At 38.3% G+C, this 72,089-nt stretch overlaps 3 protein-coding genes and 1 pseudogene across 3 annotated transcripts; 2 read left to right on the forward strand and 2 right to left on the reverse strand.

Moving 5' to 3' along the window:
* Window positions 1-3,222: 3,222 nt before the first annotated feature.
* On the reverse strand, window positions 3,223-17,911 carry LOC149283381 (dihydroxyacetone phosphate acyltransferase-like). Its single transcript, XM_089497614.1, has 16 exons — window positions 17,870-17,911; window positions 15,943-16,134; window positions 15,181-15,357; window positions 13,921-14,050; window positions 13,412-13,539; window positions 12,639-12,714; window positions 12,072-12,223; window positions 11,845-11,975; window positions 10,886-11,109; window positions 8,764-9,009; window positions 7,603-7,682; window positions 7,004-7,144; window positions 6,623-6,722; window positions 4,279-4,372; window positions 3,545-3,606; window positions 3,223-3,266 (listed from the first exon to the last, which is right to left on the reverse strand). The coding sequence occupies exons 1-16, from the start codon at window positions 17,909-17,911 to the stop codon at window positions 3,223-3,225; spliced, it is 2,019 nt and encodes a 672-aa protein (XP_089353740.1).
* Window positions 17,912-18,254: 343 nt separating this feature from the next.
* On the forward strand, window positions 18,255-26,589 carry LOC149283382 (40S small subunit processome assembly factor 1-like). Its single transcript, XM_089497615.1, has 7 exons — window positions 18,255-18,327; window positions 19,066-19,412; window positions 20,343-20,393; window positions 23,679-23,774; window positions 24,634-24,720; window positions 25,718-25,767; window positions 26,460-26,589. The coding sequence occupies exons 1-7, from the start codon at window positions 18,255-18,257 to the stop codon at window positions 26,587-26,589; spliced, it is 834 nt and encodes a 277-aa protein (XP_089353741.1).
* A 7,698-nt stretch (window positions 26,590-34,287) lies between these two features.
* LOC149283383 (centrosomal protein 43-like) lies at window positions 34,288-49,212 on the reverse strand. The gene is made up of 16 exons (XM_089497646.1): window positions 49,129-49,212; window positions 47,454-47,507; window positions 47,259-47,313; window positions 46,709-46,797; window positions 45,547-45,681; window positions 43,107-43,133; window positions 42,493-42,549; window positions 42,163-42,233; window positions 41,895-41,956; window positions 40,605-40,666; window positions 39,790-39,873; window positions 39,423-39,634; window positions 36,972-37,084; window positions 35,679-35,718; window positions 34,990-35,083; window positions 34,288-34,362 (listed from the first exon to the last, which is right to left on the reverse strand). The coding sequence occupies exons 1-16, from the start codon at window positions 49,210-49,212 to the stop codon at window positions 34,288-34,290; spliced, it is 1,314 nt and encodes a 437-aa protein (XP_089353772.1).
* Window positions 49,213-64,748: 15,536 nt separating this feature from the next.
* On the forward strand, window positions 64,749-65,834 carry LOC149283384 (C-C chemokine receptor type 6 pseudogene; annotated as a pseudogene).
* The last annotated feature ends 6,255 nt before the right edge of the window (window positions 65,835-72,089 follow it).

Genomic DNA, 72,089 nt, shown 5'->3' on the forward strand with positions numbered 1-72,089 from the left:
GGAAAAGTGACAGCGTCAGAGGAGAGGTAGGAAAATATTAGTAAGTGTGTGAGAGTGATGGGTGTTATGCTGTAGTTTATGATGAATGTTTGTGAATGTGGGTTTCAGATTGCATGGAAGTGTGGGGGGATAGCATGGCATAGGGAGGCTGTCTAGGCATGATAGGAATGTGATTGCTGTTATCAATTTTTTTTTGTGGTGTGTTAACAACACTTTTATTAAAAGTAAATTACATACCAAAATTGGACAGAAAAATTCAATAACAGTATTAATAGATATATATGATTGCAAAGAGCAATCACACGCCTATCATGCTAAGTCAGCCAGTACATGCTAGAACATGGGCATGATAGGATTGTGATTGCTGTTAATTATATATAATTTGTCTAATTTCGGTGTGTTACTTTTAATAAAGTATTTTAAAAGTATTTTTTTTTTTTGGTTTTGGCCAAATGACTTTCAGTTTTGGTCCAGAATTTTCGTTTTGGTGCATCCCTACTATGTACTAAGCCAGTCACTGACATCAATGTTTGGCTTAGTATATAGTGATAGGGGTTGTAGTGCAGTATTGTCAGTGTCTAGCTCAAAGTATAAGCACACATTGACGGTGGTACAGCGTAATCCCTAAGTATATAATGATAACAGTTATGCTGTACCCCTGTCAATGTTTGCCTAACCATAGAAACTATGCAGTTTTAAAGTGTGTGTGTGTGTGGGGGGGTGCCACATACAGGATCTGCCACAGGTACCAAATACTCTAGGTACGCCCCTTGCGTCGTGCGGCAGTCAGACCCAATGGCCATTCCTCAGCTCTTCGTCCCACGTCTTAAAAGGGGTGGGATAAAGAGCTGAGGCACGGCTATTGGGCGGTGCGGTGCGTACACGCGGGCCGCTTTAATTTCATTAGGCGCCGGTGGAGTGACTGCCGCACAACGGCCGCTTTCAATGTCGCTAGCAGCCGCTTTGGTGGCGCAATGGGCCACTTGACTAGACTTGCCCCCCAGGCCTTAGGCTGCCAGCCCTCCCCTGGCTGAGTAGGTTGGTGACTGACAAAAGAGAAGGCGCAGGAAGATACACACACACATATACACTGCCCTTACATACACACATGGACCCCACATATCTTATTCTGAGATATTAGGCCATTAATATTTGGGATTTCAAATATGGCCAGAGTAAATTTAGGCAGCATTTACCTACCATGCAACTTTGATAGGCATTAATTTTAGCTTGAACTGCTCCAGGACTGAAGGTTGCCAGAAGCAATTTATGAAATTCAGAATAAAATTGCTATGACTAACTAATGGGTTTAATTGCCACTTTTTGGTAGGTATAAGAATCTTGCAAAGGATGGGAAACAGGAACAGGATGGGAAAACATTGCTACTGCATCAGTGTTTAAACACTTTGAGGACTAAATTGTCCAGAATATGACAGTCACACGAAATCTCGCCTTTGAAATGAAGTATGGTTTAACACTGATTAAAAAAATTATCAATCAAAACTCAAATAAAGAAGGGGTGTGGAGTAGGGAGGGTAACTAGAATATCCTGAGAGAAAAAAGTCTAGATTCTTGTTTATTTAGATTCTTCATTAAATATAATTTTCCATAGTCAATCACACAGAACTCTGTGTTTTAACCCAACACCCAGTAGGCAGCAAAATGGGCAACAGTGATGACTTCCAGATGTGAATATGCACTAGGCGGTGCTCCACCATAGGACGGGTTTCCATTGAAAAAACGAAACGTTGTCCCAAAAACAATGGGATGATACTTATGATGACAGTCCTAAGACTGTGGTGATAGTCCCCTCATGTGAGGCATCCACATATAACATGCTATTAGACCTGTAGTGCCAGGCTAAAAGCTTACGGGTGAGAAAGCAACGGGCCAAATACATGACACTGACACATGTTGGGTCTTATAATAGTATTGAGTGTGGACGGTATGTCCTGTGACTACAAAAATAATGAAAGATAAAACCTCACTGTGGTAAAACACAATGCAAATACCCCCTAATACAGAATGGCATCTAATTATTGTGCAAAACAGAAAAAAATATATATTATGAAAACCATACAGCTTAGAGCACCATAGAGTGGCTACCATAAGAAATGATGTTGAATAAACAGAAACAGGTAAAAGTTATAAAGCACTTTGCCTTAGAGAGGCTTAAATATTGTGTATACTGTCCAAGGATACTTTACAGGATACGCACACCACATTCACCATGTTATTTGTTTAAAAGAAATACTACGTAGAAATGGCTATTATTTTTAAAAACTCTTTATTTACCGTCAACTGAAAAAAAACAGACAAAACTATTTTTATTTTTTTAAGCCACTTTTTCCTAATTACTTTGGTAATATTTCACAGTATTCACAATTTTTCAAAGGACTTTAAAAACAAAACAACTTGCTTGAACATTAAAAAATGATGTTATGGAACACATTGTGGTTTTTCTTTTTAGCTTATGTGTCCCTTGATCTACAGAACGCAGATACGAACAACTGAAAAAAAAAAAAGGTAAGAAAACAAACATTCAAAAGGTACGCAGACATGCATTTGTGCGGCATGTATGGGTAAGCTACGTTGAACAAACACATCGTAATGTTTGTAAAGAAGCGCGTTTACTGCAAAGGACAAGTAACCTATGATAAACCAGAGAAACCCTTTGAACTTTGCTATGCTGATCTGAACAACCTTGTTTAAAGATGGTTGCTCTGTGAAATGTACTTCCAACAAAACACACCAGCTTTTTTTCTAAGATTTGAGTTTATTATTTTAACAGATAGAGAGAGTGATTACAGCCACAGGTAGTAGTTTAATATCTAGTGCAACACTTGTTAAGTGCAAATTCCTCCTTGAGTTCATGTTATATGTGCTCCAAAAAGCTCTCTCTATATTCCTCTCCGGTATCAATGCCGGAGTTTGTTCTAGAGCTTTGTTTTGATTGGCTTAGGAAACGGTCACTAAAATTGACCAGTTTTAGAAATATCCTAAATCACGCCAAAGTGAATTAGCAATCAGCTGTTGTGCAGGAGGATTTGTACCATCTCTGTTGTAAAGTACACAACATCCATGTTAGTCCTAAATTAGATCCAAACGCAGGTATCTTCTTTTCAGACAACAGGTCGTTTGTTCTGAGCGGGGTTCTAGTAAAATAGCTGATCAAATTAATCAGCAAAAAGTTGGCATCGTGGATTTGGATACAGTGCTTTCTCAAAGTCGTGCAACTGGAAACTTTTTGGTGGACATTTGCAGTCCTAGAAAAATAAAAATATAGCTTAATAGGGTTATAGCTTACACTTAATTATGTCAGATTTATTCTCAGTAATTTCTTATGATAAAAGAGTTTGTACCGTGTTAGCCATTGAGAAAACAGGAGAAAAGTATAGTTAAAATGATACCATTTATTGGTTTAACTGCAAACTTTCGAGACCAAGTTGTTAGGTCCCTTCCTCAGGCATTAATGAAGCTAAAACAGAATGTTCTTCATACAAAAGCACAGATCACACGTTAACAAAAGCTTAAAACAACTTACCCAGTTTTTCTGCTGTGTCCATTATAGCTGCCGGGTCCACTTTGAAACCGTTTTCATTATCCCTAAGGGAGAAAAACAGATTTTTAAACTATGGTTGAAGTTATTTCTGTCATTTTTCATTATTGATTTCAATATGTATGCTCTGCTAAGCACCCAAATAATGCACAATCCAAGTGTCATGGTGAGCTACAGCATACTGGATTTTTCTTTGTACCTAGGTAATAGCAAAGGGGTAAAACAGAATATTTAGCCAGGGACATATAGTGTAGTACATGAATGACACAAACTAGTTTAGTAAAGAAAAAAAATACCTGTCATGTGGGGATCAAAAAGAGTATTAAAAATATGTTATACATCTGATATAGGAGAGAAATGCTCACTGTGGTGCTGATTGACAACAGGTGTATCTCCTAAAAATGTAATACATCATGCACAATAGGATCGGGTTAACTTTTACAACAAAATCCTATTGCTATTCTTTCTACTCCACTTAATTCAGCATGTTTCAAACAAAATGCAGCATTAGAAATATTCCTATTACTGTTTAATGGCCAACTTTTCCCTAGAAATTATTGTTTCTTATCATTATTGGCAATGCTTAATTGTCATGTGACACAAAACAGGCACTGATCGGTGCCTAGCTATAGGCAGAAAATAAAAAAAATAGTAATTACATATGATATTATATAAAGTTGACAAGCAAAATGCTGTGCTTTAATCATACTCATACTTACAATGTAATGACTTTCAGAAGTCCCAGTTGAACAAAGGAAGATAGTGTGTTCTTTTGCATATCAGAAGAAAGTGCTTCATAACATTTGGTGATATCTGTAAAGGTATTATAGAGGAACATATTAATTATTTGCTGTCCTACTTTATGCTACTAGATCAAAGTGTTTCACATGCGATAAGTTAGTGACAAAGGTCTTTTTTCAACCTTATGTACAAAGTCCATCAAGTTCAACCCTTCTACCTAACCTTCCTATTCTTGATCCAAAAGAAGGCAAAAAAACCCCTAATTAAGCTACTTCAAATTCTGCCATCAGGGGGAAAAAAATCTTTCTTGATGCCAAAAGAAATTCTATTTATATCCCCTTTTGAAGGGATCTAATGTATTAGATAACACCACCTCCCTTGGCAGTGAATTCCATACCTTTATTGTCCTCACTGTGAAGAATCCCTTCCTTTGTCGTCTATGAAACCTGCGCTCTTCCAGTCTCAGAGGGTCACCTCTTGTTCTTTGTACATTTCTGTTAATGAACAGGTCACTGAAGAGCTCTTTATATATTGGCCTTGCATATATTTATATAACTTAATACCAGCTGGAACCTGAAATCTGATCTATCAAACAAAACTGGCGTCCACTGAAGTGTTAAATAAAAAGGAATGAACCTGGAAGGTACTTGAATACAGAATAATTGTGTGCTTCTGTATAAAGAGAAACTCTGGCAAAAATAGTGCAAATATACACAGACTAATTTCTCTATTTAGAGACCCTAGTGTGTGCATGTATTTAGCGCCAGAGTCACTGTTTGTGTGTGTTAGTATATATCGTTGGATAGTGTGTGCATGTGTATAAGACTGTGGTGTTAATGTATGGCACTAGTTGAGTGTATGTCAGCATATAGTGTTAGTGTTTATATTAGTGTATGGTGTTAGCATACATGTGCAGGAGCGTATGGTGTTAGCATGTGTGACTGTATGTGAACATGATTTTAGCAGGTGTGTGTTAATGTATGATACTAGCATGTATAAGTGTATGTTAGTTACAATTTATTTAGCAATTTAATATTTATCAATCATTACATTTATTTGCTGATAATCTAATGTATTTGTTTATCAGCTTTATAAAATGGATTAATGTTTTTTACTAATGTGTCTATTCTTCATTTAAATGGATTATAATTAATATATGTTTGCCAAATATTTCATGTATTGATCAATACCTTTTCTATTATTTATCACACATATATTTTGTGAAATATCTTTTGAATGGGACATATTTCTTAATTATGATTTAATAATATTTAATATTAAGGGGACTTACAATGGTGAAGCATCACCTTAGAAGGAAGATATTACAGAAACTTTAAATAAATGCAAATAATCAGGGGAAAAAACCCCAATTTTTTGGCTTGCTTCTAGATCCAAGCCAAATTTGCCAACCCCTGTCCTATACCATGCAAGTTTACATTCCCTGACTGTATTAACCTCTTCCACTTCTGATGGGAGGCTGTTCCATTTATCTACCACCCATTTTATCTATTTAAACATTTCTATCTCACCCCCCCCCCCAAGCTATACATAATGAGTTCCCTTACTTATTCCTAATATGTTTAGTTAGGTCGAACCAGAGATCTATAACGTGGCCCAAACCACCAACCTCTTTTTACTACAAATGGATCCGCTATATTCTTTCATCACTGACAAAAATCACAGTTTACTATAAACAAATAATAATAATTATAAGGTTGAAAAAGGTTTTACCCAGAAGGTGGCAAAACCCCCACATTAAAAAAGGAACAAATCATGCTTAAGTTCTCTACTACTATTTCCATGATCCTCAATCAGCACCTAATCAGGATCATGTTTTGAAACAGCTGCTTGTTTTCTAATGATGAGTAGCAAGAACGAGCAGCATGTAGCCCTCCATGCCTAATGTCCGTTTCTTTTCATCTGCTGCCTGACAATCAAGGGGCTGTAGCACCGAAGAGTATTTTGTTATACCCTGGGTTCACAAGGCCCCATTCAAGAAGAGCTATCTAGTCACACTTCTCAATCGGAAACTTTTTTCATGTTAGTATACATTTAATACATTCACTTTAAAATCCCATTACTACGCGAATGGCACATGCATTTAAAAATAAGTGTGACTGGATACCATAAATGTATTGTATGTTGTGCTTTCCAACCTACTTTCCCAACGATACATTAGTAGCATGCTAACAAATGATCACGTCTACCTACATATGCTCACCTGTACGGTAAGCTACACTTCTGTGCCAGAACCAAAGAAAGGTAATTGGCCTTTCCAAACGTAAAGAACAAAACATATAGGTACGCTCTTAACATACTCACCAGCGGCAATACTTTTTGAAACATAGCTTTTCATTTCCGATAAATACTGCTTTTCTGTCAAAGTATCTGAAGCTTCCTTAGCAAGGTACATGCACGCTAACTGAAGAAAAAAAAAACCAAACAAGTATTATTAATGTGTCATTTATTACATCACCGGTATACTGTGTACTATATACTTCCCAAACTCACAGGAACATTTATACATCATTTATACATATAATATGCGTGCATTCTCAATAGGAAAAAAATAAAGTTTTATAAAATATCTTACAGTAATTATATTGTCGTTTTAAACATAACAATAATCTGCCCCATGTTATTATTACATGTTATTATTTTATGGGCAAACTATATCATTTTGTACACTAAAGCAGTAAACACCTGGTAGCCTTCAAGGAAGGGTTGGAACATCCTTGACAGAAACAAGGCCGCACCAGCACCTTTCTCAGTCATAATGATGTCATGAGGTGTCAGATGAATTATGTCACACTTGGTTAACAGAAAACAACCTTCTTCAAAATCCTACCGAGAAAAGAAAAATGACACAAGCAATTGGTAAAGGAATGAAGACAGAGGACACTATTTTCACTACTCCTTTCATCGGACGTGTTTTCTACATGCCACGCGTTCCAACAATTGAAATAAAGTCATTAAAAACCACTATGGACACCAAGAATGGTTCTTGAATTTCTGATGGGATCAGACGAAGGCCTCTTTTTCCCAGAAAACTAGACAGATGGCAGGAAGAAACCTGGACATTGCTGAAATGGATAAGTGCTTTTTCTGGGAAACAGCTGAATGGCAAAATGCAGTCTGCATATACAATTGAAAGGTCTTCTTGGTAAAGGGGGTAGGAAATTAGGCATCACAAAATATCTAATTATGGAGTTCGGATAGCAATCACTTCACTATCGATACACTTTAGTGCTGGTGAAAGCCTCAAAAATCCTTCTGTTTGTGTGTTTTGTTTTGTTTTTTACCTTTTCTTCAAAACCGGGAAAGAAGATGAACTCTTTTGTAAAAATACTTCTCAAAAACCTGAATAACTCGTAGACATCATCTGAAAAAGAAATAGGATTTATCAATAGATGACACAAAATAAACATATTAATGGTTAGTGCCTATTAATAATCTAGAATAGTGAAGTGAACTTAAATTTGAAGTCAAATGATCTATTGTGCATATTTGTCTATTACCAAAGGTTGCTCATTTTTAAAGCATATAAATAATTTTAAAAAGGTTGCTTATATGAAGGCATAAGATATGGATTTACATGACAGAAAGGGACATGTGTGTATCATTTGCATATGGATGGAAAAAGGCGTTCAAATTGCCAAAACAAAAATTAGACACACAACAGTGGCGCTACAACTGAACCTCGGTGTGCCACAATAAATATTATTTTTTTCTGCAATAAAAACATACAAATTATTTTTTAACTATAGAAGCGGGAAGAGAGAGAAATATAACTTGTAACTTCTAAACACTAGTCATCTCAGTTCTTAAGCAGATCCTTGGTTTACTTAATTTTAATTAATCATCGCTCGGCTACCGTCGGTCTGTTTGAGCCCCCCCCGAGCACTTTATTTAGGAAAACTCAAGGTCAATCCTAGACCAGATGGCAGCCTATACAAGAATACTTGGGCCACCCCCTATTTTTTTTAAAAATGTAGATAGTTATGTTGTAACGCAAAATATTCTGATGTCTTACAAAGAAAGGACACAGGGATTTCTGTCCCGATAGCATGATCTTTCGTCTCTGGTAGAGCATCACATGAGTTGCCACCTAAGAAGAATAAACCACTGGCCAGTGTCCCAGCCAGCTGCCTGGTGCTAAGATTTAAATGAAAGCAGAACTTTTTCTAATTATGTTTGGATCGTGTAAGCATAAGCTTTTACTGTGGCTTTTCAAAAGAAATGAAGAAGAAAAAAATATATCAGATTTGAAATTTGAGTATTTGGATAATCTAAGGGGTTGCTGGAAATATGAGAGGAGTAAATGATGCGTTTTAATTACACTGATGGAAGGACAGTGGATCACTTAAGAAAATATGTTATTGTTAAGCACTTTTAGAAACACTCTTTGCCCAAACACTTCCCTCTAAAAAAAATAAATAAAAAAAAAAAATAATAGATTGTACCTTTGATGAAACTCTGTGTGATTTTACAAGCCAACACCACCAGGGCTGGTCTGATGTAGAGATTAACCATCTGATTCCTATACGAGGCACACATGAGCCAAGAGACGGCCCTTTTGAACACCAGCTCTTCAGTCACTGTACCGTCTTGTTCATGATCAAGCAAAATCACCTGCCCATCAACAAACCTCATAAAGTTTGAATGGATGTCAAGACTGGATCGAACCACTCTGCTGGCAGATACGTTATCTGGAAGGCGATATGAACAATGTAGAGCTATGAATGCCGTGTATATTTTCATTGCACATACTTTTAAGCCAATTTTTGACAGGAACACTAAAATATTTCATGTGACATATGACATTACACCGGTGGAAACGAACAAAAACATTAAAATTGAGAATAGCATTGGCACACTTTAAGACGTACCGGTGCACAAGGAGAAGAGGACTTGCAATCTTCCAATATCTATAAAGTGTTAGGAGGATACATTGTGTACAATGGGTTTTTAGCCAGTGTTTTATGTTAGGATAACTGAATACTCCTCATAGTAGCTGGTCGTCTTTATAGATTAAATGGGCCGAATAGTTCCTTTTCTGCTGTGAAATTCTATGTTTCTATGTAGGGGACAGGGTGACAGAAAGACGTAGCGTATTCCAGAGAACAGCTGGAAACCTTAGTAGAGATTTTTTCCCCAAAATCAAACACTGAATGGTTGTTGGCATGTGATTAAACGGTCACAGGAAAGTATAACGTGGCATATCCACTAAAGATTATTGCTTAACGCACTAGAGACGGTAATTAATGTTTTGTCTAAGTGGGACAACACCTTTCATTAAGCGCTGGGACTTTAATTTCACATTAACTATGAGTAATAGATTCAACTCATTTAGAAATAAAATTTCACTAGCAAGCAGTTTGAAACACAGTAAGGAGTAGCTCTGCCTTTTGTAATTACTTTGCCCACTTCGCTAGCAAGAAGTTGGGACAGTTAGGACAGTACATCACCACGCGACTGAGATAAACCATTACCTTCTATCTACCTTCTAATATAACATACGACCACAACAGCAGGGCCCACTTCTCCTGCAGCATGTCATATTTATTCCAGAGAGTTTGCATTGCCCCTTAATAGTGGCGATATAGAAATTCATGGTACCTTATCAATAACATTTCATAATAATCATTATCACTTTTAAGGCCTTTGTGCTTTTTCCATTGTAACGGAAGTGTGAGTAATTTCCATAGTGGCCTCGGTACAAATCTTTTAGATAACTGAGAGAAAGATTTAACATTACATTAGTTATGGTGGGTGAAGGTGATGGAAAACCCTTCCACTTAAAATTTAGGGGGTAGTAGAAGTATTATTAAACACTCATCTACAGACACCAGACAAGCCAGACGGCCTGTTTTTTCCCTCAGAAATCTCATGGTGCTGCCACAACCCCAAGGGATTCTGGGTAGGCGCATGCAAATAAGGTCAACAATAATCACCTTTTGCCTCTATATCCACTTTATACATGGATCCCTTGAAAGTGCCCGCTGTACAAGAAAGAGTTAATGAACACATTCACCACCGAGTGATGTGAAAAACATAATGGTTAGACTCCCAGTGCATAAAGAGTTGATACTTTGAGGTAAACGGGATTGTTTTATATCATTTAGAACTATAAAAGAGACTTTAAAACAGTCATTCTTTATGGGGTTAAATACTGGTATTATTTAATCTCTGAGTTTGTTCTGTTTATTGTTCTTTTAACAATCCATGTATTTATTTATTTTGATGTATTTTATCTATTAATGATGGGGTTGATTCATTGTATTTAAGTGAGTGGGATGTTACATTATTACTTTTTAGGTTTGTAAGAGACTGTTTGAGGCATAAGCGAGATGGAATTCATCTGACAATTTCTAAAAGCCATATCAGGTATTTGCAAGTTCCAACCTGTTGGATGGGGGGGGGTCTCTTTTATAGAATCCAGTTTGAGCAACCACTTCATTTCAATTCACATCAGCAGCAGTTTCAAAAGTTCCTGTTAATATTGTTCATAAGAGGTTTGTGATAGTGAAAGAGAACTGAACCAGTGTACAAAATCATAATATTGGTAGTACAGAAGCCACCTACCAGGCCATTCCAGGCATCCTCCGAAAGACTCTGTTAAATCTCTCATCCAAAGGGTTTTCTCAACCAAAACGTTAAAGTTAATTGCTGGTAAATTCTGTAGTACAATAGCTGCAATTAAAACACCAGGGCTGAGAACCATATTGGCTATTTGGTGTAATTCCACTTGATGGGCCACATCACGAACAAATGCTTGCATGTCCTTGGAAGGCCGGTGGGAAAGATGTCTACAACAACAAAGCGATTGTAAAGTAATGTTTCAAAATAATACGGGGATTGATAAAGAAATCTTTCAGGAAGCATATGAACGAAGCATTTTGATTGTCCCCTTTTTAATGATTTCATGTATTATATTTGTCCTACATAACATAAAGTGAAGGATGACAATAACATCTATGCACTGGATCCTATAATCGAAAGTTTTCCCTTTAACGTCACAGCTAAACATGCATTTCAAAGCTGGATGATCTCTAGTTTCTGTCTACAAGCTGTAAGGATCCACGAAAGGGGCTGGGGGGGGGGTAAGAGTCCGATATGTAGAGGGGTCGCTGTATGCCAACATATATGCCATACCTGCAGGAACTGTGTTTAGGTGCCAAGCCGGATACAGATGGCAAGCAGGCATGGCAAACTGAAGTAAAGGACATGGATACAGACAAGCATAAAACAAAACAAAGATAGAAAAGAAACAAACAGCCTAGCTCCAGGGCCTGACTCGAATGCAAATCTTGTGAATATTTAGTTAATTATATAGTCACAAGATGCCATTCACAGTACTTTACTTTAGGCAAGTCCTAATCCTAGCCTTAAACAAAAGAAACCTGGATGCATACACACAAGCAAAACATTATTTTTACTTATTAATATTCAATAAAAAGCCACAATCCCATATACGAATAACATACACAAACATGTCCTCAATTTATTAAAATGATGAAGCACAATGTTACATTAATTCATACCTGGGTATAAGATTATATTGTGATCGGTTGATTCTTCCCGACGCCAATGAGCGCAGTGACATAGGCTGTCCAAAATAAACGTGGATACTTCCAAAGTTGTCACTCAGAATTCGTCTGGCCTTTAATAAACCCTGCAAGATGCGCGTGGGAAACAAAATATACACACTTACATTACAGAAAACTCCATTATGGCATTCAAAAGGAGCCATTTACGAAGCATGCCTTACTGATGTGGATTCTTTGGGTTTGGGCACTCCGAGGAGTTCATATGCATACAGTGATTCTTCCAGTATCCTCTCGTAGCTAATACTAATTGGAACAAGGTATGTGTCAAATACCTCGCCTTTAAAGAATGGCTCCATTACAATATTTAGTAGACCTGCGGAAATATTACAATCCAAGTAAGTTAACTTCACTTTAATGAGTTAAATATAATATTTCAATCGTCAATACGTTGTCACGTCAAAAAAAGTAGAATCTGAAAAGGACCGTTACAGAAAGAAAAAAAAAAAAAAAAAAGGTTTCTGTTGAAAGTACCCCATACAGAAACATGTGTTGGCCCTTCATGTGATATGAAGGGCCAACATGGTTCTTTTCAGAGAAGGAATTCCCCAACATCCTCCATCTCCTGATACTCTAGAGAGCGTCACAAGTTGCTCATCACAGAAACCTGAGGCACTGCAGTATACAAGTATGAAATCACAGTTATAGTGTTCCTTTTTAGTGTACATTATGTTTAGTCTATAATAATGGATTCATCAATTTGCCGTTTCACAAAGCCATATTATACATACCAAACTTTGGATTTAAAGTCTTGCACGTTCTGCTTCTTTGACCTTCGACAAAGAATTCCACTGGAGCATATCCATTCTGGAAAAAGAGAGCTTCTGTTACAGAGCAAAGTAAACACTGTCATGCCCAAATGTGTAAATGTTTCCCTATAATGTTCTCACAAAGTACTCTATAAATAAATTGAGAGCAGGAGAGGACACAAATGTAGAGATGGCTTGGACATCGGTGAGCTGTCTACAACATGGCAGCAAGAATCAAGAATTGCCGTGTAATTCTTATAAAAATGCCGTCTCACACAATCCTGCTTCAGACAGGTAAACCGAAGAAGAAGAAGAAAAAATACATGTTGTAAAAACACAAGGAGGCTTTTATCTATGTGTATATATAAATATAAAACGTGAACGGACACCTACTGATTACAGAAAGCCTTCCTATACAGCCTTTTAGTAGAACATCAGAAAATAAGATTACAACCCAAATATTACAATAAATGATATGTTTTAAGTGTTAATATGTTTAATGGTGTAGGGATTTGTACTGTGCTAACCATAGAAAGAAAATTGGCAAATTTGACAAAGACGACAGTTACCAGCTAAACTGATTTTCATTAGATTGCAAGTTTTGAAGACTATTTCGGTCTACACCATATAGGTATCATCTTTATCAAATAAGTGCATGGATGTTTCATAGCTAAGGCAGGTACATGTGTACTTGTTCAGAATATGCACCCATATAGCCTAATATCCTAGTATTGTGTGCCCGCTGGCATACTGACCCGCAGCATCGTTTTCACATACTCAGCAAACACTGCCCAGTAAAGTTTGTTCCCTCTGAATGTGCGCCGCATAAAGAAGGCACCAGACATCCGCAAGAGCTCTCCCACCATCTTCATGCCCATGAAGTCTGAAACAAATCAAATGATATCTTGTTACCTGTCTCAAAAAAACAAAAACTAAAGACTATTGTCCATATCTGTTTTAGCTACCTGGCCTGTTTTAGGATTGAAAATCATTTTTTTAATACACATTCTAATACATACATATTCCGGGAACCAATTTGTTTCCTTTTTTAAGGGCAATGATCATTTGACTTTAAACTTTAGGAGTCGGCATGATGGGTTTTAGGTAGTTCATTATAAATTGAACATGTTAGGTGACATCATGAAATATTTAAGATCCACAAATACTTGGAGCTGGGGAAAAAAAACCATGTATGGTATGTGAAACATGCCTTTCTGATGTACATCTGTATTACAAATTTAAGCTTAGGTAAGCGAACACTTGCCCATTCCTGCGGCGATTACAGGGAGCGCCAAGTCGTATGTGTACAAAATGTAGGACAACATCAGAAAGTCAATGTAACTCCGATGGCTGGGCAGAAGTACAACTGGATGCTCCTGGATAGCGTGAGTAAGCTACAAAAATAAGAAAACAAAAATGTATAATGCAAAAGTATGACAAAAACTTTAAGCCCAGGAGAAAATGGAGTCCTTCGCTCAGTTTCACCTTCATCACACTTCTATGCAGGGCTCACCCACTATACGATTCTCAGACAAGAAGAGATTGGTTGGCCCAGCTCAGCTCCTTTTGCAGAAAAAGCTCACTGGGGTCGGGCCTTTAAGAGAGCGCACCTAATTTCAGCTTGCTACCTGTATAAAACACACCTGGGAGCCAGACATCTTGCTGATTGATAGGGGATCCAATACTTTTTTTTACTGAGTGAAATGTAAATCAATTTATAACTTATTTGAAATGCCTTATTCTGGATTTTTGTTATTCTGTTCAAATAAACCTACCATTAAAATGATAGACTGCTCATGTCAGCAGGGGATCAAATCGTTTTCTCCTTCACTGTACATGCCACATTCATAACGGCACGCTGGGATCCCCACATATTATCGCAAATAAACGGTTTCTGTAGAGTAGGGGAGGCTGCCAATCGGCTCCTGAGCTGACCAGCAGCCATCTTCTCTAGTTGGAAGTCTGGCTTTTAACAGTACACACATGGCTTAATGTTAAAGACTCTGGCTTCCTCTGAAAAGAAGAGAAAGCTGCAGATCGATCTGCAGCTGTTCTAACTATTAAAAAAAATTATCCCATGGAGCAGGCAGCCTAATATGGCTGCTTGCTGTCATGGTAGCAGATGCTGGGTGGGGGGTACCGGAGAATTAAAAAAGAAAAAAAAATATGAAAATAAAAGACACAAACATACATTCATCTATTAAAATACATTTATTTTTCTTTTTATTTTAAAACAAATGTGCTGATAAGTGTTTTCAGCGACTTCAACGCCCTTCACTTCCTGAATACCGAAGCAAGAGATGCGTGCTGTAGTCCTTAAAAGCAGGTGCTCCAGATGTGAAAAAAGGTCGGCATACTTGCAGCCATATATATCTTCTATAAAGAGTTTGTGTCTTTTACACATATTTTTTTTTCTTTAACATATTGAATCCGTAATATAACAGTAACAGGTATTATATTTTGTACTACACAAATGCTGGTGTCCTCTTCAGGACACACAAGTATTCTGGCTGATGACACTTACCCTCTGTATACCATCCTCGTTCACACAAACCTTCTGGAAAAGCCTTTTGAAGATCTTACTCAAGCTCATGGCAAAAAGCCGGATGGCTCCCAGATGTAAATTGTGAGCCATTTCATCAAGGATTTCGACTGCTTGCTCCTGGATGACTTCCGGAGACTCACCAGATTCCAGGGACATCTGCAAATTGGGAATATTTAAAAAAAAAAACAAAAAAAACACATAACTATTTGTGCTAAAGTGGTAAGAATACCAACATCCCTACACAAAAAGAAACTACAAACTCGACTGATATGTGTATTTGTGGCATATTCACCAAACAAAACATGCATTTGTAACCGATACACTATTGAAAGCATTAAGAAAACAGTATGTAAAAATCATAGGCCCCTACCAAATATAGTAGTCCAAAAACCATTGTGACAACCTTAAGGAAGTTTAGGCTGCAGCTACCAAGACAGACAGACAGACAGACACTGCACTTTTTAACGGCATCCTTCTTAGACCGGGACCCCCAACGTAACTACTCGCTCCCTGGTCTTTTTAACACGTGCAGTCATTGCCCTTAAATCGATGCACATATACACGGATATTTGCAAACCCAATTCTTTTTCCCAAACAATCAAAGCGTACAAGAAGCACGAACTTTAAACACGCCATGGGTTCCGAGCATCTCCACCGGTCTAGAACGCTTCATCATTGTGGGGTAGAACTGACTTTCCAGCTACTGGATTCCTGAATGCAAACAAAGTCATAGATTTTTACCTGTTTGATGACATATTGTAGTTGATCAGATTGTAAAACCATAGACTTTAGGGCACTTGGTTTGCATGGCGTAAGGCTTTTGTAAATCACTGGTGAGTAGCACTTCATGGCATATCGAAGGTCACTGGATTGCCTGCGCTCCTCCAAGATGTCTTCAAACACCTCCCGTTTCTTGCTCCTTAATTCTTTTTGCTGTGAATTTCAGAGATTTTAACACTTTTGTTTTGTGAATTATCTATTAATTGTCATAGTACAGAATAATGTAGGTTACATTACAGGAATTACATCTTCTGGGTTTTTTTCCTATTTAATTAGCTCAGTCCAACCCAATGTAGCGTTTGCCTCGATCATATGGAAAATGCCATAAGGGCTTTATAAATCTGGACTGCTGAAAAAGCAGCAGGTGTACAACTGAATTGTATGAGACGTCTGATTCAGACATGTTATACGTTATATATATTATATCATGTAGATCTGGGAGGTGCAGTCCTCTTGAAAAAAACTAAGTTTTAGGAATAATAACTAAAATACACACAGATATATCTTTAATATTACTATTATTTTATTTTATTTATATAGTGCAGCGATTTACGCAGCGCTTAGTAGTTAATTAATTCAACACAGACATTATTATTATTATTTATTGTTTTATATAGCACCATCAAATTCCGTAGCACCGTACAATGGGTGAAATAGAAAACATATTTAAAGGTCACCTGTCACTATACCGAACACTTAAGGGCGTAATCACTGGAAGTTTACGGGCGAGTTCAACAGTTCTTCTCAATCATATCCCTATGCAATAAGGCACTCATTTTTTGCTATAAAAAGATAAAGATTGTGGTGCATAACGCATAGACATGATTAGATGTCTTGAAAACTTCCCCATGCTTCCTTACAAAATAAGAAAACAAGACAAGTTTTCATGTTGTGCAAAGTGGTCTGGCTAAAAACAATAACAGATTAGTACAGCACTACGGGTCTTGGGTCAGAAGGCTTACCAAGTATACCTGTAGCAACGTTAAAAAATAGTTGATTGGGAGGTTGAAATGACACTCCAGCCATCATAACGCATATGATGATATCCGTGTGGTTCCTTTAAACTTTCCTGGCGTCTCCCTTGCGTATGAATGGAGAGATACAGCCAGACACAGCTCCATATCCTCAGTCAGCTCCAGCACTAGCTCGGGAATATTGCAGGCAAGGATCTATTCCGACCCCCATGCACCCCCGTGGAAATCATTCCCATTGATTTTGTTGGGAGCGATTTCCCGACACTGATTGAACGCTTCAAACAACCAATCAGTAGCAAGAACGTACAGTTAAAAGGCGTCGGACCTCGTAAGGAAAGATAGAGGTTTTCCAATTGGTGTAACTCCTATTCTATCCCACCCACCCTGCTAAATGCAACACTTTTGTAGCGAAATGCGGAATGAAAAGGATCATTCCTGCAGAACGTCAAAACGACTCCAATAAATATTTCTTTCTATCTTTTTTACCCAGGCACATTTAAAGGTCACATGACACAAAAGCAGCCACTGATACACTGTTGCCATAGAAATTGAAACATCTTATATGTTTGGACTGTGATTGAACTGTCAGAGGAAAGATTTTTTTTTATGACAGCCCTGCTAAGATTTTTTTTTATTATTATTATGTGCTAGAGAGTGCAACTAATATTTTGTCCGTGTGGGACATCACATTTAAAGAGACAGCTTGCTTTTACACTTTTTGAGTAACTTTTTCTGTGTGATCGCACTTGAAGCTACAGCCTTTAGCAATTCATTTAGCCCGCGTGAAAGCGCTTCTTCGCTGCAGTTATAATGACATCAAGTTACATGAGATAGCACAATGTGACAACATATCTAGCAGATCAAAGGTTAGTTCGTTCTGTGGTGAGCTTGCTGTGAATACTTGGCTAACTTACCAAATACAGAGTATGCATCGGTCCAGACATCATTGCTGACATCGCTTCTTCAGTTAAGGCTCAATTCCACGGGCATAACCGGTTTGGTACCGTTTTTCGCAAGGTGCATGTGAAGTTTTCACAAAGAAGCGCAGGAAGAGGAGGAGATCAACCTTGCTGTCACTGGCGAGCCCATTTTGACAGCTACGGAAGCCTACTAACGCAAAAAAGGAGAAAACTCAATCCTACGCTTCCGGTTGGTTTCTACGGAAGCCGCAAGGGGTAGCAATAGGAATCGGCTGCTTGCTTCCGCCCAGCCTTAGGACGAACCGGCTTCTTTTACACGTGTGTCGTTGTGATGCCCCTGCGCTGGAAACTTGCTGTATTTGTAAAATAATTTTGCGCAATGGGTGACGTAGAAGAGTCCGCGGTGGCGCAGAATCAGCTTGAATCGGTGCTTAGTGACTTATATGACTTTGGTGAGTTTTGGAGTCCGTAAGTCACTTCAAATGGGAAATATTGCTATGTAATTGAATGATGACTTTCCAGAGGATGGAAAGATTCTTTAGTGTGTAGAACAAAGGCATCGGAGGCTGTTCCTAGCCTTGGGGACATTACGCCCAAATTATGAGACATCAGTGAGATAGAATGCAAGGGCCTGGGCAATTGCTTGGGTAACTGTGTTTTAGTGTTGTGTGTGATGCTTTACTTTACCTCCTGCCTGCACCCAGTGGCATGGTGGAAACACACTGTATATTATTATTATTTATTGTTTTATATAGCGCCATCAAATTCCGTAGCGCTGTACAATGGGTAGACAGGACATAACAAGTAGTATGTAACATAACAATTTGACTTACAGAGACAACAGGTGAGGAGGGCCCTGCTCAAACGAGCTTACAATCTAAATGGAGCGGGTGTCATTGAAAGGTGGCTTTACTTGCTTTACCCACAAGAACAATAAAACAAATGTTAAAGGTCATTCAATAAATTGCATGGGTTAACAGATTTATAAAAAAAAATAGGTAATTTGTAAGCGGTCTAAAGAGAAGAAAGGATCGATCTTCTCTGAGATCGACACAGTTGTATCCATGTTTGCCATGAGGTTTGTATGAATGTAAACTGCGGAGGATCCGTATCCTCTGCCGTAAGTATACGTTTTATGAATAAAATAAACTAAGACTAGTGTTTGTGTGTTTAATATACTTTTGTTATAGGAGATGATCTTGGATCCCGCGGGAAGAAGAAAAGAAAAACTGTGTCTGAAAGTCAAACACGACAAGCTTTGCCAAAGGCAGATGGTGTTGAAACTGTCAGTGGCTCTGTGGAAGATCGTTTACTCTCTACACCATCATCTAAAGGCAAAAAGAAGAGTGCGTCCCTGTTTTTTAAAGCCCTTAAGGATGAACTGAGCGGCCAGGCTAAAGTTGCGGATCAGTTACCTATGCAATCTCATAATGGACCTGTCAGTGAGCAAGAAGATGGTGTTGAAGTTGTGATCTTCAATAGCCAAAGAAATAAGAAGAAAACTAAAACAGAAGCAGAGCAGCAGAATGTTTCTGAGGTAATCAAAAGCCCCACGAGGAATTATATATATATATATATATATATATATATATATATATTTATATATATATATACCTTATTTGTTCGACTTTACCAAATGCAAATGCTCTGAAAAATACCCTTGTCTTATAATCCGCCCTCAAATAGGTCTGACTATAAGACTAAGATCCAGATTCCTGCAGCACTGCAAGGGACCCGGATCATCCTCTCTGGTAGCCCGTGAACGTTTACACGATGCATGCAGACAACCTCCGCTGCTGACATGAACTTCCGTTGCTCTGTCATAGAAGCCCCAGTGGAAGTGCTGGGCAGCAGCAGAACTTGTCTACGCGCATTGTACGGACGTCCACAGGCTGTCCCCACTAGACACCAGGGAGTCTGAAGCAAGGGGGGCAAGTATGGGGATGCATTAGTATGTCGGGGGGGGCAGAGTGACATATCTGGGGGTCAGATGTACATAACTGGGGGAGGGTTGGTAAGTAAAAGGAAATAAAAACAACAAATGCATTTTTCTCAATCATAATTTTTATTAAATATGAAAAAATAGTTTACATATGAATTAATATTTACTAGTAAAATGCCTGCAAGATGACATTTAACCAGATCACCAGCTGAAAAGACTAAGTAAGCGATTGGTACTATTATTACAAAAAAAATGGGGAGTGACATCCTTTCTATATGCAACATTGCCGAGTAACCTTGTCTCTTTGTAATGTTGCCAATTATGTATAAGTTGCATTGAAGTACATTATCAAGGGCCAATTAGGCTCTCCTCATAACACCAACCCCACAGTTAATGGTTACGATGGTTGCATGAGATGTTTTAAATCTCACCATAACTCTTCCTCTTCAAAGTTTCTCAATGTAGTCAAATTAGTGTCTTTTAACTTACTTTGTGTTTTGAATTATATTTTTTTTTTCTTTATAGGAGAACTTGGAGGATAGAGGAGAAAGCCAGCAAACGTTTAATTTTGAAAAGGTATGACATTTGAGTTGATATTTTTCTTGACTTTCCTATCCCTTTACTTGACATCTACTGCTTCTGAATTACCTTCCTAACTGATCCACTTGGAAAGGGAACTCACCCAGTAAGTAATCCCAATTGGGATTGTAAAGTTGCTTATCCAGTGAGCCCCAAAACATAATACCTGTCTCACGTTTGTCACGGAAGCCTCTGTGCCATGGGCTCCAGGAGAGGGGACTAAGTGCCAGCCTCCTTCCTACAGATTATGGGCCCTTGGTATAGAGTGCCACGTCCCCCAAAGTACCAGAGACTCTAAAGATTGTGGCGCTCGGAGCCAACTGGATTATTTGTTGAGGGGCAACGATCCTCCTGGAGGCACTGCGTATGTATGTGTTCAATATTGGTTATTAGAGTAACTCACGACTGCTGCAGTCAATGATGTCTCATTGAACAGCAACCTCATTACCAAATGTAAAGTTGAGTTTAATGCTGTTGCTACACATCCCTTTATGCATGCGTGTGTCTTATGGATTTGTTTCCCTATATGTTTAATGCTATTAAAGGGAAAGGGTTATATGTATCGTTTTTACATAGCTACATTTATTCAAACTGTCAGTGGTGTTTGTCTTTTTTTCAGTTAAATCAATTTTGTAAACGCTGGCAAAGCTAGCATAGCAATTTATTCTCCTGTTATGAATGTAGTTCCCTTGTCCATAACCCCCCCGACACACACCCTTTGGAAAAAGTTGGAATTTACCATTCACTTCTACCAGATTGGTAGCAATAATCATGCAGGTGCGTTTCTGATGTATTGGTTTTTTCTACAAACACATTTACACAGGTTTACTAAGTGCTAAGTGTATTTCATCGTAGAATGAAGGATTTGGGGAAATTATTGAGGAGATTTTTTGCCTTGGGCAAATCCAACAGGGAGAAACCATGTACTGGGTTTACATGTAGGACATTTCAGTGCAATGTCCTAAGATGACTGTAACAGCATTTGTATTGTAACTCAATGCTTTGTGGAATAAGTATTTTAGATTTAATGATTTAAAACATAATTACAAAAGTTATGGTGGGTAAAGGTGATGGAAAACCCTTCCACTTAAAATTAAGGGGGTAGTAGAAGCATTATTAAACACTCATTTACAGACACCAGACAAGCCAGAAGGCCTGTTTTTCCTTCAGAGATCTCATGGTGCTGCCACAACCCCAAGGGATTCTGGGTAGGCACATGCAAATAAGGTCAGCAATGATCACATTTTGCCTCTATATCCACTTTATACATGGATCCCTTGAGAGTAATTGCTCGCTGTACAAGACAGCCTTTAGACAAAACTCGGGAAGAGGTGCAATAGCCAGATCACCACTCATGGACAGCTGTTTCGTCCTTCATGGGACTCGTCAGCATGAGGTTGTGATACTGGCTTAATAGTTGAGGCTTGGGGTAGCCAAGAAATACCATTACATATGTTATGGTGGTTAAAGGTGATGGAAAACCCTTCCACTTAAAATGAATGATATAAAACATATACACATCACTGGAAGGACCTTGATCTCTGCCTTTTGTGGAGTCAAAGAGAAGGCTGTGCATTATTAGGGGGGGTTTGCACATATTGATGGGGCATCCATAGGCAGCCTAGGTGGGACCTGGTGGAGGAGCAGAGGAAACTAGATGTAATATGGGCCATGGATCCTGACCCAGAAGCAGGACTGGAGACTACGGTATAGTGATGTACAGCGCGGGTTATAAAATGTAGTGGCGTGCCTCTTTTGGGACCTATCCAGGGCAGTGACATTATATAGTTGATTCAAACAATTAAATGTGGGACGATTTTCAGCGGATGCACAGCTTCCCCACTCACATGTAATATCCTCCATCAGTCACAAGATGTCCCCATGAAATAATAACCTAGATTTGGTACGTGATGACATTTTTTTAATGTATTTTTTATTTTATTTATTTACAGAGCTTAAATTATTATAGTAATAAGACCCCACATATAAAATAGTTAAACGCGACCTTGACAGATGTTATTGGGTACCCACTTCATAAAATCTTAATGGCACTGAATTAAACAGTGATTAATAACATATATTTAAAGCCTAAAAATATTGGGTACAGTGTGCTGGAAGAATGGCAAGCTCGTCCTTTTAATAAACAGGAATAGGGTATTTTTTTTAATATTAGCTTAATTTCTGCTTGTGTACATCAACGCTTATTAATACTAATGCACGGCTTGGGCGATCCCAGTGGCCCCTGCTATGAAGATGAATAGGATACCTGCCGTCATGATGGGCACATCAGCTAGTTCAGAATTATTTACCATAAAATCTTGGGTATAATAAACCTGTGGTAAATAAATACACTTAGGTAACATTTGAGTATAATATGCACTCATGCCAGCTTCCCTGGTTATCTCTACAATCTCATACATACATACACGCGTTTCCATATACTCATGCTTATACACACACACATTTAAATTTAGGACCCCCTACCAGCTTACCTACCATTGTAGATTTAGCAGGAGACTCGTCCTTTGTGGTCCAGCGGCCCGCCAAGCATTTGTTCTGCTGGGACTGAGGGAACGCAGATGAAGATGGCTTTGCCAGCGGCCAAGCTAACCGCTAATGGAGACTGACCGGCGGGAGCACGGCTGCCGGTGGGAGCGCTGGGATATGATGTCATTTCCTGGCGCTAACGCGCAGGCAGTGTGTGAGGAGTGAGGCGTTACAACCATGGTTTACTTTTTTTTTTGTTCTCGTATAATAATAATCCACCTTTTCATGACCCCTGAAAAAGGGGTAAATTGTGTGTACGATTCCTGAGATTTCACGATGGGTACACAAGTTGTGGCCAGATGTGAAAGTGGTAAAAAGCTACTGCAATTACATGTCGTTACAGTCAGTCTCTTTTACATTGATAAAAATATGCAAATATGCTAAAAAATTGTTCCAATGGAGAATAATTAGATATCATTTGGCGATGCCGCTGAGGAACAAGCGCCATCACACATTTTTATGAGGAGATTTTTCAGCGTGTGGGGCACTGACTTTGTTCTGTGATATCCTTGAGAAGTAAACTACTGTAGGTATAGATATAAAAATACATAATACATAATAATATTGTCTTTAACACAATATGTTTTTATGTTAAATTGTACTTTTGTGCATGAGAAAGAGCACTTGTAATGCCTGACTACCAGAGAACTTCAAGCTTCTTCTTCTTCTTCCTCCGAGTTACACACACAGGGTTTTTTTTGTATAAATGTATGCTTTTGTACTTTGTCTCCACAGGCGCGTTTGGAAGTTCACAAGTTTGGGATCACTGGATACAAGAAGGAAAAGCAAAGAACGTTTGAAAAAGAAAGAGCAATTATGTTGGGAGCTAAGGTAAGGGTAAAAGGGTAAATATATGTGATTTACACTTTTACACATTAACAGTCCCTCGTTATTCAGGAGAGAAGAGGTATATTCATATAGAAATGTTCATACATGTATTTGCATATGTCATATGTATTTTTTCTTGTGTGTGTGTATATATATACACACATATATATATATATATATATATATATATATATGTATATATATGTATATATGTATGGATATGTACAGCTTGAAACCAGCAATTGAATATGATGAACAGAATAGATGCCAAAATTTTCGAGTTTAGATTATTTCACTTTGCGCTAAACAAAGACAAAAGCTTTAAAAGTGGAGCTCAGCCTTTACGAAGCTTCCCTTTTCCGACTTTTACTTGCAGTTCATTTAATGACTTAAAGTGATTAATTGTCTATACTTTTATTATATTCATAAATGAAATCCGCTACTTTTTAGTTTAATACAGAGTAGCCTACTCCACGTTAATTTATAGAAAAAAATATTTTATATATATATATATATGTTTTTAATTATTTGAAGATGCTTAAGAATTACTTATAATTTGTTAACTGGGTTTCCTTTTCTCCTTTTTTGAGGGGGGAGCACATACGAATACTAAAAATAATGTTGATTTTTGATGGGAACTTCTGTTCTACACAAAATCAAACTGAACAAGAATTCACAAGCAGTCACTAAGCCTTTATTTATACACGATATCGCCTTATACAGAGGTGTAAGGTTGGGGTGCAGGGGCATCGGGAGCAGGGCGTTATGTTCTAATAATTAAGGTTTAATTTAGGGATTTTTATGTAACGGAGGCACTATTAGTGTATTAACAAGTGTTGTATTTATGTGTTCTTATCTCCAGCCACCAAAAAGGGAATATTTAAATTACAAAGTGTACCAAGAGAAGATCAAAGAGAAAAAAGCAGCAAAGCAAGAAGAGAGCATGAAGGTTTGTATAATACATCTTGTCAAGTGTTGCTATATAGACTCATTCAATTTAACAATTTTACACTTAAATGCAGCATTAGAAACATCATTCCCAGTATTGCTGAATGCCAAATCCCTTCACTGAAAACATTCGCGTTTTTTCAGGGAATGCTTAATTGTCATGTGGTACAAAAGCAAGCACTCATTGGTTGGTTGTGTAGAGACTGAAAGGGCTCTTTATTTTATTTTTTTCTTCTGGGTTATTGAATCATTAAAACAGCGCACAGAAATAAATGACAGATCTCCTAAGGTTTATTTAACTTGCCAGATGAGTCAATGATTTCAGTAAGTGAAACAGCATCTTTAAAACTTGAGTACAAGACAAGCTGTAGTCTTTATTTTTTTTATTATTGATTACATGTTTTTTTTTTTTATCGTCAAGGTTAAGTAATCTAACAGGAATATGCCAAAGTAACAGTTTACATAAACAGTAAAGGCTTCTACTTTTCACGTGGTTCTGCTACAATGCATTTCTGAATAATATAGGAAATATACCATGCAACCCCCGACCAATGTTTTCATACAGTATGACCATACATGTTATAGTTTATTTAAAGCGCAAACTGAGTATGCTGTGAGGCTTATCCTATGAAAGAGACATAGGGCCAGTGATTCTAGGGCAAGTGCAAATTCTGGACGGCAGGCATGGACTCACTTTCCATGGGGATTGCTCCACAAGTTTGTCCCAGAACTGCAGTATATTCTTTCTATAGTGTTTGCTTCATTTGCCGGGTTAAATATCCAAGTTAATATGCAAATGAGGAACTGCAGAATTGTTTGTCTGCTCCAGAACATGTGGCAATATCCAGCTGCTCACATACTTTATAGACCATGCAAGCTGTCATACGACTAATTGCCTTCAACATGTTTATTTGGGGATGATTTCTCATGATTCGATTTATCTTTGTTGTCCATTTAGTACGTTTTCAAGAATTTTTTGGTTTTTTTTGTTTAATTAGGAAAAGGGATCGGAGTCTAAGAAAAGACACAGACACGGCCAAGGAGAGAGGTGAGTAATTTCACTTTGCATTGTAAATGATGTTCTCTCCTGCATTTGCTCTTAGCCTTCCTTCATGATGATGGGGTAATAGTACATCACAATCGATAGCCTGGTCTCCCCCGTACTAGCTGGAGCCAAAATGTTACGGCCCCGAGGTCAGTGATCTAATGTTACAGATCTGTATAGATCTGCCTTCTGATGACAGGCACTGAGATTTCTGCATTATGAGAAAAGAGAAGCAGAAGATTATAGTTTCTAAAAACAGTAAAAAAAAAAAAAAAAGGAAAAGTGATAAAAACCCTAAAAAATACTGCCTCACTGCTTTTTTTTTATTTTTATATGTACCAATTTTGGCTCACAGCTTCTCCAAAAAATGCCAAACCAATGCTGCGGGACATAGCTGTACTTTGGGGATCTTGCTAAACACTGTTTGTTTCTGCAATTAGACGAACCCAAAGCAGCATTACTAAGTTTGGGGTTTTTTTTTTTCTTGTTTCGCATGTCCAAATAAATCTCTATACAAGGGAATGATTTATTTAAAACATGTTTACGAAGAGATGCTCTGCACTGATTGTGTAGTGCATATTTCCTATTTTGAAATGAAAAAATATATAGCAATATATCTCAAACTGACTGTATGTCACACAAAGTTGGTTCTTGTCGTTAATGATCGTATTGTGTATCTTGTTTCCCTCATCTAGGAAGTCTAAAAAACCCAGACAGCCGGGAGGAATCGTTCCAACTGGCCATGTCGGGAAGTTTAAAAATGGTGCATTGATTTTAAGCGGCAAAGATATAAAGATGATTAAGCAATCCAAGGTCATAAAGTAACGTTTAGCACGTGGCGACCCACCTCCACAGGAACGATTTTATCACGTGCCGGATGGTATGTAGACTTTGTGATGGTCTTGGTACGGTTGGTGGGCTACCGCGCATAGCTAAAAGCTGCTGTGTTATCAGTACAAGGACAGTAAACCATCTGACTGACCAAGCTGGAAGTCATTTCAAGAAAAGAAAAGGATCCATTGGATTCGGATGCATTACTAAAAACTATGACAAAAGCTGGAGTATTCTCAAAAAAGTACTTTTCACTAAAATACTTTTTTTTTTAGTAAAACTACAGGTTGTTTTTTTTATACGGGGTGTGTTAAACCAATGCAACTAAGACTGTTTGAAAACTGCTGATTTTCTTCTTTCATGAAATCATGCGTACTGAAGGTATAAAATATACTATAATGACAATAGGTGAAAGGCTGTATCACAATTGCCTGCCATGAGACAATGTACATGTTAAACACGAAATAATGCCCATTGTTTACTGAAGCTTTTTATTATCGTATAATTATGTCTTCTAAAATATTGCAATACCAACATGAGTAATAAGTATTTTTATACAGTGATTAAATATTTCACAAATAATATACAAAAAGGAATTTTAACACTTGTACCTAATTGTAAATTCACTGCGAGACCCACCCAATGCCCACTATAGTTTTACCCGGGGATTCATGTTGATTAAAGCAGGGCATGGCCATTCTTAAAAAATACTTTTTATTCTTCTCTAACCATTATTTTGTTTGCATTTGTGCTGGCACATTTATTGATCTTTGTTAGGGAGATGTCTCTATTCTACCTTCACCTAACAGCAAGAATGGAGTGATTCTTACTTATATAGCACCAACAATCTATGCAGTTTAAAAAGGTATGACAAAACTAGGACAGACTGAAGATGAATCGACACATCAGGTAAAGAGGCATCTAGAGGGATTTGAAGCGGAGTTTAGTATTTAGGGACCGCTCTGATTTTCTTAGTTGCCAGCAAACAATATTTCTAGATTTTTAGATAAAATGCTTCAAACCGTTGGGAGCCATTAGTTTGCTCTACATGGGCCACAATATTGCACGGCTGTACGAAGTTACGTTTTTACTGTTAGTATTTTGGAACAGTATCAAAGTTCTTTTATGTCTGAACAATAATGATTCCTACAAATACAACACACACATTCTATATATATAGATATATATAGATATATAGAAGCTGCAGCTCCTGTCTTTAGGCTTTGCAAAACCGAGCAAAGAAGTCAACGCAATGGTTAGAGTAGATTTCTATGCTGGAATCTGTGCGCTGTGAGCTAGAAGCTTGCAAATTGCACAATTAGTATGCAAGACCTGCTTTATTTAGAGCAGTTAAACACAATGCCTTCTACTCCACGGAGGATGGCGGTAACGCTAGTCGTTCCGAAAGAACTTCACAAGTCTCGGTATCCTAAGGTATTTTGAAAAGCCTTAGACAACTCTGCTATACTTCTAGGTAGGTGCAGTTTTGGTTTTGCCATTGGTGATTGTAACCACTTTTAGCTAAGTTATAATTCACATCTGTTTATGGTATTCTGTTGTTTTGTGTATAAAGCCAACCTTTACAAGGGCCAGTCTTGACCGTTTTGGGAGGATTAATTAACCCCTTAAGGACCAGGCTGTGTTTTACCTTTTGTACCATTGGGACCGAGGCTGTTTTAACACTTTTGCGGTGTTCATGTTTAGATGTCATTTTCTCCTTGCTCATTTAGTGAACCCACACAAATTATATGTTGTTTTTTCAGGACAAGAAGGGCTTTCTTCAGATTTCATTGTTTTGATCATATCTAATTTTCCATAAAAAAAAAATAAAAAATGATGAAAAATGTAAAAAAACCCAACACATTTTCTGACGTTTACCCCAAAAATCTTTTACCCATCCAAAAAATGCTAATGAAAAAACCTACTAAATATATTCTACTATTTGTCCTGAGTTTAGAAATACCCAATGTTTTCATGTTTTTTGCTTTTTTCTGCACGTTATGGAGCATTAAGTACAAGTAGCGTTTTGCTATTTCAAAACCATTTTTTCCAAATCTGGTAATTCTTCCCCCCATTTTGGGTATCTTTGAAGCCGGCCAACGCAATTTACCCCATCAAATCATATATTTTTGAAAACTAGACACCCCAAGGTATTTCAAATGCTAGAATTTAAACTCTTTCCATGCACTAACTCTACCACCAGTCTTTGTCAAACTTTGTGGTAGTAATTTATTTTGTGTTCGCTAAAATTGCTCTTCAGGTATGGATTTACAGCTCCTGGTATACAACACTTTCAAACACCCCAATATGTGTTCAGCAACATCTCCAGAGTACAGTCATACCCCCCATGCATGGATTTGTCGGGTTGTTTGGGAGGTAAAACGCCACATTTAGGAAGTGCACATTTTTTTACTTGGAACTTTTACATCTGGGCATTCTGCCCCCATGTCCTAATAGGACCATCTTTGAAGCCGGCTAATTCAGTTTACCCCATCATACCATATTTTTGAAAACTAGACACCCCAAGATATTTCAAATGCTAGTATTTTAACCCTTTCCATGCATGAGATTCTACCACCAGCCTTTGCCACACTTTGTGGTCGTATTTTTTTTGGTATTTTTTTTCCACACAAATTGTACTTTAGGTATAAATTTATAGCTCCAGGTATACGTCACTATCAAACAACACCCCAACGTGTGTTCAGGAACATTTCCGGAGTACAGTCATACCCCACATGTATGGGTTCGTCTGGTGTTTGGGGTTAAAATGCCACATTTTGGAAGTGCGCTTTTTTTTTTTCCCTCCATTGATAATTCAGTTAATACCAAATTTGCATTCAAATTTATCTAGCCACATTTTTACATATTGAAGTCCATTTTGTGCAGATTCCAATGTATTTTCACTGCATGCTTCTCTTAATTTGACGTACACCAAAATAAATTTTATAGGAAGTTGCTATCATTTTTCTCACCATAAAAGCCCATAAACTGGAGTTGTTCCCCCACCACAAATGTTTTCAAGAAAAAGAACTATAGACAGATTGCTTTTCTTGATTATATATAATCAAATTTTTTTTAATTTTTTTTTTAAGTTAGTGCTTCTATGTGAAACACCCTGCCAAACTTGCTTTCTGAACCGTTGATCGCCTCCTAAACTCTTTTAAAACGGGTGTCCGCCGCCATACAATGTATGGCGGATGTTGATGCCCCGGGGAGGGGCCAGACATAGCCCATGATGCCGATCTCGGTGTTGCTGAATGCCTCGACATGGAGGCATTACAGCAACACCGTTTAAGCTTAGAAAGTGATCGTTGATCACTTTCTAAGCTTGTTTAAGTCTCATGACGTGTCAGGCACATCATAGGTCGTTAAGTGACATAGGTCGTTTTGCATCATAGGTCGTTTTGCATGACGTGCCTGACCCGGCAATGGACGTTAAGGGGTTAAAAAAAACGAACTCAATTTTCTTAGCTGATCCCTATTTCAATGAAACCCATGCAGGTTCAGAAAGCAAGTTTGGCAGGGTGTTTCACATAGAAGCACTAATAAAAAAATAAAAAATATATATATATATATATGATCAAGAAAAGCAAATTTGGTATTAACTGAATTATCAAATCATAAAACGTGTGACTGTGTATGTAATGTGAAACTGACATCAATGTTCATTTTATTATGTTATGCTATAAACCAGTAAAATGTTTTACTGTAATAGACCATGAAACCTGAAGACAGAACCAGAAAAATTACTAAAATGTAGAAATCCATTATAAAGTTTACACCTCAAATTAAAAATGGGATAAATTGTAATTACATTAGTTAATTTCAATTAATCTTTTAATGGAGAATGCTGCAATCTTAACATACAGTTGAAGTACATTCTTTGATGACCACATAAATTAAATGTTTTTGAAAATCACTTCATTTTATACATTTTCACTTAAAAATAGATGGTAAAAGGAAACATGAAAACACAGCTATAGTTAGAACGTTATAAACACACCATTCTTATTTTTTATATATATATATATATTTTTTTTATATACACACCAACGTTTAATGGCACCAGCTGTCTAGTAAGTCCATCGCCAATGGTGCGTTCGTTTGTTTACTCACTCTTCCTTCCAGGTATTTCTTTTACACTTTCTTCAAAAATATTTGAAATCTGTGAAATAACTTTGGTATGCAGCGATCGAGGCACGTGCGTTTATCCATTTGGTGCTGTAACCTGTCAGATTTCTACGCGTCCCATATTTTACAGTTATTTGGTCATTGTGCTTTCTGACAGTAGTTGGCTTAGTAGCGTTCTAGGAACACTGCCAACGATCTAGAAATATTTTATAACGCCATGTTGTTGCAGTATTCCGGGCACTGTGCCAAGTCCAATTGCTATACTAACTGCCTACAACTTTTAACTGAGTTAAAAAGGATATTTTCTAACACTTTCAAAATCTGGCAACCGATGATTTCTTTACTAAAAATATAGGTGTGAAAAAAAAAAATAATAAAATGGTGTTTAATTGAGATGCTATGTCTAATTAAGTAGAGCAGATGCTGCTAAACCCTGTGTTACAGCTTGTGAGGTTTATAGAACATATGTTGTGGTGGGATTGTGCAAGATGGTATCGAATTCACACTTCATTTCATCGATGCAAATAAAAGTTTTTAGCAGGGCTATTATTTTTGAGGGGCTGCAAACCTAGTCCATTAGCCCACGACAAAATGAAATATTCTCGAAGACTAAACAAATGTATCTCGTCTATACACAGTTGAAAAACCAGGACATAGAACTCTAAATCCACTACCTTTAAAGAGTATGTTGAAACCAGGGGAGTGCTGGCAGCCTAAGGCCTGGGGGGCAAGTCTAGTCAAGTGGCCCATTGCGCCACCAAAGCGGCTGCAAGCGACATTGAAAGCGGCCGTCACTCCACCGGCGCCTAATGAAATTAAAGCAGCCCGCGTGTACGCACCGCGCCACCCAATAACCGTGCCTCAGCTCTTTATCCCACCCCTTTTAAGACGTGGGACGAAGAGCTGAGGAATGGCCATTGGGCCTGACTGCCGCACGACGCAAGAGGCGTACCTAGAGTATTTGGCACCTGTGGCAGATCCTGTATGTGGCACCCCCCCCCACACACACACACTTTAAAACTGCATAGTTTCTATGGTTAGGCAAACATTGACAGGGGTACAGCATAACTTATCATTATATACTTAGGGATTACGCTGTACCACCGTCAATGTGTGCCTATACTTTGAGCTAGACACTGACAATACTGCACTACAACCCCTATCACTATATACTAAGCCAAACATTGATGTCAGTGACTGGCTTAGTACATAGTAGGGATGCACCAAAACGAAAATTCTGGACCGAAACTGAAAATCCAGCAGTCATTTGGCCAAAACCGAAAAAAAAAAAAACCTTTTAAAATACTTTATTAAAAGTAACACACCAAAATTAGACAAAAAAACACAAAAACAACAATATTTATATATATATATATATATATATATATATATAATTAACAGCAATCACAATCCTATCATGCCCAGGTTCTAGCATGTACTGGCTGATTTAGCATGATAGGCGTGTGATTGCTGTTTGCAATTATATATATCTATTAATACTGTTATTGAATTTTTCAGTCCAATTTTGGTATGTAATTTACTTTTAATAGAAGTGTTAAACACACCATAGTTGGACAAATAAAAATTGATAACAGCAATCACACTCCTATCATGCCTAGACAGCCTCCCTATGCCATGCTATCCCCCCACACTTCCATGCAATCTGAAACCCACATTCACAAACATTCATCATAAAACCCATCACTCTCACACACTTACTAATATTTTTCTACCTTTCCTCTGACGCTGTCACTTTTCCTCCTCCTCCTCTTCATTCTTCTTCTTCCTTCCTTTGTGTCCCGTCCTTCCGGTGCAGCGAACGCGCAAGACGGTGGGCGTGGCTTCAGTGTTGTGCGCCGGGATTTGACATCAAGTCCCGACGCACAGCCACAGTTGCCGCGCGCATTGTTTTTGGAAGCACGGCGGCCAGTCCCGGTGGCAGCTGCTTAGTTTTTAACTTTGCGGCTGCCATGAATGTTCGTCTGCTGGCCGTCCGGCCAGGCCGCCGGCCGGGATTCAGGGCCCAGCCCGCCCCTGGTTGAAACAGCAATTCTGCTAATAAGGAGCAGTCACCATGGAAACATACGTACACAGTAATTTGATTTTGAATTTTTACCTCCATAGATAACCCATTGCCCTTTATAAAGACAGCTTGCAGACAACCAGAACTATTTTTTATAGGATTATAATCTTCCCTAATCCCCCATACCAACATCTAAATATTAAATATATACAGAGGTGACAAGTGACAAATTCTTTATTTTACCAAACCAATGTAACCCTACTTTTATTTAAATCAGAAGTTACGAAGGTTCATCACACAGATCCCACCATCTGTATTTTTTTAATCTTCCCATTAATCAATAAGGGCAAACAAAGTTGTATTTTGTTTCTCCAAAACGTCTACTATTTAAGATCTATCTCAATTTCGTATTTTCTATATTGTACGACGTTTCAAAGCGAAATTAACACTTTAGCACCTATGTGTGAAATACATTAGGTTGACGCACATGGCGATAGTGGGTTCAGTTATAAAATGAGAGGGAATGTTATGTTACATACTACTTGTTATGTCCTGTCTACCCTGTGACAGGGCCAGGCTAGCTGGCTCATGTGTCATATGAAGTTTAGCCGGGTCACGGAGCACTTTTGTGTCCGGTTCTGTATACTGTGACCCGGTAATATATTATATTGTGTTTATTGTGTAACCGGCCCAGAGACTGATGTGGATTCAGCCCCAGCCCTCAAAGAGACGATCCTATAATCTGGCTGGGGCTCTTAATCAGCCAGCACAGCCCTGTCTGCCCAGACGGCACCCGCACTACAGGGGGGATAACACAGGTGGGGAAACCCATTGTATTCTGTAATCCCCTCACCTGATACATCCCCTGTATACTGATGGGATTTGTGATGGGATGTGGCTGATGGGATTGGGGGTTGGGTTCGGTACACATTGCATTGAGATTGTATATAAGTTCTGTGTGTTTGTAATAAAGAGAGCTCTTCTTGGTTTACTACGAATGGTGGTCTGGATGATCCGTGGATAGCTGAGTGCTATCCGTATGAGGGACTGACAGGTGATTCCTCAGCCCTCAAACAGGGCGACCCAGCCTTGGGTACGGTGACCCTGTAACATACCCATTGTACAGCGCTACGGAATTTGATGGCGCTATATAAAACAATAAATAATTATAATAAAACCAAAAGTTATTTTCTAATTAAACTGAGGACATCCGATTCAAGTCTATCACAATTTACATTATGGTGCTTGCCTAACTTGGTTACTAAAACTCTGACCAGAGTTAGTTACTAAAACTAACGTGAGCAACCTTAATGACAAGTATGTGGGGTTTTTTTTCTTCTTTAATATTAGAATATTAACACAGATCTTTGCTCAAACCACATGCAGTCCCCCTCCCAAAAACAAAACAAAAACGGTCTGGATTCCTGAAAGGAAGAAAGGCAGCTATTTTGTAACATCCAAAAAGCTAGCAATGAAAATAGCTTTTTGATGTAGGTTTTGTTATATATTGAAGGGAAAAAAAAATGTTCTTGCAAAGTCTATGAAACCTCTTCCAAGTAATCTGCAACATCACTGGTTTGGGATATAGTGTGATCCACTGTAAAGTCTTCAAGCTGCAATTTAAAACAAGGCACAGTTAGATGAACGCCAAGAACCCCAAGGCCGTAGAAGGTGGGGGCCATTAACAGTGTAATTAAAATAATATATCTTGTAAACTAACAAAGCTGTGTTTAAAGAGGACCTCTAATAAAAAACTATTTCTTTAAATGATATAGTTTAGCATATGTTTAATTCATTTTAAATCAATAATATATGTACCTGTAGGTCCCCATTGTGATATTTTAGGTGACCTGCCCTGCATGACATTTAGCCAATTCTTTCTGCCAATGCTATTAATGTTCATTCCTCCATGGATTTTTATTAATTAGAAAACCAAATATTGTTGAAAATGAATGAAACAGATTATTACAGAATGCAAAACCGCGGGTCAGCACTGTAAATATGTGAAATAAGGTGAAGAGAACAATGCCTTTTTTCTTTAACTTCTTGCAGTGAAAATCTACTGTAATTATAATAAACACCCACAATAAGTGGCTTCACAAACCGTACAGAAAGACTAAAAATGTTTACGCTTACAGAAGTCACACCCTTCAAGGGTTAATCTTTATATTACAAATGCCAATGTCAGATGCCCCTTGTACGATCAGACAGCAATATGCTTGTTCATTAACGCAACCCACCTTGTCACTGCCCATTAGATCATCTACAGATAGATCCTCTTCTTCAATCTCCTCACCAATGCTCACTTCGCTTTTGTCCGACCGGTGACTAGTGCTTAAAAGAAAATTAAAGAAACAAAAAAAAGATTGTGACATCTTAACCTTTCGCAGTGAATGAAATATACAGTTAGATAAATCCCCCCATGTATCAGTAAATAGAAGACAAAGCAACTTTTTAAACGTTTCACCGCCGAAGCAGAGACACAAAAATTTTTATGAAGATTATATTTTTGTTAAGACGCCATCACTAGTTAACTGATTTTAGACTTAAAATAACTGTTTATATATATTCTAACTATTGTAGAACCAGGTTATTTAATAGTTTAGCTGCCAACCTCCTAATGCTCCTCAAACCTTATTTTACAGCTGGTAGGATAATTAGGAGAGAGGATGAGAAAGAAAAAAGAAAAGTGTGTAATAAATGCAAAAACATGAATGTTTGGTTTGGAAAAAATGAATGTTTGGTTTGGAAACACTTAATTTATATTATTGCACTTTTAAGCATCTAGTTGGCATTCATATGTTTTAATCATTTTCAGCATTTTTTTTTTAGCTTTTGAATTTCTATTTGTTATGACATTCTTACATTTATAGGATAAGGATAATAGACATTAATAAGTATAGCTTCTATTAGAAATATGTAATTGTACCTATTAAAATCGTCAAAATAGTCATCTTCTTTACCAGCTCCTAAAATAAAATTAATATATATACATTGTTAAATCAAAAAAACCTGTTCCATATAATGTTTGAATGGAATTTTTTTTTTTTTTTACATTTTCAATGTGATCGCACATTGAAGGGGTTAATGCTGCTCAGAGTGATCATGCAGCATAAATTAAATTGTACTTTGGTATAACAAATCCCTCTTTTCAGGACTCTGGAGGGGGGGGGGGGGAGGTACATTGTGCATGTTATACCTGAGATTTTACAGTAAATCAGACCAAAATCAACCACTATTGCCAGATCTATATTAGCAAACAAATTCTACTACAGGACCTATTTTGGAAAAGTTTTATTCATTTTATTAGTAAATCAAGAGCAAACACACAATATGAAAAACCACACTTTAATTTAAAGCCTCTTACCCCTTGTCTACCTTACCTATGTATTACATGCACCTACTTGCATCACTGTATTTCTCCCACTAAATAACTGGTAAACAAGAAGAGGAAACTACTACAGTTTAGTTTACCGATAATTATTGGCGCTAATATGTAAATAAAAATATCTAGCGTGTGTGAGAAAAATGAAATCAGCAACATTTTACAGAAGTCAAATGGTGTACTGGGATGATTGTTACCCAGTCACCTGGTGACGCAATATTGGGGGTTAAAGCATTAAAAATTATTTTAGGAGCAAAGTTTGAAAAGTGCTTTTATCCCCATAGCGACCAATGATATAGCTCTGTCAGCAGGATGCCTGGGTAATAAAAGCACTTTTTCAAGCGGTGGCTTTTTCCCCTAAACCCCCTTTGTATCTTGAAACTTAAAATGTCATGGATATTGAATTAGTTAATTTAAGTGTGATCCTGCCCAAAACATTGCCCAGGAATAGATTTCTTAAAGATATTTTCTTTGTATAGAGGAGAAAAAAAACTTCAAAAATATCTCTAAATAGAACCTGAATGAATGCACTAGAGATTTATTTTTATAGAAGAAATTGCAAATTAGACAAACAAGTTGAACCTTTTGATTGACAAAAATCAAACCATCTAATACATTTGGAGATTACCTATAATAAGCGTATTATTGATAAATGACTTGCCTAGCTCCAGAGTGGCTATTTTGCTGGTTGCTGTGTTATAGTCCTTCAAAGAGGCAAGGTGGTTCTCTCCTGTAGAGGTCAACATTAAGACTGCTCTTTTAGACATGTATTAATAAATATGTGTAAAGCAAAATGCCGTATACAGTACATAAACCGAAAGACAGATTTTAGCTTACGATCAGACTGTTTTAGGTCAGGTGCGTCAGAGAGGGAACTTGGCTCCGTCTTGGCTGACGGTGAATTCGAGCGAGCAGAAGGATTTTCGTCGAATTTGCTGGGTTGTGTTTTCCTGGGGAAAGCGTGAGTGTTAGCGCAAAATATACGAGTTCGGATGCCGCTCAGAGCGATAATGGATCTAGAAGCAGCAAACGGCTTGTTAACATTTTATACAGCAGGGCATCCGAGAAACGCTGACAAAATGCAAGCTGTCCTTGGGAAGCAGCTCAGAGACAGACGTGATAAGATTTCTAGAGGCAGCAACAGCTCGTTTATTATACAGCAGGGAACCTAACAAAATTCAAGCTGTGTTTCATCTTTTCAAAGGCTTCGGTTTTGTTTCCAACACGTCTTCTGCCAAATTACCTAATCGTGTATTTTAAGAAAGCACAGATAATTAGACTAAAAGCATTTGCAATTAACTTGGTTTCCTATATTTTGCTTCAATACATTTTTATCTATAAAGCAGAGAAGGAGGTTTTATTAGCGTTAAAAGCAAACCGCGACCCCTCCATGGTGTAACTGTAGAAGCAGTATGGAACAAAGAGAATGATGATGCATATACACTGCTCACGCAGAACGGTAAAAGGAATAATAAAAAAAAAAAAAAAAAAAAAAGGTTAGCGCTCATTTATTTTGTCAAAGGGCTTAAATATTTCAGTTAAAATGCCTATTTTGCACAAATAAGAGAAGTTATAATAAGACTAAAAAAAAACATATTGTTTTTCCCCCATTCCACAGCATTGAAATGTCTGTGGTGTGTCCGCTACAATCACTTGTATATGGTTCCCTATAATCTTCCCCGTCTCATAACCCCAAACGCCTCTTCGGCACTTTCAATTCCCTTCTTCGCCCTATCACAACTACCCCTTCCACTAACCTCGCGCCCTCTGACTTTGCCACATACTAACCAAGAATAATGATGAAAACATAAAATTGTAGACATTGGGTTTTTTTATCCAGAATAACCATTTAGTAGTAAATAAGGAGAGCCACAGCCATGAGATTATACAGGAATGGTTCCCAGTACTGAAGTCCAATTATGCTTAAGATCTCTACACGTTGCTACGAGCAAAGCAGCTTACAATTTTTGGAATGGACGCCCTTGAGTTTCAGATACAGGGTCACCTGAGTTATAATCACCAGCCGGGGAATGGCTGGTTGTTCCGCAGCATTTAAAAAAAAGAGAAATATAAGGATTATTTTAGGTCATTCTAGTATTACAGAATAATGGCATCATGCAAAAAAAAAACATGCTTATTCCAATTTTAATCTATTTTGACGATTGCATTACATACAGCCATAAATGCAGTCTCTCTTTTTTAATCTCCTTGTTGGAAATGTAATTATTAAATCCTGCCCTGTTTGCAATTGAGAACCAGTGAATTAATTTGATATTACATCAACAATAACAATGGACGCCACCATCAAATACGAACAGTTAACAGTTACATACTTTCTGAAAAGGGACAGTTTAACATCCATGACAACTTCACTATAGAAGAATGCATGTTAAAGTATTTTGTGAGTTAAATATGCACTCTTCCAAAATAAAAATAAAAAAACAATCATTTTAAAAAGCTCTTACCATTCAGGTATGCAGCCAGTGTCAGGAAAGTGTTTCCATTGACTCACTGAGCATTGCATGTCTGAATTTACATTTAACGCACACCTTAACCCCTTCATGACAAAGCCTGTACACGTACGGGCTCACGATGCATTGTTTTTAATGGGTTTACGGACAACCCATTGTCCTTAAGGGAAAGGACACTCCAACCATCATGTGCACATTAATGCGTATGATAGCTAAGTGGTCCTTTTACATTTTTGTAATTGCAACTTCTGTGTAAGTCAAGTGCTTTCATTTTAATTTTGTTTTTGTGTTGGAAGAATGCATATTTCAATAGGCATTCTTCTACAGTGGGGCTGGCAGTGGCAATAAACTGTTCCCTGGTTGCAAGCCAAAAAACATAACGTGTACTGGGCTTCCACCTAGTGGCTCAGAATGATGGAAAATTCCACTGCCAGTGTCCAATAAAATCATAAGACTGGTCTAATGCCAAAGTGAAAACGATCTCTCTTATAAATAGAAGGGCATTCAAGCAGCGATGAGAAGATGGAAGGAAGTGGCTGGTTAAGTGAAGATGCAAGTTGTTTTTTATGTTAAATTATGCAGACACTTTTTCACCACGTATTTGTGTTAAAATTCTTTCAAATTGTGCATTATGAGCCGAGTTGGGTCACTCGTTCCTTTTAGGACTCCCTGTGATATAACCACTACCTTATCCATAGAGGTGGGTGAATCGGTGGTGTGACCCGAGCTGCGTCTGCCCGCCAAGTCTAGCCAGGCTTGCCTAATGAGTAAGTAAAGAAACATCCTAGATTATATGTATTCCACTATGCATACTCACCAACCATACGTTTTCTCTGGTTTCGGTATAGGATCATCAAAGAAAGAATCCCCTTCGGCATCATCTTCATCCAGTTCTGGAGTTTTTCGTTCCAAAGACTCAAGGGAAAGTTTGCCAAGTTTTAAGTCTTGTTTTACATCATTCACTTGAGTTGGGTTCTCGTGTTTTTTCTTTGAATCCCTAGAGCTATTTTTTTCACTCGTGCTGTCCATCTGCCCAGGATACAACAGAAATGTATGTTGTCGCGAGAGGAGAATGGGTTATTAATTCTAAAAATCATATTGCTTTACACAAACACACGCATCATGTAACAAGTTACGCAGCTACTCACTGCATTGTCCAAGTAGGATAGAAAAGCCTTGATTACCTTGCTCAGTGTGCCCTGAGCACTGCCCTTTCCATCGAGCATTCTCCGTGGGGAGTGTATGATGTCGGGTACATCGTGTGCCACCTGTAAGGATTACACAAGAAAAACTGCATTAGAGTTACCACTTACAAAGCAAACACTAAAGTACAATTCATAAGAAAAACAATTGAATGCAAACGTCGTAAGACCTGTCCCTAAATGGAGCTAAAGTACTACGCCTGGTAGTATGTAGTGTCTCGGGCTGATATATATATATATATAAATATATACACACATACACACACATATATATATATATACACATATACACACACACACTACTGGCCCGGATCGTTGGTTTGATCTGCAAACAAGAGAGAGGTCTTTGCCTTCTCTGCGCTCACTCGTGAGGTTTGCTAATACGAAACTTCCATAGAGTGGCGATATTGGTAAGTCAGTGCTGCATGAAACACAGACCGGCATCTACCACCACAAAGATGTCAACTTTCTAAATCAACATCCAGGTAGCTCACATATCGCACACAATTCAGAGCTGACCGGCAAGAGGTTAAAAATGAGAGGAAAAAAATAAAATAAAAGTTTACAGCAAAACCAACCATGTGCAAACATCATAAGCAATACGATCAACGTTTAGCCTACACTATTAAAGCTTTCTTTCTGCTTTACGTTTCTTTTTCTGACGGTGTCTCAACCTATGTGCATTCTTAATGCTATTTGTTTAATTACTTATTTAACCCCGCACAAACTGGTTTGAAGATTATTACCCAGCAGAAAACATGAAAACCTGAAGAATCACGTTTCCGAGACATACTTACAACGCTTCTACATTGAATAAACAAGCGCTTGTACATTCCAATGAATTCGCGGAAGTCAATTCCTATGGCAATGACAAATAAATGCTTAATTAGGACATCTATATATTTTAGAAAAGAAGAAGAAAAAGTCTGTTCACATAGAAAAAAAATTATGCAAAGTTGCCAATGTGTCCATCCTTTAAATCTAAAGTATCACATGATAATAGTAAAAAAAAATTTTTTTTTTTACACCACATAGAAAAAGGAACTAAAACTAAACATTTTTCTTAAAAGCCTCCACTTGTAAATGTACGGTTCATTTTCGGGAGCCTTCCACTCTAGAAAAGGGACTTTCCACGAGAACTTTCAGAAATTGTACAAAGAGGAACCTGAAAAGTCACCATTTCTAACATACTTCGTTACTCAGTTAGCATTAGAAACACTGCTGCTGAATACCCACACTCTAGTTAATCAGTTATCGCTTTAAAATTCTAGAATCACCTAATACAAATGTTTTCACTGCTATATATTAGCCATATTTTTGCGTTCTGTCCCTATCGCCCCGAGCACTGTATTCCAATTGTGCTAACAGATCAAGTATTACATTTCAATATAGCCGTAACGCCCAAACGCCTAAACGCCTGATCTCTTCTACACAGGCACCACTGGAAACAGTCAAATTCCCCCTCTCACACCCACACAATGGCCAATTACTACTATAATAATGTCATCATGACATCATAAGGGGTACCAGCTGGTCACAAGTGAACCCTGATGTCTATTAAAGACCCTAAAGGGATTTTTTGGTAAAAAAAAAAAGATAATAATAATAATAATAATAATAATGTGAACAAAACTGAAAGAAACATAAAAAGCAAAAGCGTGCGGTATTTCCATTCGAAATGTAAAGAGGGAAACCCCTACACTGCCCATCAACCCAACAGTGTGAAAAATAAAAAAGGAGATATATATATATATATATATATATATATATATATAATGGATGTGTATATATTGGACTGTACATTTACCATTTAATAAATGAAGGTTGCATATATGGGGGGGGGGCTGGCAAAAATGCTGGATATGAAAAGGTTACAGTACACTTGAAGGGACAATACATCTGATTGAAACCATGTTACTTTTTAGAAATGTTACCATCATACTGATGATATAACTTGGGGTTTCTGGTGCATCACAAACTAATCCACTTAGATGCCAAGAGCTGGAAATGTATTATGAATAACACGAATCCTGTATGAAGAAAACTTTTTTTTTTTTTAAATCAACAGTTAAATTAAGCAGACCTACCATTATTTAAGTCTTTATCAGCAGCTTTGAACTCATCATTAACATATCTCTCCAGCATATTTCTGCAAAAGAAAAAAAAAAAAAAAGTTGCATTTCCCCTTATTAGTACACACTATTTAAAAAACATAAAATACAAAAATCACATACATTTTTGCTTCTTTTTTTCTCTGACATTTCCTCAATTTGAAACAAAACATTCCGTAATTCATTAATGAAGTTTAAAACCTCAGTGCAATTATGCGTCATTTGCAAAAAGAAAATTGCTTACCTATGAAAATGGGGGAAAAGATCAATAAAAAGGGTCCGTAGCTCATTTTTGCTAATTTCTCCATTTCTATCCTGAAAAGACAAAAACAAACAAACAAACAAACAAATAAGTACTGGTCTACAACCTATACTGAAATGTACAGTGATTTACCTATTATTTAGGCAGAATTTACTTAAAGTGATCTTGCAGGATCTTGTTACAGTTTCTCTCGCAGACGAATTTCTGGGCAACCACGGAGGGAGCCTGAACGGCACCCGTTGCACATTACAGTACTTGAACATAAAAGCAATGGAGTATCTAACCTGTGCACACGCGACATAAATAACAAACCTTATCGTAAAACTCAAACTTCTTCTGAGCTTCTGCTATTTGCTTTGGTGATAACTCCTAAAGAAGAAAAAAAAGGAGCCAGTGATAAAGACAATGTAAAGAGGCAGATATTACACGACATGAGTGAGATTCATACAGGGATCGACAAAATTGGATATAAACACTTGAACAGGGCTACATGCATGAAGAAAGAAAACAAAAACAAAACTATGTTTGTATTATAAGAAATCCAGCACAAAATTGTGTACAAGGGCAATCACGGTACATAGGAATCTCACGGACTGGAAACTCCATTGTTCATATAGGTTTTCTTCTAAAAAAGGTGCTTGATTTATATTTATCTGTTAGGTATAATCATCTTTAAAGCATGGCCACCAGTGTTTCCTTCCAGCCATTAGATCGATACACGCTTTTGCAGGATATTTTTTTTTTTTTTTTTTAAAGACAGCGCACATTAGTTTGCATTAGACTGAAGCCCTTATACACGCATTTGTGACACAAAAAGAAAAGAAAAAAAAAAAAAAAAGAAAAAAAAAAAAAAAAGTTGGTTTAGGATAATTTGGTACTTAGTAAAAAGGAAATTAATGGAGAAAACATAGAAGAGACCCATATACCTTAGGAAGAGAGATAAGTTTATCACCCTGTTAACGAAAGAAATCAAAAGAAAAATTAAACCAACCACACATAGTGAATTTATGCATAATTTAAAACAATAGTTTAAGCAACATCCGTACCAAATTGAGCAGAATATGTGCTTACCAACATTTATATCTGATATTAAAGCGTAGAACGTGGTTGCAAGTCAGCGATAAAGGGCCTACTTTAACACCTCCTTTACAATAAGTATTTATCAGCGTAATAAAAACAGGCTCTTTAAAAGATACATGGCTATATATTGCATTATTTACCTAAACGGCACAGAAATCTTTAAGATGATTAATCATACATGGAACCCTTTGGGTGTTTAAGTCTGGAACCTTATGCTGCGTACCAGTGAGTGGTATAACAAAGACATAACAGGTCTGTCTAGGCATAAAAAAAAGGGGACAGAACATACACATGGCTTACGTAAAACATTTTCAAACATCGCACACTATTTTTAAAAGCAGTTTTAAAGTAATACATGTAGGGCTGCAACTAACGATTATTTTCATAATCGATTAGTTGGCCGATTATTTTGTCGATTAATCGATTAATCGGATAAAAAAAAAGAATGTAAATTTTTCATTTATTTAAAATAATTTAATAAACAAATTATATTAAATACAAACAGCATAATAAAAAAAAACTTTGATAAAATGCATTTCTTGTCTTTATTTCCCAACCAGCCCCCCCCAAGTGATGCACATTTGAGCCCAGGCTTGCCATGCTGCCTCCCAGACATGCCACGCTGCCTCCCACATATGCCACTCCACGCTGCCTCCCACATATGCCACGCCACGCTGCCTCCCACATATGCCACGCCACGCTGCCTCCCACATATGCCACGCCACGCTGCCTCCCACATATGCCACGCTGCCTCCCACACACGTCACTGTGCCTGATACGCCTTATACCCCCTGATACACCACTCCGTCCTCCCCAGACATGCCACACTGCCCTCCCCACATATGCCTTATACCCCCAGATGTCACTCCATCCTCCCCAGATATGCCTTATACCCCCCAGATACCTCATAGTCCCCTCATAGAGTCACAGACCTGTTCACAGCACACTGACACCATACTTTTATAAATAAGTACTGGCTTAATCTTCACTGCCCCCAGGATTTAGATTCCCCTTAGTCTGCCCCCCTTTACCTCTAACTGCGCCTTAAGTTAACTTTATTAAATTAATCAAATTAACCCTCAGTCCTCATCATTGAATTAACCCTAAACACCCCATTAACCATAACTACCCCTAAATTTACTCTAAATACCCCATCAAAACAACTACCCTAAATTAACCCTAAAAACACCATTAACCACAACTGCCTCAAATTAACCCCAAACACCCCATTAACCACAGCTGCTCCTAAATTAACCCTAAACACCCCATTAACCATAGCTGCCCCTAAACACCCCATTAACCATAACTGCCCCTAAATTAACCCTAAACACTCCATTAACCATAACTGCCCCTAAATTAACCCCCACCTCCCCTAACTTTCAGCAGCCCAAATATTAATTTTATACTTACAGTTAGATGAGTGTCACAGCCATGTGGTTCTGGCCTTCTGGGAGAAGGAAGGGGGCGGGGCCAGTTGTCACAGTGATTACAGGGAGGGGCTGGTAAGTAGGAGCTGCTGCTGTGAGTCAGACTAAACGGATTATATAATGAGGGGTATTTTTCAGAGCGTTTGCTTTGAAAAAACCCTCATTTTATAATCAATAAAAATCGATTCAACTAATCGATAATGAAATTTGTTGGCAACGAATTTCATTATCGATTATTATCGATTAGTTGTTGCAGCCCTAAATACATGTACTAAAAATACAATGGGAAGTCCTCTTCCAATAAAGTTTGGTAGTTATACCCACTCTCACTTCCCGATTCATAATGAAGGGCCAACACTGGCATGTTTCTCCATTGAGATCAGCGAGACAAACTGAATAGTGAAATGTGAGAGTGGAAACCACAACTCTCCCTTTAGTCAGCGACCGCTCCCTCTCAGATGTTTCCTGTCCACCACCGTCCCCTGCTATTCGTACCCTTTTTGCACTTGCTCTTGTTCAATTTTACCTCTTTAACCCCTTAAGGACAATGCATTGTGAGCCTGCACATGTACGGGCTTTGTCCTTAAGGGGTTAATATGTGTCATACACTCAGGCAATCGCCACTGGCACAGAGCTAAGCCAGACATGGGTTGTGCATGATGAACGTAGTATATAAATACCTAATCTAAGCGCTCAAAAGAAATGTGTAAAACATAGCAGCATCGACCGTAATTCTGCTCACTAAGGTAACGGAAACAGTGAAGGTGCAATTAATGGAACTACTTAAATTAAATATTAGCATGAATCCCTCCACCACATAAAGTAAAGCATTATAAAACACAAAATATTTTGTACTTACTTCACCACTAATAATCTTGTCTTTTTGATGCCATTTTTTGACCAGTTCAAGTACTAACGGGCCACTTTTAGTACCTTCTGATTCTATAATCCCAAGGTCTTTGGCTAAATAATTTCGCTCATCTGTTGCATTTCCCTGAGGAAGAAAACAAAAATTCTCAAAATAAACACAGATTTAGGAAACCTAGAAATTGTCAGTTTTTTATTTTTGGAACATACAATTGGATATGTAAATATATTCCTCCACAGATGCTTAAAGGGACAGTCTCCTGACAGCCCCTCTAAAGAGTGCATATGAATGTACTTTAACAGATTCTTTCAACATATATAGTATATTCCTCCATGGTCCATAAGGTCTTGCCTCTGATTGGCTGCTTCAAGCAGCCAATCAGTAGCAGGAAAGTACTTCCATGCACGTGCACAAGAGTCTGAACAAACCCCTGCATTAAAGCGTCGACGGCAGGAGTGCACACTTTTTAGGAACAGCAACTACACATAGGCTAGGCATGAGAATAATTTCTTTTTTTTTTTTAAACAGCTGGACAGTTATCTATTGCTTAGGATAACCATATTGTTAATATATATGTTAACAATTGTAGTATTCACAGATTTATCGGTCACTTATATACAGCCCAAATATAATTTACTTGATTGGACTATTTTATACAAATAAACAAATAAAACTCTGCCCTAAAAAGTACCAATACCACTTTTGTTTGGATGGATACAACACGCACATGTATATCGTTTCCTCCAAAAGTAGTGAAACATTTCAAATTAATACTAGAATGCCTGAGGAAAGAGTAGGATAAAATATGCTATACTGATTTATTATATATAGGCCACAAGACTTTTTAGCAAAGATCAATTTAATATAGAAATATAAAAGGTTAGAAAGAAAATCATTAATTAAAGATTGTTGGCCCAGTGAGAAATCATATCGCCATTTCAGGAAGGAATCAAACATGCCTTTTTTTAGACACAACAAGGAAAAGATACGGGACTGTTAAATTTCATCTATACATCTCCTAGCAAAGTATAGGTGAAAACGTACCCTCCATTTAAGTGACAATATAAGGTGTGGTACGTTTCTAAAAGACAATGGTTCGGTTTGTATATACATTTACCAAGGCAATAGAACATTAGGGTAATTAACGACTCACCAGGCATGCTTCAGGTTGAAATACTGCCAATGTAAAGTCAAGATTGAAAAACTGGAGGAATTCAGTGAAAAGGCTTGTTACCAAACGACCTAAAAATGCAGTAACTCATATTAGAAACTGTTCAGCAGCAAGAGAGTAACCCAGTAATGCCACAAGCTAACATCGCATACTAACGGAGGCAGAAGTGGAATGTGCTTACAATGCTGAAATTTACAAAGAACATGCCAGGAACCAGATCGGTAACGGTATTCAAACATGCGGTTCTTTATATAAATGCATGGAAAGCCTTTTTTATCATTTTCACCAATTGCTTCCCCACGACACAACAAAAAGATCACTGTCAAGGAGAGTGAAGGAACAAGACAATAACTATAGGAGATTAATAGATTCATAAAGAGTAACTGTTGCAAGCAGTAGGTAAAGCATTTTGAGAACAAGAGCAATTTCAAAATCAGCTTTTGGTGCATAAGAATATATATTTAGCTTATAGACCATACAATAATGACACTAATAATAATGGAAATAAAAATAGGGGAAAAGACCAGTTTACCATCTCTCGTATTAAGGAATCTCTTCAAACTTTCATTAACAAGTGGTGTCTTGTTCTGACAGACAAAAACAAAAGAATGAAAGCAATCAATTTCCACTTAAACAACTTCTGCAAATAAATATTTAAAACATCTGCATAAAAAAAACAAACAGAACTAAAAGTCTACATGTCAGCCCACGCAAACACTCCACTTACCTCCACTTTCTCTTGTTCTTCCAAGGCTAAAAACACAGAAGCTCTCAATTCTGCCTAAAATAAAAACAGAAAAAGAACTTGAACAATGAAATCTTACAGTAAAAAAAAAAAAAAAAAAAAAAAGCCAACCTGTAAAGATTGTGTGTCACAGCATGCTGTGTAAAAGCCAACACCTAAGGTCTACAGATGTAACATTACCGGAAATGTTGAAGCCATGGAAAGAACAGGTTTATTTTTCCGGAAGAAATGGAATTTTTCAATAAAAACTGGGGGGGGGGGGGGGGTTTAAAATTTTTTTTTTTTTTAAATAAATTCAAAAATAAATGAAGAAACCATCATCCTCCTACATGAATGGTGATTGCTCTCCCATCAGATTTGCATCTTAGCACCAATTGCAAATGGAAAAGTTAAGTAACTGGTATTATTTGCGCCAGTCGGATGTGGATTGCATCTTTCATAAAGGTCTTCATGTTGTATACCGTATTTGGTCTTTTATAAGACGACCCACAAAATCTGAATATTAATTTAGGAAAAAAAGAAAAAGCCTGAATATAAGACGACTCTATAGGAAAAAAGTTTTACCAGTAAATGTTAATTCATGTAAACTGTTTTTTTTTTTTTGTTTCTTTTTTTAATAAAAGCTGATTGAGAAAAATATTTTGTTTTTAATTCCTTTTATTTTCCAACCTGCCCCCCAGTTATGCATATCTGCCCCCAGGCTTGTCACTCTGCCCCATAAATGCCTTAAACCCCCTATATGCCACTGTGTCCCATGATATGCCTTTTAACCCTCTAAATGCCACTGTGCCCCATGATATGCCTTTTAACCCCCTATGTGCCACTCTGCCTCCAGAAATGCCTTATACCCCTATATGCCACTCTGGCATTTAGGGGGTTAAAAGGCATATTATGGGGAAGAGTGGCATATAGGGAGGTGTAAGGCATTTCAGGAGGCAGAGTGGAATTAAGGGGGTTAAAAGGCATTTCATAGAGCACTCTGCCTCCAGAAATGCCTTATGCCCCCCCCCATTTAACACTCCCTCCTCCAAACTTACCGGTGCTTCTGAGTCCCCGGTACGATTCGCATAGACAACTTCCGCTGCAGCCGGGAGGAGGTGCAGTTAGCAGCGGGGGTTGTCTGCGTCCATCGCGCAGACCTTCCCCGGCTGTCAGAGAGAATTCTCCGGTGAGGGGAACTCTGATCTCTGAAAGCCGGGAAAGGTCTGCGTGATGGACGCAGACAACCCCTGCTGCTAGCCGCACCTCCTTACGGTTAGCAGCCAGGGTTGTCTGTGTCCATCGCGCAGACGTCTGCACGCTGGCCCGGCTACACACCAGGAGGATCCAGGTCCCCTGCAGCGTTGTGGGGGCTCTGGATCTTAGTCTCACAGTCAGAGCATTTGCAAAAGCAAATACGGTAGTTTGGATGCCATGTCATAAACATACTATTTATTATTGTAAAAGAAGATGTTCCACACTCCAGTTTAATAATTTTCCAGAAAAAAAAAAAAATATGGCTTTGGAAAAAACAAAATATTTTCCAGATTTTTCCACCTCTAGTAAGGTCGTGATTACAGAGGTGGTCAATGTAGTGACATGGTGTAGGGGTGCTAACGTGTAGGATCCTTGTAACTGACAAGCTGTGACGGATTTGGTTTTATTTATTGGTTTTTACCTTGATTTTGTTGAGCACACCATTGTTTTCAAGTGTTTGTATCAGTAGATCCCTTAACTCTGTGTCTTCATCTACTGCAGACATTGTTTTCCACCACCAAAGCAAACAGAAAGCACTGTAAAAAATAAGAAAAAATGATATAACAGAAGTAACACAACTTTCAAAATACACAAGATCAACAAATGATGCAAGAAAATATGTAAATTCAACTGTAAAGCTTTGCTAAAGAAGTCAGAGAAACAGTTAGAATGCGTTTCAGGTCACTCGGAATATGAGCTGTTGAGAAACAAGACGACCCGGTTGTTATAGACAGTCCGCTGAAGCTGTAAGGAAAGAATACCCCAGGGGTATCCAGGTTTATTGTTGCTTTGTTTAGCGGGTATCAAATGACACTCACCACAGATTATGGCAATATATATGATTTTTCACTTGTTGATTATTTTCAACTAAAAAAAAAAACGAAGAAAAAAAAAACAAAACAAACTATTGACTACATTACATTTATTCAAGCTATTTTTCCTATACATATAGGTCAGGTGGCAATAACCATAGCAGCATTTCATTGAAGCTGTTGCCCTGGTGATAACCGATAGTTCGTCATTAGCGCATATGCACTCATGAGCTTGCAGTGTTCTTGGACAGCAAAGCAGAACTGCTTAGAAGATCCATAAAGCACAGTTCAAACATATCTTCATGGTATGAAAATAGGTAAATAAATGATATATATATATATATATATATATATATATCAGGGCTTGACAAATTTGTTGTGAATCTAGGCGCCAGGTAAAAAAGTTAGGAGCCAGGATTTTTTTTTTAAAACTAACAGTTGGTTAGGAGTGATCCGATCATCATCAGCCCACTTACTAAACTCACAGCATTTGACCTGAAAGCACCCTGGACTTTTAGGTCAGTGCTGTTCTTAAAAAAAAATAATTATTTTTTATTTTTAACTCTTTCGATGCTGATGTTCCATTGGAGCACAGCATTGACTGATATTTACTCCCCACAAGCTTGTGGGGACAAATGTTAACCCCTGCAATGCCACGAATGTGTCATACACAATTGTGGCATTGAAGGGGTTAACGCTGCACTGTCGCTCTCAGGGAGCGATCAGGCAGCAGGGGGGTGTTGGGGCTGCTCTCCACACTCATGTGGAGACCGAAGAACCCTCTCCCCCTGTCCCTGAAGCTGCCTCTGGCAGCTGGGACGCAATGGCTGGTCTATAGACCAGCCATTGCAGGGGGGAGTCTCTGATGACTGCTGTAGGCTTCCATGCCTACAGGAATCATCAAAGGGCTTGTGGGGCTCGTTTTGGCTGTTGCTGGCCTGCCTGGGCTTCCAGGCAGACCACCAGCAGCAGAGCCCCTTACAAAATGGGAATTAACCCCTAAATGCCACGATCACGGCATTGAAGGGGTTAACGCTGCACTGTCGCTCTCATGGAGCGATCAGGCAGCTGGGGGGTGTTGGGTCAGGTCCCCACACTTGTGTGGGGGCCCAATCAACACACAACCCCCTTCCCTGAAGCTGCCTGTGGCAGCAGAAAACACGATTGCTGGTTTTCCTGCCACCGCGTTTTCAGCCTACAGGATCACTCCGTGGGAGTGATCTCAGGCTCGGGGGCGGGCTCGGAGTGGCTGTGCTGTCTGCCCAGACTCCTGGGCAGACAGCAGGAGCAGCGCCCCCGCGGGGTGACGCGGGGGCATTTTTTTCGGGATGTAAGAGGCTGACAAACACCTAGGCGCCAGGACAAAATGCTCTGTCGCCATGGCGACCTGGCGCCTGGGATTTGTCGAGCCCTGATTCTATATGTATGTATATATATATATATGTATATATATATATATATACACACACACACACATACGCCTTTAAGATGGTACCCATACCTATTGTACCCTTGTGAGCTTAGAGATAGATATATTATATACTTTGGTATAATAGGATGTATTGCGTAATATTTTAACACAATTTTAAAATGGGCTATTTTATAGAAAGTCATGCAAATTCAGAATTTAGTTCACTTCCCACAAATTTCGTTGGGAAAAGGAGAAATTGCACAAATTATGCATCTTTTGTACAAAGTCTGGGTCAAAATGCCCAAAGCATAACACGACAAGACCAGACGACAAGCAGATGTGACATGATACCACGTTAGTGCATTTTAAGGTTGTTAATTACACTATTGTGTATTATTTAAAGCAAGGTTAATAGAAAATATGAAGCAAATGGCCAGGTACTGAAACTCTTTCTGGTTTGGGTGATTCCTACAACACTATGACGTGATGTGTCCAAGAATAGATCGTCATACCCTGCAGATCTCAGTAAATGCAGCCACAATGCCAAAATAGCGAGTCAATGGAAAAAGTTACCTCATTACTGCTACACTTCGACAACAGGTAAATAAACCCGAGCATGTATAAACGAACAACAAATAATTGAAGCTTACTAGTACTTATCGATGACTTATCTAACTTACTGTATATGACACAAAGTCTGCAGGTATAAAGCCCAGTCGTTGCGTCGCCCGAAATAAACCTGGGTACTATTAATGCAGCTAATAGATTACAAGAACATCCCGGCAACTGTTCAAGTATTTAGCGTAAAGCAGTCGATCACGTTCTACGTCACATCTAGCCACGTGATTTGCCTCTGTCCTAACAACCTCCGCTTCCGCTCAGTAACCTAGCAACAAAAGCCACTGCTTCGTTTGACAGTTTGCTTGCTCATTTCCATATAGGAAGTGAAGCAGTGTTACCATGGAGAAGTATTAATAGGCGGACAATAGCAGGATGGGGGTCTTAACGGCCTGGTATCCAGGGAAAATATATTCCGAGACACATATATATATATATATATATATATATATATATATATATATATATATATATATATGTATCATATAATATATGATTTTGCTTTTTTGCCCCGGTCGTGACTCGTTTTCCTGGAATCCATACTTCTGCATAAAATATGCTATAAATAAATTATGTAAATAAACTAAATTTTTCTTTTACATTTCTTGGTTACATAAATAACTACCTAGAGATCACATTAGAATTCTAGGTAAAAACACACCTCTAACCACATCCCTTTAAAAAAAGATGTCCCTCTTTGACCATTTGAAATGCTAGGAGGCATTCACTTGATTGTCCCATCAATTTGCAGTTGTTGCACAGAAAAAACCACGCAAATTTCATGAAAACCTAAAAAAAAATATTTAACTGTAACTTCGCCTATTATAATAGTATGTGAATGTGTTTACACAATGAAATGGAAACAAGGGTGAAAATACAAAATATTAGAGTTTAACCCCTTCAAGTTAATATAAAATCACTGTCCCAATAATCTTCCTAAAACGGGGTACAGCATCCGTTACAATATGGAATTGTAAATGTAACTAGAATCCTTTCATTTAATTCATTACATTTTTACCTTGCTTGGTCATTTAGTGGTATGTGTGGATTCTAATTGTATTTATCTTACTGGCTGCTAGAAGAGATACATAAGATGAGGATTAAGTACAGGCGATCTAAGTACATAGCATGCAGATGCATGCATCTATGGGGTGGTCGCACACACACAATGCACACACAGAATTAATCAGTTGCTTGCCCTCAAATCATTGTGCTCACAGATACGCATCTTATAGCCTTCCGAGACATGCACACTACTCAACAAAAGCTATTATATAGCTTCTTCTGGGAAGTCTTCCACAAGATTTTTACCCCTTGGTATGCTGAAGGAGACATACTAAGACATTTTGGATATTTAGCCATGCTTCTAACTTTGTGGGAACAGTTTGGGGCAGAGGTGTATCTAGGGTATGGCACCTATGGCTCCTGCCATAGGCGCCATTTGAAAGGGGCGCCAGTGAGCGGCTTGCAAACGCCGTCTTTTTTTTTTTTTTCTTTGATGCGGAGGAGAGAGAGGGGCGCCTAGCAACTGCTCGGCGTCCCTCATTCTCCACGAGGCCTCTGCCTCCGTCCCGGTGCCGGCACCAGTGAGCGGCTTTTAAACGCCGTCTTTTTTTTTTTTGATGCGGAGGAGAGAGAGGGGCGCCTAGCAACCGCACGGCATCCCTCATTCTCCTCCACGAGGCCTCTGCCTCCGTCCCGGTGCCGGCACCAGCGAGCGTCTTTTAAACGCCGTCTTTTTTTTTTTTGATGCGGAGGAGAGAGAGGGGCGCCTAGCAACTGCTCGGCGTCCCTCATTCTCCTCCACGAGGCCTCTGCCTCCGTCCCGGTGCCGGCACCAGTGAGCGGCTTTTAAACGCCGTCTTTTTGTTTTTTGATGCGGAGGAGAGAGAGGGGCGCCTAGCAACCGCACGGCATCCCTCATTCTCCTCCACAAGACCTCTGCCTCCGTCCCGGTGCCGGCACCAGCGAGCGGCTTTTAAACGGCGTCTTTTTTTTTTTGGATGCGGAGGAGAGAGAGGGGCGCCTAGCAACCGCTCGGCGTCCCTCATTCTCCTCCACGAGGCCTCTGCCTCCGTCCCGGTGCCGGCACCAGCGAGCGGCTTTTAAACGCTGTCTTTTTTTTTTTTGTTAATGCGGAGGAGAGAGAGGGGCGCCTAGCAACCGCTCGGTGCCCCTCATTCTCCTCCACGAGGCCTCTGCCTCCGTCCCGGTGCCGGCACCAGCGAGCGGCTTTTAAATGCTGTCTTTTTTTTTTTGATGCGGAGGAGAGAGAGGGGCGCCGAGCAACCCCCGCATCAAAAAAAAAAGACAGCGTTTAAAAGCTGCTCGCTGGTGCCCGCTGCTTCAGTGCTGAGCGCCGAAATATGACGTCATATTAAAGCGCTCAGCAGTGAAGCAGCGGGCACCGCGGCAGTGCAAGAAGGCAGAAGCCTCGTGCTCCCGTCCCTGGACCTCAAGGTGAGAACTACAAAGGGGGAGAGGGGTAAGGGAGGGAGAGGGATTAGATATTAGATTAGATATTTGGACAGGGGCGCAATTTCAGTGCTTGCCATAGGCGCTATTTTCGGTAGATACGCCTCTGGTTTGGGGTATGCCCAAGTGCACAAAGCAAGGTCCATAAAGACATGGTTGGAGGAGTTTGGTGTGGAACAACTTGTCTGGCCTGCACATATCCCTGACTTCAACCCCATCAATGAACTGGAATGGAGATTGAGAGCCAGGCCTTCTCGTCCAGCAAATCGGGTCCTAACCTTGCAAATGCTCTACTTGATGAATGGGTAAATCTACCCCCAGAAAACTCCAACATCATATTGAATGCCTTCCCAGAAGAGTGGAAGCTATTATAGCTGCAATGCAGGGACCGACTACATATTAATGTCCCTGTTGTGTAATGGTCAGGTTTCCCAATACTTTTGTCTATATAGTGTATGTTTCTTTATAGGTAGCGAGATAGGTAAGTTGGTAAACGTCCCTGTCTGCAAAGCCTCTTCAAGCCTTCTTCAAAGATGGTGCATTGAATATGACACAAACGTTCACCATAAGTCTTATATGAAGATTTCAATTTTGTTTACAACTTGAACGTTCTCAATTAACTAGTCATAGGTAAGACAGTTGCTATGGGAACAACATTTTGCATGGTTTTAGTAACACAAACTCAGTTTGACTTTACGTTTCACTTTGGATTACGGCCAGAAAGGATGACTTAAAACCAAATAGGTCACTGTTCTCCTTTACAGACAAGTTAGCATTTCGCATTTCCTCCCTCCCAGGTGTAACCTTAGCCTGTGGTTGTATACCTTTGCTTGTAAACATTTATTTGAAAAGACAACAATGTTACAATGTACATTTGTGCTTGTGGAAAACATGTAGAACATATTAAACATAATATCAAGTCAATTGACTAATGAAGTTTTTAAATGACAAGAATAATTTGTTATTTTGGTTGCACGGTTGCAGTGGGTTGTCCCAAATTAAGATTGGCTTGTTTTTTGTTAGATGTCTTTACACTATTATCAGGGGAGGGCTGGCAGCCTAAGGCCTGGGGGGCAAGTCTAGTCAAGTGGCCCATTGCGCCACCAAAGCGGCTGCAAGCGACATTGAAAGCGGCCGTCGTGCGGCAGTCACTCCACCGGCGGCTAATGAAATTAAAGCGGCCCGCGTGTACGCACCGCGCCACCCAATAGCCGTGCCTCAGGTCTTTATCCCACCCCTTTTAAGACGTGGGACGAAGAGCTGAGGAATGGCCATTGGGCCTGACTGCCGCACGACGCAAGGGGCGTACCTAGAGTATTTGGCACCTGTGGCAGATCCTGTATGTGGCACCCTCCCCCCCCCACACACACACTTTAAAACTGCATAGTTTCTATGGTTAGGCAAACATTGACAGGGGTACAGCATAACTGTTATCATTATATACTTAGGGATTACGCTGTACCACCGTCAATGTGTGCCTATACTTTGAGCTAGACACTGACAATACTGCACTACAACCCCTATCACTATATACTAAGCCAAACATTGATGTCAGTGACTGGCTTAGTACATAGTAGGGATGCACCAAAACGAAAATTCTGGACCAAAACTGAAAATCCAGCAGTCATTTGGCCAAAACTGAAAAAAACAAAAAACTTTTACAATACTTTATTAAAAGTAACACCAAAATTAGACAAAAAAATCAATAACAATATTTATATATATATATATATATATATATATATATAATTAACAGCAATCACAATCCTATCATGCCCAGGTTCTAGCATGTACTGGCTGACTTAGCATGATAGGCGTGTGATTGCTGTTTGCAATCATATATATCTATTAATACTGTTATTGAATTTTTCTGTCCAATTTTGGTATGTAATTTACTTTTAATAAAAGTGTTGTTAACACACCACAAAAAAAAATTGATTACAGCAATCACATTCCTATCATGCCTAGACAGCCTCCCTATGCCATGCTATCCCCCCACACTTCCATGCAATCTGAAACCCACATTCACAAACATTCATCATAAACTACAGCATAACACCCATCACTCTTACACACTTACTAATATTTTCCTACCTTTCCTCTGACGCTGTCACTTTTCCTCCTCCTCCTCTTCATTCTTCCTCTTCTTCTTCCTTTCTTTGTGTCCCGTCCTTCCGGTGCAGAGAGCGTGCAAGACGGTGGGCGTGGCTTCAGTGTTGTGCGCCGGGATTTGACATCAAGTCCCGACGCACAGCCACAGTTACCGCTCGCATCGTTTTTGGAGGCATGGCGGCCAGTCCCGGTGGCAGCCGCTTAGTTTTTAACTTTGCGGCTGCCATGAATGTTCGTCTGCCGGCCAGCCCGCCGGCCAGGATTTAGGGCGGCCTGGGGGGCAATTGCCCCTCTGCCCCCCGGCCCAGCCCGCCCCTGACTATTATTATAGGACTATTAGACCATTTTAGACCAAATGGTAAGACCAATGCATATGACTAAATACAATGGCTCGGTTCTGGACTGGCCATCTTGGTCACTGGATATACTCACTGTTACTGGTACCTCAGTGGTTTAGCAGTGTGCAGATGCAGGCAGGGTAAGTGTGTGAGTATGAAAATGTAACAGGTGGCTGCACGTTTCAAGCCAGAGGCTGTATGTAACCCACTTGGCACTTGCTGCCCTTAAAGTTCAAAGGCCTCATAGTCATCCCTAGTCTGGTGCTGCACTGGCTGGAATAGAAGTCATTTATTTTCCATCTTTAAGGATTGTTTTACAGTCCACAGAATTGTAGTAATTGCCTGTCCTAAACTCTGACCAGTTTGATTAGGAAAGCAGTGGTTTACGACGATGTTTTCTGATCACAGTGTGGTCGGCGACATGGAGATTGCTGCAAGCACTATGGCAGGCTGTCACAGCAGCTTGCAGGAGTATGGAATTAAAAAAAAAAAAGAAAAGAACTGTCCAGTGCTCTTTCAACCATGATCCCCCCTTTTCACTCTTAGTGTTCCCCTTAATAAGTGTATCATGTATTTAGTATAACCTACATGAAGATTGCTAATGCATCCCATGTCGGCAACAGCACACAAAATATGGCAGAATAGTCTAAACATAGGAATAGATGCCATGAATATACTAAAAAAAAAACACAATCTATGGGAATAATGCACAATCCCTATAAGTATGCCACCCATTTTATTCCTAATTAAGTCTTTTGGTTTTCATGAAATACAAAGAGAGGCAAGAATACAAAGTTCCCAAGTAGTGATAATTAAGTCAGGCCAATATCCAAAGAGACATCCCCAATAATTCCATACCCCCAGAGCTAGCTTTAGACATTATAGACTGAATTGGAGGTAAAAAGTCAGCCTTTGGCCATATTACCGGTAATTAGCTGTTAGCCTGAGGAAGAAGAGGAAGAGAAAAGGTGAAGGAAAAGAAAAAAAGGAAGCAGTGGTGGGCAGTAGATCCCCAAAAATGGTCAACCCTTTAGCCAGAATACGAATTTCATCCATTTTTCACCAACGCTACACCAGGTTTTGTGGCTTACAGCTCCCATCGCCCTCATACTCATTGGGGGTAAGAGTGATGGGTGTTGTATGTTTCAAGTACTCATCAGCCTGTTTCACTGTTCTTGTACAAAAAACTACCTACGGAGATGACCTATTTCATGACTGAAAAATATGCTGGTGTTTTTTTTGTCAAAATTGCATGAGTAGAGGTAAACCACAAGTACCTTAGTGCTGCAATTATTTCCAAAAACTGAGAAGTCTAACAAATATTTTTTTGTGGTTAGACAGATGTGCTTAGACCATGTATTGGGAACATTATCATTTGCATGCAACATTAAGTTATACTTTAGACAAAAGAAAAAAATAGAATTTGAGTTGGCTACAATTTAGAGAACTAAGGCATACCTGGCATACATTTACCACTGACAGCTGAGTAGCAGATCCCCCATAGACGGCAATATATAAAAAAAATAGTGGTATGTTTTATCAAAGGTGATACAAAGGTTGTCAAAATGAAAAAAAAAGTGGGTTGACATAACATGTCCATTACACATGATGCGAGCTACCAGACTGCCACCAAAAGGCCATGTAACTTCACACTACATTATCCTGTTGAGCCCTGTTATGAGGCAGAGGGGCTTTTACCCCCCCACTCCAAACCTGCCATGGAGATGCTTGGCCATAATGCACAGTGCCACATTTGGCGAAAACCACAACATATCAGCACAAACACTTCATACCAACTGTCAAGCAGGGAGGTGGAGAGGTGATGGTTTGAGCTTGTTTTGCAGCCATAGGACCTGGCAACCTTGAAGCCATTGAGTCGACTATGAACGCCTCTGTATACCAAAGTATTCTAGGGTCAAATGCGAGGCCACCAGTCCGACAGGTAAAGCTTGGCCGGTGCAAAGATGGCACTGTGGGACATGTTGCTTGTGCAGTTGGGGTGCCCCAAGGCCCTGTGGTTTCTAGTTATACCCATGCTGTAGAGTATGGACACATAAGCTTGACCACCCTGGGGCTCCATATATTTGGAAAATGCAAAATGGCATTATATATACTATTGATCATTTCACAGATTGTAATTCATGCACTGTAGTGTATCTAAAATCCTCTGCTTCAGGGTCCTTGTGGTCCCTATATATTGGGACCCAGGAGGGACACTAAAAGAGTATCTCTTTCAGTGTCCCTGTGGGTGGCAATATGTAGGGAGGACCACAAGGCCCCTAAAGTAGAGGATTTTGCAACATCTCGCGAATTAGAAAGAAGAATTTTTTTTCCTCCTGAGGAAGCCACATACAGGCGAAACACATTGAGGACATACCTTGCGATATTTTGCGCATTGGACTTTTTACATTTATTTATATTTTTATTGTATATTTATTTGTTTATAAGGTATTGATTGGCTGCTTGAACGTTGATGGAGAACATCACTTGGGACACCATCTAGCACTTTACAAGGACTTTATTTAAACACCATCCTTGTGTGCACTTATGTACAAAATATCCTGTAACTGCAAATTATAGGCAAATTCCGTGCTGCTGTCTATATACTGTGCTATTGGTGTGTTTGTTAAAAAACACAGCCCATTAGGTTAGTCAAATAGTGACTAGCTTGACCTTTACATAAATGGCCATGCCTGTCAAAACTGCCACTGGACAATCCAACTTGCCATTTCATATTGATTAAAATGTATAGGTTCCATATAGTATTGTTTCACTTTTACTTTCCCAATTGCAACCTAACGTATAAACCTTTAAAGGGATATCACCCCCCCATTTCATTATATTGCTTGTTTCTGAAATATATGTTATATGTGAGGCCAACATCAACATTTTCTTACCCTGTTATTATATAAATTAAAGAATCTCCAATGCAATTTATCAATTGCAATAATCAGATTACAGGTATGGAAATATTTTTCTGATCAACAAGTGCTATTATGCTAGTGTCTGCCTTAACTCTGCAATTGTGTGAGTAATTGGTTAAGGTGATGCGTTCAAGTAGCGTGTTACATTTTCAACGTCGAGGAAACCCTACCCAACCAGACAAGGTAGTTGGTGCTTTTAAAAAAAAATTAAAAAAATGTTTTTTAAAATAAAAAGTTTATTAAGACACTAAAATTTCTAATTTTTTTTTCTACTTTTCTATATAAGCGGCAGATTATGAAACACGTGGTTTTCTCATTTAATGCTGGTTTTCTGACTAATCGGTTACTCTATAAAGCTCACATGCTAAACGAATAGTCCTCTTCTGATTATTACCAATCAGTCTTATATCAACTAGCTAATATTACTATTATTTTCATCTGACAATGAAAGGTTCCTTTTGCCCAGTTAAAGTGTCATTCCTGTGCATGTGTTAAGCGTTTGTTTTTTAACAGTGCTTTACTGAATTTAGACCCATCTATACATTTCTTGATATGTTTTTTGATTGAAAAATGTACTATTTTAACATGCACAGATGTATAGAGTTTCATTTCTGCCTAATAATGCTTTTATTAAGTACAAAAAATAAATTTCATCTTTACACTATAATCTCGCTGTATGATGTTTCTTGGCATCTAAGAAAAACTGTGAATTTCTTTAAAAAAAAACACATCACATAATATACATTAATATGACTAGTCTATATATTTTATATTGTACATATAAAAGGAAATAATATACATTATCAAAATTATTGTATGTCATATATAGCACATCCCATTGTGTGACAATGAAGTGACAAATCAAGAAGTTACTTAGTGGTTTCCTGTTCATTCTTCATGCTAATATCTATCATCAAACATGCAATCTGAGCTGCCCTGTCAATAATCAGGTACTGTACCTTTTCCTTATATTTTTATGACAATACTTTCATCTTTAAGTGAATTTTGCATATAATGCATTTGCAGTACATGCTTCAAGAAAAGTACACGAATTGTAGACAGTTTAAATTAAACCGATTAAGATGTTATGACTAATTTTAAATCAAAGTATAAGATACCTAGATAACAAATTAAATTGATTTAAATTAAAAGGGCCATAGACGTGGAGAATAATAAAGACATATAGTTTGAGGATAGACAAATTATAAAATGAGAAGAATTTAAGGAGTAAGATTTTAAGGGAAGAAATTCCAAAATCAGTGTCCCTAAAGTGTTTATACAGTGATCATGGATACCTTAAGGTAACATTACAGGTTGACTTTAGTGATTCTTGGATATATTTAGGAAATGACAGGCTAAAATAATTTCATATTATGACATTGTCACTGTAACTTAGGGACAAAAAATATTATACAATATTTAGACACACTAAAAAGATACTATAGGATCATTTTTTTCTCTTAATATATTTTTAGAACGCACATGTGATTTTAAATGTGGTTATGGGTTTTATTCAAGTTATTACATACATTACACTGCACCTTTAACTAATTAAAACTGTTTTTTGAAATATCTGAAAGAACTGTTTCTTTGCTTTTGTTTACCCTTGCAGTTATACTAACACATTAAAATAATAGCATGGATAACACAAAAAAATCATTTGTGTATCTGAATTTAGCTACTGCTTTCATATAATAAACCACATGTTGTAGGGTATACTCTGGGATCTGTATATTTTGGTAAATGTTGCAAGTTATGTGGTTTGCACTTTATAATGCACGGTGATATATGGCCGCTAAAATGTATAACCCTGCTGCAGACTTCCTATTTAGTGAAATGATCTCAAATGCCTGTATACTTATACACATACCCAGACATGCAGCAATATCATAGAAAAACACATGCATTCATACAAGACACCCCCACACTAATACCCGTATACACTGAGGTCCATACCATGGATACTATGGATATAGCGGTATATGTCCTCACTGAGATGTTTAGCTAGCTTATGATATAGTTTATGATGCATTCCCTTAGCTGAAAAAAAAAATATGTTGTGTTTGCAGTTCCATCTAGAATATATATATATTGCTGGAAAAAAGTAGTACTAGTAGTAGTGCCAACAGTTTACTCAGCACTTCTTACAAACCATATATTCAAGGGGAATGACAAAACTAGAACTGACAGACTGACAGACAGACTGACAGACAGTCATTAGGCAGAGAGCCCCCTGTTCACAAGCTTACAATCTAGAGGGAGGTCATGACTCTGACTGGGCCTCACCAGACGGTGTACTTCTGTCTGTTGGAATCATTCTGTTGTTGATTTATTCCTGTGCGTTGGGTCATTGTCCTGCTACATCATCTAACTGTTTAACTTCTATTAGTGGACAGATGGCCTGAAAAATGTCTTGATGAACTTACAAATTCATTTTTCTATTAATGATTGCAAGCCGTCCAGGCTCTGAGACAGCAAAACAGCTCCAAACCAATAATGCTCCTTCCGCCATACTTTACAGATAGGAGAAGTAGTGTATTTACCTTTGTCCCAAAGCCTCCAGCCTCCTCGGTCAGCATCTAAAATATAATAATGGGAGCTGCACACTTTTAAGAAAGGCGTATCGAGGCTGTGCTGATCCGGTACAACCTCCATAGTGCAAACAGGCCAAGTGGGGAGATGAAAGATCTCCCTTGTAACTGCCCCATTGTTGAGCTGGACACCAGGGGGGGCTTGGCTTTGTACTAGTTGGACTGCCAGGCCAGGAAACGTCACTGGTTGGGATGAGGCTTTGATGTTGCTGTGCTGTGCCTTTTTTTCTCTATAAATAGTATTGTGGGTTCCTTCCAAATAGCTCAAGTTTGCCCACAGATTATGCCAGTAGCTCTGTGCAACATCCTGACGCTCTTTTGTGAACTTAACCCATTCAGCAATGTTTTGACTTTTCCTTATTGTGTCTTCACACGAACACTATTTTTGTTCATTATTTTATATATGGTAGACTTGTCAACGAAGATGTTAGCATGTTCCAGAGATCTCTGTAAGTCTTTAGCTTAGCTTTAGAAATCTCTTTTTCTATCTCCAGGAGGGTTAACCAATACTTAAATATCCAAGGGATCACATACTTTTCCACCCTGCACTGTGAATTTTACACAGTGTGTTCAATAAGGACACAAAAATGTATAATTTGTTGTGACATAGTTTGAAGATCAAATTTAGCGACATATGCAGAAATATAGATAAATTAAAAGGGCATTCAAAGTGTGCCAAAAAAATGTCACCCACACCAATATACCACCACCATTATGCATTCAGAGCTGGTATTCTGCATACCTTGGTTATAACGAGTGATTATTTGAGTTACTGTTGCCTTTCTGTCATCTTGAATCAGTCTGCCCATTCTCCTCTGACATCAACAAGGCATTTTCGTCCACACAAATGTCGCTCACTTGATATTTTCTCTTTTTTTTTGGATCATTCTCTGTAAACCCTAGAGATGATTGTGAGTGAAAATCCCAGTAGATCAGCAGTTTCTGAAATACTCAGACCAGCCTGTCAGTCACCAACAGCCATGCCACGTTCAAAGTTCCTCAAATCCCCTTTCTTCCCCATTCTGATGCTCGGTTTGAACTTCAGCAAGTTGTCTTGACCACATCTACATGTCTAAATGCGTTGCGTTGAGCTATTTGTGTTAACAAGCAATTGAACAGGTCTACCTAATAAAGTGGCCAGTGAGTGTATATTACAAATTAACCCCTTCATAGTCACTGTAAAATTGCAGTCCCAATATTCTTAAGAATTGCACGTGGTCCAATAATTCTTGAAATAAATTAGAGCGTTTTTCTTGCATGTGCACTGGAAGGTCTCGGCCATACATATATATATATATATATATATATAATCTGCAGAAAACATCTACATTCTCAGACAGCAAGTTTGAGATCTCTTGAAAAAAAACATTCGTATTCAATGTGGCCCAAATCGCTACGTGCCCCAGGACCAAGACGCGTATCGAGGTTTATAGGTATCAAGGTTTGCTTTGTAGGTAATGCATCTCTGGGTAGTATAGGCTGCCCCAGCAACTGGATCCCGGTGGTTAAAGGTGTGAATATCAGGGAATTTTTTGAATATGAGGCTAGATTGTTTTATAACAGTGTATTTTTTTCTCAATAAAACCTGGTAAGCCTTGTAGACTTGGCCTTTGGATATAAATACAGAAATCTTTGTTGGTAACAGTTTCAAGTTTCTTGCCCACGAATTACAACAAAAAAGTACATGGCATCACCAATATGGTGGTTCCATAGTCCAATAATTGTTTTTGAACTGATTTAAAGAACTTTTTTGTGTCCTTTGCACCTCTAATTTAGTTATGTCTTTAAAAAAGAAAGAGTATTCGGCTACTTTTGTAATACATTAACAAATGCATATTCCTTTGCAGTACATACCGTACTATTTAAAGAGTTATTCATCTGGATACCCTCTATTTAGTAATGCTTTCTCTAGCTTGATATTTGACCAACAAAGTTCACATGTTGAGTAAAAGTAATTAGAAGTGCAATTCTGCTTACAAAGAGAAAAACAGTTCCCTTTTTTAACCAGTTAAGGAAATCAGAAGTATATAAACGCTTTGCAATCAAAGGATCTCAGACTGCCTGTTGCGAAACTTGTTAGTGGGCATTTTTGGCCTTAATTTTAACCACCTTTTTATTCTATAGTTTGGAGAAACATCTCAAAGCCACATTGAGCCTAGGAAAAGCAAGCCAGCTAAAGCACCACCTCCCTTTGGTTCATTGTACGTGTCCACAAGAACTTCGGGTGTCTGGCAGGCAAGTTCACTTCTGTTCGATTTTCTGAACCAAATGGAAGAGCTTCACCTTTAAAATAGTTTAGGTCCTGTTTGTTGCCGAACTCCCCTTATCTCATTTTTTTATAAGTTTATTGTGCTGAGAACATTATATTGTGTGCGTTGTACTAACATTTTTGCGATCCCCTTTGGCATGAAAAAGGTACGGTATATGTCTTAACCTTGCCGTCATAATGTATAACAAATTTTAATCATTTATGACCCCTTGGCTGGCAGAACAACTGTATTGGTGGTTCTGTATAAAAAAGGGATTCTGGTATTGACTTTGAAAGTAGTCTTTTGGCAAGAACATATTGCTGCCACTGGAAGGTGGTGAGACAAACTTTAAACTAGAATCACTACATTCTAAGCGTATAACTCTAATGTCTTTCTATAATATACATGTTTACTAAGATACTTATTGGCACTGTACAATTAATCAATAATATGTATTGTGTAATACCTAATCGATTTATCTTTTCTATTTTAGGTTTATACATGTTGAAATATGCAAACCATTACCCCCTACGATTACCCTAACTTAACTCTTTATTTTGATGAGGATCTCCAACCATGCTCCATGGAGAATGTTGGGCTCTTTAAGAAAACATACGCACCTGTTTTATTTTCTTTGATGTTTGTTTGGGGGCTTTTAGGAAATGTGTTAGTAATTGTTACTTTCAATCACTATAAGCGAGCAAAGTCAATGACGGATGTGTATCTCTTAAACATGGCCGTGGCAGACATACTGCTCGTTCTCACGCTTCCATTCTGGGCTGTGTATTATCATAAACAAGAATGGATTTTCAAGGACTTCATGTGTAAATTAGTGAGAGCGCTGTACGCCATCAATTTCAGCTGCAGCATGCTGCTGTTAGCATGCGTGAGTGTCGACCGCTACGTCGCTATTGTGCAGGTCACAAAGTCTTTTAAATTTAGAACGACTGCAATGGCGTACAAGAAAATGATCTGCTTGTTAGTATGGCTTTTCTCTGCCTTGCTCTCAAGTTTCACCTACTACTTCAGTGAATCTTACGAAATAAATTCTGTTCTAGTTTGCGAACCAAAATATTACGGAGCATCAACGGCATTGCAGTTAAAGTTGGCAGCCTTGGTGGTGCAGGTAGCCGTAGGCTATTTAATCCCATTTCTTGTTATGCTTTTCTGCTACACGTGCATTGTTAAAACATTGCTCCACGCGCAAAATTCTCAGAGGCACAAGGCGATACGTGTTATAGTAGTCGTAGTAGCTGTGTTTCTGTTCTGCCAGGTCCCGTACAACGTCCTTCTTTTAAAGAAAGCCATAGAGATTGGAAACCCTGATCACAGGTGCCATGAGCATGTTAAAAGCGCCTATGCCCTTTTTCTAACAGAAACCTTGGCTTTTGGGCACTGTTGCCTGAACCCAAGCATATATGCTTTTATCGGAGTCAAATTTAGGAATTACTTTTGGAAAATAATCCAAGATCTGTGGTGCGTTAGTAAACAATACATGACGGGAACTCGCAGTTCGAGGATGTCTTCTGATATGTACATTTCCAAAAGAACAAGCGAAGGCTTTCCAAGTGACGGCGGTTCATCATTTACTATGTGATTAAAAAGCTATACGTGGGAACGTCCAGGCTCCTGCTCTCATTTATCCATACATAGGCCATTTATTGTGCACCTATCTTTGCAAACACTAGCACATTATATATTGTCATGCATATATGTATATACCATAGATGCAACAATGATTTTCTACAGGCTCATATGTATGTGCGTATCTATTTAAAAATATGTACACAAAAAACTACCTTTATTTTTTTTTGTCATATGTGGATGTCTACTTTGGCTTCAAATGTATTGCAATAAAATGTCTGAGCATCTATGCAGAAAACATGTATTTGTAAGGTGGAACTTAACAGGAGAACCACATTACTTGGAACGCACATAAAAATTGGAATTTGGTAAAATAAGTAAACACTGAAAGGGAATGGCAAGGACACAGGCTATTTTAGCTATATTCATAGTTAGGGGGTCTGGTTATTTATTTCCAGGATTCAAATACTTGTTATTTTGTTTTACGGGATTAGATTTGGGGCAAACTAAATGACTCAGTTGTCTTCAAGAACTGGTTACCTTCAAGACTAATTTAAGGAACAACTGCATTATAATTTCTTGTTAAATGCATTTTCAAGCAAATTGTGCCTTTTGCTGACTGAAGCTCTGTCTCGTTTTCCTCCTCCTCCAGGTTGTCTCTACTGAAATCAGAAAGCATACTTAAGTATGCTTCATGCACATGCATGGTAACATGTAACAATAGGAGTAACAGCAGCCAAACTCATGTATGCAAGCTGAACACTTATGTCACTTTGACAATGGTTTTTCCCAACTTAATCACAAGAGCTTTATTAACCATATGTTTGTTGAATCGGAATTTTCTTTTTGCATGTTTAGTGTACCCACACACTTTATATTTTGTATAATTTATATATTTTATATTATGTAGTGTTTTTCTTACTCATATTTTCCTTTTTTATCCTTAGCATACCCACACATTCTATACTTTTATATACATTGTATCATTGTAAACTGTTTTACCATACTATGGTTTTCTGATTTCTCAATCTAATGAAACAGTTACATTTCAAACACCTTCTATTTTATGTGTATTTAACTTCTTCATGAAAGGGTACTCCCCAGCCTAAAACAGGGTTTGCTATTTAAAAAAATCTGCTTGTTTAACTTTAATTTCTTTTTTTTCCATGTTTAGTGTGTCTACACACACACATACACACACACACACTATACCTTATATACATGGGTACATATTCTTAATATGATATTTATACATATTGCCGGCACACATCAGACATCATATCTAACAAACTTTCAATGGAAGAGCTTTCCTGCCGCTAATTGGCTGCTTGAAACAACGGAAGTACTTATCGCACGTCTGTACAGAATATGAGTCTTCGTAATTACCATTAACTGTGCTAAAGCTGGGCCTCACTGTAGATCTTCTTGGGTTCTTTATAGTCCTTACAGATAGTGGTGATATCCCTGGGGTTCATGCAATTATGTTTTTCTTTTTTCTTTGTGTTTTTTTTGTTTTGTTTTTTTACTATTATTAAAACATATTTTTCTTTTGTATTTTAAGATGGAAAACACAGGGGAAACCCAAGGATGCCATACGCTTCCTAGCATTTAATAACCTATATAAGTAAGGTTTACGTTTTAGTTTGTGTTATATATTTCATAGAGTATATACACACACACATATATATATATATACCGTATTTGCCCGAATATAGGCTGCACTTTTCCCCCCCGCTTTAGGTCTTTAATTTGTGGTTTAGCGCAGGGATGCGCAGTTCGCACCGCCCGACGGCCGGGTCATATCATTGTAATCCGTGTTCTGTGCTGTACTGTGTACTGTGCACTGTGCATGTACAACTACTATTGGATACATTTCCTACGGGGTGGGAGTCTAAAGAAAAGTATTCAAGTTAAAAGGGAGCTCTTGATTAAGTAAGTAATACATACGTAATGTTTTATTTAAAATCATATGAAACCCTTAATTTCAACTGTTCAGCATCTCCATTCACCACCATGGAAGCCTCATGGAACTTAAAAGCCTTTTGGAGAGTATATTGCAGAAAGCCCTGCAAATTGTGGCCTTATTTGGAACAAAAATGGCAGCAGGCAGAGTGCATCATTTTGATTGGCCACAAATGGCTTCCATACAGTGCGACAATGTCATTGGCCACAAATGGCTTCCACATTTGCAGTTTTAAAGAACGACATTTAACTTGCGTACGCTCAAGAAAAAAAACTTGTGGATTAATTAACCCATGATCATCTTGTCTCCCTATACCCAATGTATGGTAGGACAGAGGTAATAAATTAAACTTGGAGCTTAACATTATCCACCACTCCCATCTCTTGCTCAGTGGGATGGTGAGTGTCAAAAATATATATAAAAACTATACTTCTGGAAATAGAAAATAGATAGGGGGCTGAGGTTAGTCTAAGTACCCTTTGGGTGCTTTGAGGATTTACAGTGAAAATCACTGTCCACCCCCTTGGCACTCAATAAATGCAGCCTGGGGGCCACTTTGGGGGCCTTCCATTGGCAATCATCGATGCTCTAAATAAATGGGCTATCTGAAAATAAAAACCAGTACCCTCCATTGACTTTCGTGAGATTAATGTCTAATCTCATTACGTTTTTCATGATTTTGGAAGACCAAAAGTGTACAGCTAATTAGTGGCAAATTATAAGGTTAGGCTTAGATTTAGGGATAGATAGGGGATACAAAAATACAAATGAAAATTTTTTTTTAACATAAATGAAAACTACGGCATATATTAATATATATATTAATATATATATTAATATAGAGTGCTTTCCAAATCATGTCAAGTTAAACATAGTTTAGTATTTCCCATTTGCACTAGCTGTGTATACTTTATATACTCTTTTTGGAATTTCATTCATACAAAATATTAAAAAAAAGCCCTACTTGTCTTAAAAAAATATACATTTCTGTGGGTACACTAAACGAGAAAGGGGGAAATGACGCTTGAACAAAGACATAGGAAAAATGTGAAAACTGGCCCTTAAGAGGTTAACGACGTGAAGCCTTATGTTTACACTACATGCAGAGGCTTCTATTTCTAATATTGCGGCTTGCTTCCATGACAACAACTATAAAAAAAAGTAAAAGTGCGAGCATGGTGGTAAGTTAGATTCGTTTTCCAGCATGCAGAAAATCACGGTTTGATCCCTGCCTATATGTTTATAGTGTAAAGTAACTACCTACCTATATATCTATATATCTTTGTTTTTTTTAAAATAAAAACGGTAGGTCATCTTGTGGACTACAATTCCTATGACTCACAGCCATAATGATGAGTTTCATGAGGGTTGTCCATATAAAAGAGTGTCATGATTCTGTGTATTTCCCCCCTAGATATTTCTTTAGTATATCTGTGACAAGTAAGAGAAATAATTAAAAAAGAATCCTGAATATTGATGAATTCCTTGCTATAGGAGGTAACCCTAAAGCGATACTATTAATCTGGGAAGCAGAAACAATAATATTAAAACCACAAATGTATCTATTCATATTCAAAGAAATGCTAAATAACCCGTCTATTGGAGAATCCATGGCTGCAAGATGAGTTGATGTCTAGTCATCAAGCAGATTGTTGCAGATACTTACACAAGAATAGGGTGCTATTGGCCAGCAGCCCACAAGGCATTTGCCAAAAGGCTAAATAAATTGCCAACAATAATTCTTCATTATAATATACGTTTAAAAAAAAACGTGATAAGGGTTTTGAAAGCATTATCTAATATAAAACAGAACTGCAGGCGGTGTCTTTATACACATGTCAATCTCAACGATCATCGGTGTATTTATGCCACCAAGCCGCACACCCCAGCCTCTCACGAACAGTCAGCTAAGAACGCTTCACCATGGAAACGCATAGCCCAAGTCAAGTCACATGACTGTAAGTGTTCGTGCTTAGCGGACATTTTTGCTATGGGCAACCAGTTGCGATAATGACATGAACGGTTATAATCTGTGAAATCACATTTTAAATTGCGGTGTTTGACGTTTTTTTGTATGATGGTTGTAATAACAGTTTTGTGTGTTTTCGATTTTTGTATCAAGTGAAAAGGAATTAAATTTCACTTTAAATATTTTTATGCTAAAGTGTTCAATTTATACCCGCGTCGTGAATACAGATTTTTGTTTATTACGCGTGGGTCATCCGACTTGCCCTTTTTAGTAATGGCTGCTCTGTCTCCGCATCTCAATCCAAGTAACGCAAACTGCCAACAACTTTTCCTAAGAGAAGATGACCCCGCCTCTTTACACCTGAGGCGGCGAGCCGTGTCCCTGTCCAGCAGTCGGGACCCAAGCGCTGACAAGTGACCCGCGGAAGACATCTCCATCGTTAGAACATACGGTAAGGTTCTTCAGTGATAACGTTTCGGGCCGCACTGAGACCGGAGCTTACCGGGGTTTACATGCGCCCCGCTATCGTGATGCGAGGTGCTGCGATACCCCTAGTGTTCATACATGTACCTGGCTTACGATGTGTTTACTGTTACTGTAGCTACACAACGGCGTCAACCGCTGATAGGACTGCATGGGGAAAAAGTTTAAAACTGGGGAATTATTATTTAATTACTAAAAACCTGGCGAAATATTAGCATGAGATCAATGCGTTGGGATAATAAATAGGTAAGTGATTAGAATAGCCGCCCGTCACTTAAAAAAAGCAATGCAGAACATGTTTATTGAGGTATATAAATGTCATTTCACATTAATGTCTTTGGGCCAGTTGGCCAAGGCTCCTAAAATCCTTATGCTGTTTCTAATGTTTACTATTTTATTTTGCTGGATATGGTTTTTCCATAAGGACCAGAGCTATTTTTTACACTATAGAGCCAAAGCAATTTCCAAGTCTTTCTTCAACTGTTACTTCCCGTTTATTGTACACACACACTATATATATAAGCATTATTTTTTATATATATAAATATATTAGCATTATTATTATTTTATATATATTAGCATTATTATATATATATATATATATATATATATATATATATATATATATATATATAGGGTTTTTTTCTTGGGCCAAGTATGGCTTTTGCTTAAAAGGACAATATTTTTGTATGAATAAAATTTAAGAAATGTGTTTGTTTTTTTAATTTATGTATTATATATTTATGAATTATATATCTGTGTGTAGGTGGATATACCTATGGGTGAGGCAACAGCTGCAGAGGAACTGTCCTGATTTGGGAACAGTGTCAACATCAGGGCCGATGTCATCTATAAAGAATGACAGCAGAAACACACACACTGTCCAGACACCTTGCTAGTGCTTCACCCACAAGTAAAGAACATATGATCATGTGCAGTGGTGTACGGCTGACTACCGCAAAACCGGTTTTCTTTTTGGACCTGTTGGTGAGGTTCTTCTGTCTGAGACCTCTTGGTTTCATTAGCCTCTTCACCACAAACCTAATTACTGCCTTCATCTAATAATCTACCAATTTTTTTTGCCATCTTGTAATAAATAGCCCCAGCCATTATAAAATAACATAGGGCTACATTGTGGGTTAGACTGTATACTAGGTATCTCTACACATTGTGGGTTAGACTGTATACTAGGTATCTCTGTTAGTATGCAAACAATCCTTTGTGCCCATGTGGTTTTTGTGCCAATGTGGTCCAATAATGAAACCGAGAGAGGAAGCTTAAATAATAACACTCTGTAACACCTTAAAACCTTCATGATATTCCATGTCGTGGTGGCAATGTCTGAAATGTCTGTGAAACCTATGGTGAAGGCATGGAATATCTCCTGTAGCAGTATGTGCTGAAGGCAATGATCAATGTTTGATGGGAGCCATAGTCCACAAAAGCATGTGTACCAGGATAGCAAAATGGTTTTGTCTTTTTATCTAAACAGTGTTTCTTTAGAATGTTATGGAATTTACCCCGCCATATGCTGTGTCTTGTCCCTCAGTGAGATGAGCGCACTAAATAATGTGCCCTGTAGCTTGCAAAAACCATACAATAACCCATACATTTGGGGTATTTCTGTAATCTGGAAATGCAGGGAAATACGTTTTGGTGAATTGTTGTGCGCTGGCACTAAAAATCCTGCAACATCATGATTCTTTTTCAGCCATTCTGTTGTAGATTAGCTGGTGTGCTTGGGATGCTTGTTGACTCAATTTTTTTGTTTTTGGTTGACTCAATGACTGCAAGGTGATCAGGTCCTGTGGCTGCAAAACAAGCCAAAATCATCACCTCTCTTCCACCGTGCT

The sequence above is a fragment of the Sceloporus occidentalis genome, unplaced genomic scaffold, assembly GCF_023333645.1.
Source record: "Sceloporus occidentalis isolate IW3139 unplaced genomic scaffold, rSceOcc1.0.p SCAF_105, whole genome shotgun sequence".
Lineage (NCBI taxonomy): Eukaryota > Metazoa > Chordata > Lepidosauria > Squamata > Phrynosomatidae > Sceloporus > Sceloporus occidentalis.

Bases quoted from the DNA above. Each gene is read 5' to 3' on its own strand.
- LOC149283381 (XM_089497614.1), bottom strand. From the start codon at position 17,911: ATGTCAGCAATGATGTCTGGACCGATGCATACTCTGTATTTG. The intron at 7,683-8,763 runs GTACAATCTATT...TTTCTTTTTCAG, and splicing joins CACACAGAGTTTCATCAAAG to ATGATGTCTACGAGTTATTC. The intron at 6,723-7,003 runs GTGTTTACTGCT...TTTTTTCTTCAG, and splicing joins CCTTCCTTGAAGGCTACCAG to TTAGCGTGCATGTACCTTGC.
- LOC149283383 (XM_089497646.1), bottom strand. From the start codon at position 49,212: ATGTCTGCAGTAGATGAAGACACAGAGTTAAGGGATCTACTGATACAA. The intron at 39,635-39,789 runs GTAATCAAGGCT...TATCCTGGGCAG, and splicing joins CTCAGGGCACACTGAGCAAG to ATGGACAGCACGAGTGAAAA. The intron at 37,085-39,422 runs GTGAGTATGCAT...CGCTTTCCCCAG, and splicing joins CCAGAGAAAACGTATGGTTG to GAAAACACAACCCAGCAAAT.
- LOC149283382 (XM_089497615.1), top strand. From the start codon at position 18,255: ATGGGTGACGTAGAAGAGTCCGCGGTGGCGCAGAATCAGCTTGAATCG. The intron at 23,775-24,633 runs GTAAGGGTAAAA...TCTTATCTCCAG, and splicing joins CAATTATGTTGGGAGCTAAG to CCACCAAAAAGGGAATATTT. The intron at 24,721-25,717 runs GTTTGTATAATA...TTGTTTAATTAG, and splicing joins AGCAAGAAGAGAGCATGAAG to GAAAAGGGATCGGAGTCTAA.